The 72,089-nt window shown below is 40.0% G+C and overlaps 2 protein-coding genes across 13 annotated transcripts; one reads left to right on the forward strand and one right to left on the reverse strand.

Annotated features, from left to right (window-relative positions):
- Positions 1-5,526: 5,526 nt before the first annotated feature.
- Positions 5,527-8,946, forward strand: PSMB4 (proteasome 20S subunit beta 4). The gene is made up of 7 exons (XM_074188841.1): positions 5,527-5,693; positions 6,672-6,878; positions 7,224-7,370; positions 7,549-7,630; positions 7,870-7,986; positions 8,195-8,283; positions 8,793-8,946. Exons 1-7 carry the CDS (start codon positions 5,554-5,556, stop codon positions 8,803-8,805), a joined length of 795 nt encoding a protein of 264 aa, XP_074044942.1. The 5' UTR covers positions 5,527-5,553; the 3' UTR covers positions 8,806-8,946.
- Positions 8,947-9,480: 534 nt separating this feature from the next.
- POGZ (pogo transposable element derived with ZNF domain) lies at positions 9,481-57,329 on the reverse strand. 12 transcript variants are annotated; one of them, XM_074188830.1, is made up of 20 exons: positions 55,687-56,566; positions 54,218-54,279; positions 45,067-45,191; positions 44,027-44,185; positions 28,626-28,801; positions 24,764-24,872; positions 23,328-23,618; positions 23,025-23,246; positions 22,433-22,539; positions 19,551-19,888; positions 19,160-19,314; positions 16,510-16,610; positions 15,986-16,132; positions 14,942-15,076; positions 14,651-14,823; positions 14,355-14,495; positions 14,083-14,142; positions 13,816-13,928; positions 13,508-13,532; positions 9,483-13,403 (listed from the first exon to the last, which is right to left on the reverse strand). In XM_074188830.1, exons 3-20 carry the CDS (start codon positions 45,188-45,190, stop codon positions 11,750-11,752), a joined length of 4,230 nt encoding a protein of 1,409 aa, XP_074044931.1. In that variant the 5' UTR covers position 45,191; positions 54,218-54,279; positions 55,687-56,566; the 3' UTR covers positions 9,483-11,749. The 12 variants fall into 12 exon arrangements, with proteins under 12 accessions (XP_074044936.1, XP_074044933.1, XP_074044935.1 ...); XM_074188832.1 differs by lacking the exons at positions 54,218-54,279; positions 55,687-56,566 and adding an exon at positions 57,000-57,329 and having other exon boundaries at positions 9,482-13,403; positions 28,626-28,798; XM_074188829.1 differs by lacking the exon at positions 54,218-54,279.
- Between the last annotated feature and the right edge of the window lie 14,760 nt (positions 57,330-72,089).

A 72,089-nucleotide genomic window follows, 5' to 3' on the forward strand; every position in this document is an offset into this window, starting at 1 on the left:
AGTGGCTATTATTAGCTTTATTTTTTCAATCCCATTCCTCCCAATTTCCGTTCATTCTATCCTCGCTCCTTTCATCTCGTGCCTCCTCAAAAGTGTGTTAAATCTGACTACCATCTCCCATGATCTTCTCTTCTATCACTTACATTCCCCTTCCCCTCCCCCTATCCCCTTTCTCCCATCCTTTTCCTCTCCTATTTTTCCTCTAGGGTAAGGTAGATTTCTGTACCCTATTGAGTGTGTATGTTATTTTCTCTCTGAGCCATTTCTGATGAGAATGAAGGCTCCCTCATTCCTCCCTCACCTTCCCACCTCCTTCTCCAATGAAAAAGCTTTTTCTTGTCTCTTTTATGTGAAATAATTTTGCCCATTCCAACTCTCCTTTCCCTTTCTCCCAGTGCATTCCTTTTTTTTAACTCATTGACTCCCTCTTTATAATATATTACACCTTTATATTCAGCTCCCTCCCATGCCTTTTCTAAATAAGCTCGTTCTAACTGCTCTAGTAAATGAGAAGGTTCATATGAGTTATCAGTATCTTCTTCCCATACAGGAATAACCACAGTTCAACATCATTAAGTTCCTCATAATTTACCCTTCCCATCCACCCTCTCTATGGTTCACCTGAGTCCTGTATTTGGAGATCAAACTTTCTGTTCAGCTCAGGTCATTTCAATAGGAAAATTTGAAAGTCCCCTATTTCATTGAATATCCATCTTTTCCCCTGAAAGAGGATATTCAGTTTTGCTGAGTAGTTGATTCTCAGTTGTAGACTAAGTTCTTTTGACTTCTGGTATATCATATTTTAAAACCTATGAGCCTTTAATGTGGAAGCTGTTAAATTCTGTGTAATCCTGATTGTAACTCCATGATATTTGAATTGTTTCTTTCTGACTGCTTGTAACATTTCCCTCTTGACTTGGAAGTTCTGGAATTTGGCTATAATATTCCTGGGAATTTTTATTTTGGGATCTCTTTCAGGAGGTGATTGGTGGATTCCTTCAATTTTTATTTTATCCTCTAAGTAGAGGATGTAAGGGCAATTTTCCTGGAGAATTTCTTAAAAAATGAAGTCTAGGCTCTTCTCCTGGGCGTGACCACTGAGGCCTGTGCTGAACTGGGCTCCATGCTCACTCTGGTGTGGCAGAGTTTCCCATTAACCTTCCAAGTTGTCCTTGGAAATCCTGGAAACCATCCCTGGAAAGCCATGGACCCAGGGACCCAAGTGCCTCATGGGCTGTTCCAGGATGGCTGGAGCTGGTTCACTCCAGTGTGGTCTGGACCACGCTGTGGTTCTTTCTAACACAGGTGTAACAGACTTTTCCCGTAGATCTTCCAAGGTGTCTTGGGTCAGAAAATTGTTTCATTCAGTCTTTCTGTGGGTTCTGTCACTCTAGAATTTGGAGTGGTCTGGGGGAGAGCTGCTAGGATTTCCTACCTTCACTCATCACCTTGATCTAAGTACTTCTTTTGCCCATTTATCATTACTTGATAGGCAAATCATGCTACAAATGTCATTACTTTTGTTGAATAAGACATTATATGCTATTTATGCTTAGCTATCACTAGTTAAAGTTCTTTAATAAAAATTCTTATGCCTGGATCATGTCTTTTTATTTTATTTTATTTTTTATTTATTTCTTTAAGGCAATGGGGTTAAATGACTTGCCCAAGGCTACATGACTAGGTAATTATTAAGTGTCTGATGCTGGGGCAGCTAGGTGGCGTAGTGGATAAAGCACTGGCCTTGGAGTCAGGGGTACCTGGGTTCAAATCTGGTCTCAGACACTTAATAATTACCTAGCTGTGTGGCCTTGGGCAAGCCACTTAACCCCATTTACCTTGCAAAAACCTAAAAAAAAAAAGTGTCTGATGCTGCATTTGAACTCAGGTCCTCCTGACTCCAGAGCCATTGCTCTATTTACTATGCCATATAGCTGCCCTGATCATGTCTTTTGATTACTATACTTCCTATTTCTAAATCTGCCATGTCTCAATTTATTTTACAGATAATATTCCAACTTGTATTAAGAAGCAAAACTTGTAAGATTATAAACATCCATGAGGTCAGGGAACAGGTCTTATTTACATTTTGCATTGCTTACTCCCAGAACCTAGTTTGGGGCTATACATTCTTCAGGTATATTACCTAAGTTATTAATAAAGGGAAAGTATGCTTATTTTTCAGAGTTAAAGAATTAGTTCTGCTCTTTCTAAATAAGTCTGACTTTTTTAAAATTAAAAAAAGAATAAAAGCATTTTTAATCAAAACAGTAATAAAAATAAACCAGACTTACTTGTCTACTTTTATTTATTTCCTTTCAATGGTAGCTGAAGACTATGTAGAAGAACCACTAGGTACTACTCTTGATAAATCTGATAAATTACTGGCTAATTTTTTGCTTTTGTTTATATGACCACTAATTAATGGGTAGTGAAGTGGCACAAGTGGATAGAGCACTGGCCTTGGAGTCAGGAGGACCAGGTTTGAATCTAGCCTCAGACACTTGACACTTACTAGATGTGTGACCTTGGGCAAGTCACATAACCCTGATTGCCTCACATCCAGGGCCATCTCTAGTCATCCTGATTCATTTCTGACCATTGGACCCAGATACTCTAGAGGAGAAAGTGAGGCTGACACAATTCACTCATTTCCACTTTAAGTGCTTGTCATAGTCTTCTATGAGAATGAAGGACAAAACATTATTGTTATTATATAATAGAGATTTGTGGTGTGATATAAAAGCCTCTTTTTTGTTCTTTTTATAAAGAAATATTCATATTTTTTATATATGTCAAGTTTATAATATTAAAAAAGATTTTAGATGACATATTAAAAAGATGAAAGCAAGGGAAGTTAATGGAGGACAAATACAAAATTGTGGTGAAAAGCCAAAGCTTTCGAATGAACTCAGGCTGATGAGGAAAACAAAGGTCAAAAAAAAAAAGGATTTTGGGGTGTCTAGGTGGCACAGTGGATAGAGCACTCACTGGCCCTGGAGTCAGGATTACCTGAGTTCAAATCCAGCCTCAGACACTTCATAATAACCTAGCTGTGTGGCCTGGGGCAAGCTACTTAACCCCATTTGTCTTGCAAAAACCTAAGGAAAAAAGTATCATATTTTTAATCGTGGGTGGGGGGAAAGAGTAGGATCAAAGAAAGAATAAGTTCACTTTCAAGGTAGAAAAATGATAATGAATGATGGAGAGAAGGCAGAGCTGCTCAACTATTATTTTGTTGTCTTTTTTCCTTTTCCAGTGAGAATGAGCTTTGAACTAGAAAGGAAAGAACAGAAACAAATAATAGGAAAATGAAACTGAAGAGAAGTAGGGAGATAGTAAGAGAACATTTAGCTGCCCTTGAATCAAGTCACCAGTTCTGGATATACTCCGAAAAAACCAGGCAAATCAAGATTGTGGTGAAGGGGAGATATATTGCAGGTTGTGAGAAGAGCAAATGTCTTGATGTTCAGAAAGAGTAAGAGAATAATAGATTGTACACGTGATCTACAAAATGGGACAGAGAGCTCAATTTCCGATTCCTCACAAACTTCAAGAATTTATTTAATTTTTTCTTTTTTTGCACATTACTAAAATATTCTTGTTTAAGAGTGAACGTAATACCCCTCCCCCACAAAAATATAAAATCTCGTGAGGAATAAAGTAAGAGAAAAAATGTGTTTCAGTGTGTGTTTTGATACCATCAGCTCTGTCTCAGGTGGATCACATAGAATTTATTTAATTTTTTAATCAAGGGGAGGAAAAGCAGCATTTCCTGCTGGTCTGGGAAGTTTCTCAGTCTCTCAAGACCTTTTTGCCTTTAGTATTGATTGTCCAGCTTCATCAATGAGCCTGACCAGAAAGGGCTGGCTTTGGTTCTCCTCTGACCCAGGGGTCAGACTTTGGTTCTCCTCTGATCCAGGGGTCAGACTTTGGTTCTCCTCTGACCCAGGGGTCAGACTTTGGTTCTCCTCTGATCCAGGGGTCAGACTTTGGCTTTGGTTTTCCTCTGACCCAGGGGTCAGACTTTGGTTCTCCTCTGATCCAGGGGTCAGACTTTGGTTCTCCTCTGATCCAGGGGTCAGACTTTGGTTCTCCTCTGATCCAGGGGGGCTTTCCTTTCCCTAAAGAACAAAGGAGGAGACAGATACTGGGAGGGGCTCCTCTGGAGCATCTTTCCTGGAGCTTTACTTCACCCGGGCGGCCGCTAGGTGGCAGCACGAGACAACGAGATTCTGGGCTTGTCCTCCGGCCCATCTGAGCTCACAGCCTGGGCCTCTCTCAGCCTCAGTTTCCTCATCTGTAAGATAATAACAATGCCTACCTGACGGGACTGTCGGGAGGGTCAAATAAGACCTGTCAAGTGCTCTGCTAACATGAACGCATTACGTAGATGCTGGCTGTTTTGGAACATTTTGATGTTTCAGTTCAACTGCTTTAGAAAAGAGTCCGCCTGTTCAGAATAGGCTCCCAGTGTGAAATAAAAACAAACATGGTTCTGCTTTTAAATACACGCACGGATGCATACCAACATTATGGTCTTATGTGTAAGAATGCATATGTTCCTACGCCTAAAGGGCCACAGAAATGTGCATCCCCTTTGATTCAGCAATACCAGTCCTGGGTCTATACCCTGAAGAGATGATGAAAAAGGGTAAAAACATCATCTGTACAAAAATATTCACAGCAGCCCTGTTTGTGGTGGCAAAGAATTGGAAATCCAGTAAATGTCCTTCAGTTGGGGAATGGCTTAGCAAATTGTGGTATATGTATGACATGGAACACTATTGTATTAGAAACCAGGAATTCAGGGAAAACTGGAGGGATTTGCATGAACTGATGCTGAGCGAGATGAGCAGAACCAGAAAAACACTGTACACCCTAACAGCATCACGGGGGCGATGATCAACCTTGATGGACTTGTTCTTTCCATCACTGCAACGATCAGGGACAATTTGGGGCTGTTTGCAAAAGAAGAATACCATCTGTATCCAGAGAAAGAACTGAGGAGTTTGAACAAAGACCAAGGACTATTAGCTTTAATTTAGGAAAAAAGCAGATATCTTATTGTCCGATCTTGCTATCTCTTATACTTTGTGTTTCTTCCTTAAGGATCTGATTTCCTTCTCATCACATTCAATTTGGATCAATGTACAACACGGAAACAGTGTAAAGACTGGCAAATTGCCTTCTGTGGGGGTGGGGTGGGGGGAGGGAAGTAAGAGGGGGGAAAAGTGTAAAATTCACAATAAATAAAATCCTTAATAAAAAAAACGAATGCATATGTTCCCCTACATGTGCATTATACATCTATTGTATGTGTCCCTCTGGGGGGATGTGACTACTCTGCCGGCTTATCCGCACGCCGCTCCGCCCCCTCCTCCATCCCCCGCCACACTCAATATGGCGCCGACATCGCCGTAGCATTTGACCTCATCCATAGGCCGGGCCCAAGGAGCAGGAAGGGGGCAAAAAAGAGGTTAAAGGTCCTCTCCGTCACTTCCGCTTCCCCTCGCGCAGGCGCCCTCATTTCCCGTCGCCAGAGTGACTAAGATGGAGGCGGTGTTGGAGCCGCGGCTGGGCTTCTGGGCCGGGGGCCCGTCGCCGGGCCAGTTCTACCGCATCCCACCCTTCTCGGGAGCCTCCCCGGGGCCGGACAGCGCTGTCTGCGGAGACCCCATTGCTCGGACGCAGTGAGTGTCCACATCAGCCCTTTTCCGGGGCCGGCGCGGGGGGGGATCGGAGCGGCGCCGGCCGGGGGCGAGGCTCGGGGCTCCGGGCGGGAGGGGGTGGCCCGGGGGGGGAGACCGGAAGTGGGGTGCCCCGCTGCCCGGGACGTTTCCGGCGCCGGCCTGGTTTCCGCCCCATCCCTCCCTCTTGGGCCGGCCACCCCCGGCCCTTCGCCCGGGACCCGCCGCGCTTCTCCCGCGCTCCGACGGTTCCCTCCCTCTGCCATGCGGCGCCGGCTCCCCGCCGCCCGGCCCTCTCTGCTGAAGCGTCTCAATTTTTTTTGTTTTGCAAGGCAACGAGCTTAAGTGACTTGCCCAAGGTTACGCAGCTAGGCATTTATTTATTATTATGTTTTGGTTTCTTTTTTTTAAAGATTTTATTGGAGTTTTACAATTCCCCCCATCTTACTCCCCCCCCCACAGAAAGCAGTTTGTCAGTCTTTACATTGTTTCCATGTTGTACATTGATTCAAATTGAGTGTCACACTTGTTTCAAAACACAACCCAGATACTAGTTTTTCACGGGAAGTTTTGTCTGAGTCTGTCACTTAAATGAAAGGAATCTCTGCCTCAAATTTCCCAGAGATATGCTTAGTTCTCTTTTCCCCTACCACATTTTATCCTATTCATTTTTATACCTGTTTTATCCCTTTCATCATTAGATTGTGAATTGGGAGTGGGAAGGTGTTTGTGTCTTCTGGTTTACCAGTTTTCCTCCATGTGTTGTAGTTGAAAGAGTGCCTGCCTTGTCTCATTTAGTCACTAGATGTATGATAGTAAAGAAATCCCAACATTCCCTTTCCTCATCTGGAATATGGGAATATTATTACCTTCAGGATCTACCTCACAGGATTGCTTTTTTTAGACTCAGATGAGATGCTTGTCAAGTGTTTTGAAAAATTTTAAAGTGTAATATGAGTTAACACTATTCCATCTTTTCAGGAACCCAATGGTGACAGGAACCTCAGTTCTAGGTGTGAAGTTTGAGGGTGGTGTAATAATTGCAGCAGACATGCTGGGTTCCTATGGCTCCCTGGCTCGTTTCCGAAACATCTCTCGAATCATGCGTGTCAACAATAATACCATGCTTGGTGCCTCTGGGGACTATGCCGATTTCCAGTATGTGAAGCAAGTCATTGACCAGATGGTGTAAGTCAATATGAAGGCCTCGCTTCTCCAGTTCATTAGTCTGGACATGGTGCTAGTTCAGTGAAGGGGTGATTCCTCATTTCTAGGACCCTTCCCTGAGGAGTCCTCAAGTGGGAAGGAAGGAACCATCATTTCCCTTACACACAGAGCAAATAAGTTGTTTTGCTGAAAGTGTAGGAAGTGAGGAGAGGGAGGACTCCAGAGGCAGGAGAGGTATCAAGAGTTGGATTGTTTTCTTCCTGTAGAATTCAGTATGAGAAACTGGCATCTTATTGGGGGTGGGGGTGGGGGGAGGAACTGACTGCTGCCTCACTGTTTTTTTCCTCCTTATCAATTCTTGTGAAGGATTGATGAAGAGCTGCTGGGTGATGGACACAGCTATAGCCCCAAAGCCATCCACTCTTGGTTGACTAGAGCCATGTACAGCCGCCGTTCCAAGATGAACCCGCTCTGGAACACCATGGTCATTGGTGGCTTTGCTGATGGGGAAAGGTTGGTTTGGAGATATCCATTGCTTTGACAGATAGCTTCTCCTCTGACTCCAGGCTATTTCAGCTGCTCATCTTGGGTCCCATACATGGACCAAAGTTCAGAAATTAATGGTAGGGTGGGATCTGGGGAGGTGCAAGATAGAAGGGGTCCACTCACCAGTCTAGCCATCTCTTTCTAGCTTCCTCGGCTATGTGGACATGCTTGGTATAGCCTATGAAGCCCCAACACTGGCCACTGGTTATGGAGCCTACTTGGCACAGGTGAGTAGGCAGAGATCAGGGAGGAGGAAAAAGTGCTTTGCTTGAAAGATCCCTGATTCTGACTTCCCAACTCTTGATGGGAAAGGGTGGGCTTTTCTAATAGCTAACAAAGTGTTCAGGTGAGAGTTTTCCTTAATGAGAGGAAAACTGGTGCTGAAGGCAGTCTGTAGAAATGTGCCTCCTTCTCCCTCTTTGCCCTCTCCAATTCCCTGACCCTGTGGTTCTTTCTTTCCTCTTAGCCTTTGATGCGAGAGATTTTGGAAAAGAAGCCTGTTCTGAGTCAGGCCGAGGCTCGGGAGCTGGTGGAGCGCTGTATGCGAGTGTTGTACTATCGAGATGCTCGGTCTTATAACAGGGTGAGAAGCGTGATCAGATCAAGGGGAGGAGGGTTGGGGTGCCAGTGAAGGTCTCCTCAAAGCAAGATTGAAAGTGCTTATCACTTCATTGTCCATTGTCCATCTTCTTACTCTTAGAAAATCCCTTGATCTGACTTCCAACATTAGGCCAGGCTTGCTGCAACTTTTTGAAGCCTCAACAACAATTACATATAATTCTTTTTTTTAGTTTGAAATTGCCACAGTGACTGAGAAAGGAGTTGAAGTGGAGGGACCTCTGTCTGCAGAGACCAATTGGGATATTGCCCACCTGATCAGGTAATTTGAAATTCTTTTGGGATGGTGGCATATTAGAAATTATAGTTGTGGGATAATAAATGCTGGATCTGTTGAAGGTTCTTCCTTTCCTGGAGATGCCTTGCTTTTTCTAGGAGAATTTGCATTATCCTCAGCTAGAATTTGGGCAGTATCTGGAGTTAGGATAACCTGAATTTGAATCCTCCCTCTTCCTCTTCCTAGCTGTGGGACCATGATCATTTAGCTTCCGTTTAATCTTTTAAAAATAAATGGATGGGGAAGCTAGGTGGTGTAGTGGATAAAGCACTGGCCCTGGAGTCAGGAGTACCTGGGTTCAAATCCCGTCTCAGACACTTAATAATTATCTAGCTGTGTGGCCTTGGGCAAGCCACTTAACCCCATTTGCCTTCCAAAAAAACTAAAAATAAATAAATGGACGTATGGGTGGATGTTTAAGTACGTGTGAACCCTACAGGGCCGTTTGTGAGCTATAAGCAAGACTCTAGAATAAGTGTTCTTTTCTTTTTCAGTGGCTTTGAGTGATGCAGTTTTATCTCCAGTTTCATCTACTGTTTCCCAACTACTCTGACCCTCCTATTCAGGCCATGTTGACCGACCAGGACTGAGATTTGACTTTTTTCCTTTTATAAGAGATTAGTAGGAAATAAATAATTTTGGATCTCCTATCTTTGTGTTTCTGGGGTAAAGTGGGGATCCTATGTTGCCTCTTGCAGTTCCCTTCCACCCAGGCAACAGTGTAGTTTTCCATTCCCTCTTCAAGAGAATTGATTTTTTTCTATGAAGACACGGCACCTACGCTGCTGACTTCTTTTGTTCCTATAGGTTGAGATATAGAGGAGACTTGAAGTATGTTGCCTGAAATAAACACAATCCCCTAAAATGAGTGCTAATTTTCTGATGTATTCTTAACCCTGGTTTCAACAAAATTGCATCTTTGTGGCAACGATATTTCAGATTCTTTTATAACCCAAATATGCTTTGAGGTTTTTCCAGGACTAATAATCTGTAGTATTCTAGTGGCAGATTAATGAGTACTGCAAACACAGTCACAATTTACATAAAGAATTCTGAAATCCTGCAAGCCCCCCCCCCCAAAAAAAACCCTATGTCAACTTTATTGTGCCATCTCCACCCCCGAATGCCCCCCAAAGGGGAAAAATCCCTTCAGGAGAAAAGTAGAAGATACCCAAGGAAGGATGGGGCCTTTTCTTGAGACTTCCAGTGTGAAGATCTTGGTTCACTTCACTCACCTTCCCTCGTGTACTATGTCTGCTCCTGGCCTCACTTCTCATCACATAGGTCTTCAAAGTTGCCCACTTAGGGTAAACCAAGGTCTGTATGGCTTCCCAAAATCAAAAAAATTGAACATAGGAGAAGCCATGTTTAGAAGTTGGAAGTTAAACACTTAAATTCTCTAGAATAATGGCTATCTAGGTTTATGTTTTACTACTTTATATATAACCTATTATGTGTTTAAAGAATTAAGTAACTGACATTTAGCATGTAATTTAAATAATTACATCTCATCCTCAGACAAACTTTTAAATCTGCAGAGGTGTGCACTTCTCCTTTGTATGAACATCCCCTTAAGTTACATACCTAGTTAGTTATTAAAAGTAATTCAGTCACTCAGACATGAATTATCACTCTGAATTCGACAGGTCTTAAGTGCCCCAAAAGATCTTAAATCTCAAATCCAAGGAAGACTGCTGGGGTGTGGGAAGATGGAAAGAGCAGGAAGAGGTTCTGCCTAGGCAGAGTGGTCAACACAATACAATGCCAGCCTCTGCTACTCCCCACCATCAATCACCCACTATTGAGCTTGTTTTTGGAAGGGCAGTTTTATAAATGACTCAGCAAGAGATCTACTGCTAAATTCTGATTTTTAAAGAGAATGGGGGAACAAGTAGGGGATACGATCCAGACTCATCACTCCAAAGACAAGGATATCCAGAATAAAAACGAGTTGTTTAGAAATCCATTTTCCCTGGTTTTATTAAATGTTCCACTTATGTACATTTTAAAGACGAATCATTTACAGGTCTGTGCACACTGCCTCTCGGCTCCCTGGAGGGAAAGTTGCTAAAAACCTCAGGATGGACAAACAGAACCGTATAGCTGTGGCCGAGGTGGGCTGGTGGTTTTTTTTCCTCTCTTTACCGTTATGTCAAAATGCATTTATTTCAGTTTTTACCTTAAGTACATACAATTAAAAAAACCCTCAAACATGCAAATTGTAGAAAAATTGTTTTTTTTCCTTTTTTTTTTCTTTGAAGCTGGCAGTGAAAAATAAAAAGGTACAATGACTCTGTGCACACCCCAGTCTATCTTGTCTCCGGGTTGGATTCTTCTCTCTAGCTCTAGGGGAAGTGTGGCAAAGCCACACACAAACGGGGGTAATTGGCTACATATTTTTTACCTTTAAAAAGATTTTTTTTTTTAAGGTTAACCATGGCCTGTATGAGTGTGTCTCCTGGCTATGGTGCACACAATCTCCTGAGCAGGCTTGGGCTTTTTCCTTCCCACCCAAGGACCCTCTATTCCATAAGGGAGCTGGCAGGATCCAGACCAGCACAGTGGGGAAGGAGGGGGAGGGGGACGGATCCCATACCCCACCATTTACTTTGTTTACTCCAGTCTCCCACATCTCTAGACTGAAGGTAAATTTCTTAATCAGAAGAGAGGGAAGGAGCAGAGGGACAAGAATGAGGAAAGGGAGTCAAGTATTCACAAACAAGTGAGAGCTTATTTTTGTGAAAATTACTTTTAAAAAAAATCCAAAAAAAAAACCCCATTCTGAATAATTAGAGATGGTTTCACGCATTTTTAAAGCCACAATTATATCTAGGGTCACTGCAGAAACCAACATCTCTGAAGAGGAAAAGGGGGGGAAAAAGGTGGAATAGGGAAGACGAGTTTGGTGGTTTGGATTTTTTTTAATCTTTTTTTCCCTTTTATGTATAAAAAATGTTAAGACCACAATGGAAAAAAAAGATTTATATATATATGTATATATATATATATATAATATACCAGTTTGTCAGCTACATATTTGTCTTTCTCATCTTCAGAAATGGTCTCACATTGACAATGGTTAGATAGTATCATGCCCAAAGACATCAGCCGCACGATAAGGAAAAAAAACCGTGATACAGTTGAGGTAAGAAGGGAAACCAAAAAAAAAATCATTCACCCATGATGGATTTTTTTTCTTTTTCTTAAGTTTCGTTGGAAAAATACCAAACACAGTGATTTAATTTTTTTTTAAGTTGTGAAAACCTGTTTTCTGCAGAAGCTGAATGGCCTCTGGCCAGCTCCTCAGCTCAGACATGATCTGTTAAATTTCCTTTAATTCAAAGGGAAGTATGAACGAACGCAAGGGGTGGCAGAAAATGAAAAACCAAAGTTCCCATCCCCTTGTACTTCACTCCCCATTGCCTACCCTCTCCCCTGTCCAGGACTACTCTTAGATTTCCATCAAATCCAGGTCAGCCTCTTCAAAGCCATAGAAAGACTCTGTCTCGCTCTCACCCTCAAAGAGCTGGTGAAGGCTCTCAGGCTCAACTACCTCTTCAGGGGATGGTCTGGACTGGGGGGTGGAGGCTGCAGGCTCCTCCTCAGTCTGCTCCCCATTCAGCTTGAGCTGTTCCTCCAGAGAGGTGATCAGCTCCTCCTGCATGTCAGCATTTCGTGTAGGCGAGTTGGCAGTGCCGTCGGGGCCAGGCAGGACGCTGGCTACCAAGAAGGACTGCTGGACCAGCTCTGGACAGTCCCCGATGACCTCCAGCACCTCTGCCAGCCAACAAAGCACCAGCTGAAGTAGAATGTCGGAATCACAGGTGCCATCTGCCATTTCACGGGCTTGCTCTTTCCATTTCTTGTGTATGAAGTTCTTGACAGTCCTTTTGATACACACGTCCAAAGGCTGGATCTTGGAGCTGCAGCCTGCGGGCACCACAGCGGGGAGGGTGCTGGAGGAGCTGAGCATAGACAATACCTCCTCAGACAGGTGAGTGCGATGACAGTCCATCACCAGCATGCCCTTGCTGCGCTGGCAGGCCGTGTGCTTCTGCCACACCCGTGATGACCACAGCTCCATAATCTCATCATCGCTGTAGCCACTCTCTTTGGCCTCCAGCAGGATAGACTCTGGCACGTTGGAAGGTTGCTCCATCTGCCCCCTGTAGAAGACTAGAGTAGGGAGGACGGTACCATCCGCCAAGATGGACAACACAACGTCACACCATGGCTCCCCTGTGCCCACTGTCTGAAGGGCATTCTCCTTCCGATCATCACTGCTCAGCACCTCAGCATCCAAGAACAGGGAAATTTCATCAATGGCCACAATCATAGAAAGAGGCAGGTCCTGGGTATGAATCTGCCGCTGCACAAATTCAATGAAGAGCCCAGCATTTTCTGCCACTTCCTTGGGTAGAGTATGAGCCACTGCTCGCCGGGCATGAGGGGTCAGGTGGTGCCGAAGCATGAACCTCACTGCCCACTCATAGGAGATCTTGAAACCACCTTCCAGTGAACGCCCAATTTTGGTGGCTTTCTGGAAAAGCGTTTCTTCATTGACAGGAAGCTGCTGCTCCCGCTGTGTCAGGACCCATTCGGCTAACTTCTCCTCAGCTTCTAAGCTCAGATACTTGCCCTCCAGATTCTCTCCCTGGGAGGCCTGGAAGCGCCTCAGCCAACGCCGGATACGTCTTTGTGGATTGCGGAAATGCTCGGCTGCCTGCTCAGTATTGCAGCATAAGGCAAACAGTACCACTCGCAACTTCTTTACTGACAGCTGTTCTTTCTTGCCAGCTCCACTGAGGCCCCCAGCTCCTGTTGGTTCGGGTTCCGACATAGCTAGGGCCCCTTCCTCTTGCTCATCAAGACTCAGGCATTCGGCCCCTTCCACATGCAGAGGGGGTACTGCTGGAATCTGGGGGCAACCGGGGGCTGATAGAGGGGATCGAACTGGAGATGGTACTGACAGCAGCTGAGCTTGGGGTACAGGTGGCTCCCCACACTCAGAGTGGGCACCCACAGGTTTCACAGTGGCAACTTTGTTGTGGGGGAAAGCAGAAGGGTAGGTGTTCTTCATGCCCCGGTCATGGGCCTGGCTATGCCTAGAAGAAAAAAGAAGAGCAAAAAGAAAGTTGTCTTTTGACTAATAGAAGAAAAGGATCAAATACTCAACACTGAAACAAAGGCACCAGGAAAACTTGGTTACCTGGAGTGGGATATCCAAGTCAGTCCTGCAGAATGAGAAGACAAAGAAGACAGTCCAATTAGCAATAGGAACTCTCCTCCACTCTAAGATCAGCAACAGCTGAAGTTTTAACCTTAAACATTCATACAAAGACAATATTCCCCGATTTAATGCAGCAAATTTCAGGCAAGACCTGAGGAGGGGACAACTGAGGTCACCAAGAAACCCTGCTATTTCCCTGGTCAGCAGGAGCTCACCATTCTGTTTTCTTTCTCAAAACAAATTCCTGACATCTCCCCTTCCCCCCTTCCTGTTTCCTCCCAACTCACCTCGTGGTAGGACATTGCTGGATTGATGTGAGGGGTTGAAGACCAGATGTTTGGCCATGGCATCTCCCACAGAAGTAACAAAGACACAAGAAGTACAAGCCAATTTGATCCCACTAAGGAAGAACAAAAAGCAGCATGAGGCAAATAGAGATATTTAAGAAATGAGTTCTTTTCTTATTCTTCCCAACCACACCTAAAGTGCCCCCAAGAAAATATGAAAGCAAAGTGTCTCAGTATTAATATTACAAAAACATGGCTTGCTCTTACCAGACAGTTGAGTTCTTAAACAAAGCCAAGTACTTGGGGCTCTTCCGTGGAACATGATTGCTAAGGCAAAAGGAAAGGAAGGTTAACCCATCCACCAGAGATGCCCCTGGCTGCAATCCCTTTCTTCCTACCAGGCTAGAAACTGAGATACCAAAGTTCATGGACAGGAAGTTTAGACGGAAGGCCTGTAGCCAGGTGCAGGCAGGGAGGTGGGGAGGGAGAACACTGAGGAGGCTAAGGGGGTATGGAGAGGCCCATGTCCCATGACCTACTTGATCATGTGGTTGGCATATGCCCTGGAACAACAGGTACTATAGCGACACAGGGAGCAGTGGACATAGGTAGGGAAATGGTTGGGGAAATCAGGGATCTCAAAGCTGCACTCCAGACAGGTCTGCCGGCCCATGACACTCCTGCTGAGAAAGGGAGAAGCTCATTAGCATGGGATGAGTCTCATTCATGCTACAGGGGTTCCCCCAGGGCCCCATAGAAAGGGCACCAAACTGCCTCAGGGTTGGCAAGTGTTCTACCCAACCATCCCCTAGAGCACTTAGAGGAAGGCGCTGACATTTTCTTGACCGCTTTCTTCTGGATGCTTCGCTGGACAGGGGGATAAAGGAAGATTGGAAGAGGGTCTGCTGGGGTAGTCATGGGGGCTGCCTCTTGCAAGACATTAGGTGGTGCATCATTTGAAGAGACGGGCACTGTTCGTGGCTGTCCTCGAGATGCCCGGATGGTCACCTGAAAGTGGGCAAAAAGGCGGCACATTTAGATAGGCAGGTGGCCTCCTGGTCTTCAGCAGGGAAGGAGGATGGAATGTCTTTGGAGCTGTTCACTCTCCCTGGAGCCCAGCCCTTACCTTCGTGCCTGGCTTCAGGCCTTCCAGCTGCTTAGGCTTGCGGAAGGTTTTGTGATGCTGAAGCTTGTGCTCTATTTTATCCTTGGCAAATAGAAACTGCAGCCGGCATTTATTACAGTGATAGACACTCTTCTTCTGAGGGATGAGAGACATTAAAAAAAAACAAAAGAAAACCAAAAAACCCCAAAGCAAAAACAAACCCTGAAGGGCCTGAGCTAAGAGTCATTCCCTGAGTAGAGAGATGTAGGTCAAAGGTCAACAGCAACTTCACACCCATTTACTTTGGGAATTTTGTTTAAGAGACTGAAAAAGGAGAGGCCTCCAAGGAGCCACACCTGCTGGACTCCAAGGCTCTGGGCATCCTCTCAGCAATTCCTGATTCCTTGTACAGTATTAGGCAAATCACTCACACCTCAACTTATCTTCAGAATGGGAACGGTGTTTATTCCTAAACAAATTGTATAGGATCACCTGAAAGGTCCCTTTTTTTCCTTCACTGTGACTAGCAAAGGGCCTGGCACCTAGAAGACTCTTAGTACATGCTTGTTGATTGATTGATCTTATTTGATTCTGACAAAGAGAGGGCTCCTACTGTTGAAGTGCATCTGAGAAAGGGAAGGAAAGGAGAAAGGGTAAGGGATAAGCATTTAGACACCTCTGTATGGCAGGCACTATACTAAATATCACATTTGATCCTCACCACAACCCTGCCAGGCAGGTGCTATTAATATCTCCATTTTACAGTTGAAGAAATTGAGACAGAGGTTGATTGACTTGCCCAAGGTCACACAGCTATCAAGTGTCGGGCAGAATTGGAACTCAGAACTCTTAGCACCCCCTCGCTGCCGCATCACACCAATGCTGTCTTTTCCTACAATCCCACTTGACAGAGACCATCTCCTGGGTCCCTGGTTTTACTTTTTTTGGTGAGGCCAAGAGACCCAGCTGAGGTCAGATCACGACAGCGGGTGGGGTGGCACTAGATCTTTCTTTTAAGTGACTAAGACCAAGACCATGCCACTCTGCTGAGGCTGGGGAATTTACCTGGTGCCTCATGAAATGCTGCTGGAAGGCATTGCCATTTTTGAAGACCTTCAGGCAGTAGGGGCAGAGCAGGTGCCGGGTGTCCTCGTGGATCATGCGAAAATGGCCATCTACCTCTGAGTACAGCGATGAACGGTACTGACACACCTAATCCCGGAGGACAGGATGTAAGGTCAGGGTCAAATGGCCAGGCCAGACTGGACAGAACCCAGAACCGTGCTGGGAGAAGAGGCTGTTCTCCTGGAGAACTTGCAGAAATGGAGCTCTAGGGAGGTGTCCTAGGTTGGCAGACACACAGAGGGAATGGGGCAAGCTGGTGCTCTGCACTGGAAGACAACACACAGGTTCCTTTCCTGGGTACAACTATTCTAATGGGTGGGTTTTGGAAGCAATGCCCAGCCTTACACACACCCTTGTGGACACAAGCCTGAATCCTGTGCAAGCCCCCTAGGACCCTGAGCACAGGGTTGGCCCACCACCTGACATGTCCCCAGTGGCCAATGAGTCAGAAAGTAAATCGATACCTGGCAAACGTAAGGCATCTCCCCAGGCTTGTGGGTGTCCTTCATGTGCTGGAGGAACAAGGGCTCACTCTCAAAAGCCCATTCACAAATCTTGCATTTAGCTGGAAGGGGAAGGGGAAGGGGAAGGGGGTGGGAATCAAGAGGTCAACCCAACATATCCTCCTCTCGTGGTACCTTCATAGGCATCATGCTAACTTTAATCAAGCCCTTAGTATGTGCTGGGGGGAGGGGAGAGAAATCATCACCACGACCATTCTGATACTCTTCAGATGAAGAGGCAGGATTTATAATGGACAGGGGCCAGTCTTGAAATTGAGAAGAGCTGGGTTCAAGTACTGCCTGAAACAAGTCAGCTCATGTATGACCCTCAACAAGGGATTTCATCCCACAGTACCCCAAACCACTCTCTATGTTGGAGATGAGTACCCCATCTGTATGAGGGGAAGGAATGTCCACACTCACAGTTCCCTACACAGATAAAATCACAAGTCAGAACCAAAAATAACAGTAAGTAAAGCTATCTAGACCTTTGAATATGTGCTGTCGATTTGCTACATCTATTAAGGTCCTATTCTAAGAAAACAAATGCGAAAGACAAGCTTTTAATTGAATAATTTATATGTCTCAGATTGCTAATAAATATCACACTGGTCTCAATGTATAATCATAAAAAATATGTACAGGCCTTCCCTCTTCCCTCAGTCTGGGCAGCCTGGCTCCCCACTTGCGCCCCCCCCGTGCTGTTCCTCTCTTGGCTTGGTCCTTCCCGATCACACCTGCTCAGGCTCTTTGGCTAGATCATCAGGCCCAGTAACCATGGGGGAAGGCTCTGGCTGCCACCTTCCTTTCTCTCACCATTGTATTTCTCCTGCCTACCTGTCTTTTCAGCTGCCACGGATTCAATAGCACCTTTCTGCAAATGATTCTAAGATGGATTTACCCATCCCTTAGCTTTCTCCACCTCCAGTTCTGTATCAGTCCTGTATTGGGTCCTCTTCTTCCTCTCAACTAAAATCCTATTTTCTGCCTTTTCTAGGGTCCCTGAAACTTAATGCCTTCTCTCTTTCTAGAGGTAGGGTGGTGCATGGATTCAAGGAAGACCCAAGTTCAAATCCAGCCTCAGATTTTTTTTCTAATTTTTCAAGGCAATGAGGTTAAGTGGCTTGCCCAAGGACACACAGCTAGGCAATTATTAAGTGTCTGAGGCCAGATTTGAACTCGGGTACTCCTGACTCCAGGGCCGGTGTTCTATTCACTGCGCTACCTAGCCACCCCCTCAGCCTCAGATTCTTACTAGCTTGTTTGACCCTGCACAAATTACTCAACCTGTTTGCCTCAGTTTCTTCAACTGTAAAATGAGGATAGTAATAGCACGTCCCTCCCAAGGTGGTTGTGAGGATCAACAGTGTAGACATTAAATCCATGCACATTTCCTCCCTCCTCTGGGATCCTTTCCATTTTATTCTGTATGTATACATGTTATCCTCCCCAAGAGCCTGGGAACTCTGAGGGCAGAGCATCCAGCACATTGTGGGTGCTTAATAAATATCTGCTGACTTGACTAAAATCAAAAGGCAAGAACATTAGGGCAGGAAGCCTAAGGGAGAGGCAGACTGCTCAGAAGAAACTCTTATCCATTCATGGTTTCTTCTAGGCTATTTTCAATAAAGCAAAAATCTTGTTCAAAAATTTAAACTAAATCACATTTTTCTACAAATAAATAATGTAAATTCTTGCTGTATATTAAATAAAGTATTCATAGTTTGAAGCAGTGGAATGCCCTGTCTCTGCTGGGCACTGCCCAGATGGTCTTTCTTAGTGGGTCCTGAGGAATTCTCTTCTCTGCCCTTGGCATGGCTGGCAGCCCTTGATTTATAAGATCACGTAAAGTCTTCAAAATGGTGCTCACGGTACATCACTCTCTATAACCCTCATCCCTTCATTCAACAGTTTAAGTAAGTGTCTGCTAGCTACAGAGGGCCGGGCAACTAGAGATGATCACTCCCTTTGTCTCCTACACAATTCCTCATCCCTGTCTTGGCCCCCTTTTCTCTTGCTCTCATTTCCCTAACTTGGAATGCCCTTCTCCTGACTTTCTACCTGTTCTAATTATGCTAGTTCTTCATGATTTCAGTTCCCACTTTTTGAAGACTTTTATCTGCTAGCTCTAACCTATCCTGATCTCTCCCTTCTCTGAAAATCATTTGTGCCACACAATTTGGCATGTAAGCAGTTTAATTTTCTCATTAATTATTCCATTCTCTCTAGAGAAGATGAAATATTCCCTGAAGCTAAGACTCCTGTCTTATGCTTCTTTTGTAGCCTCATAAAATTCAAAACAATTACTGGCCAAAACTTGTTGAAAGAGTAAATCAAGTGTAATGAAGCAAAATAACTATCTGCCCCCTTTACCATCAGGGATGAAAAAATGATTATCCCTCACTCACTATTCTCCCCATCTGAAAGCAAGTCCCTAAATCACTTAGGGCCTCATACTATAAGGCATAAAAATTAATCCTACAAGAATGCAGATTGTAAATGAAGAGTGAATAAAAATGAAAATCCAAAACACACTCCCCTTCTTTGCTGACCTTTATCCACACTATGAGATGACAGCTGTTTAGTGGTTGAAGGCTACTCTGATACTCACTGGTAGACTCGTAGGGACTATGAACGTTTTCCAGGTGGCACTGGAGCTGGAAAGGAGTGGAAAACTGGCGGTAGCAGTGCTGGCAGATGGTGTGGACGTCCACTTCCCCATTCTGCTGGTCCAGCTCCACGTGGTGCTTCATATGGTTCATAAATCTGCAGGGCAGCATGAAGAAGAAGACCAGGTAATATGATAAACCCCAGCAGCAGGGTCAGGGTCCACGAGGTGCCCTGCTGTCCTCATTCACAGGGCAGAATCTTTCCCACATGATGGAAGGAGATTCATTGGCCTGCCTCCCTCCCTCTCCCAGGAAGTTTCTGCTGATGGAGAGAGACCTCAGCAAAGATAAATAATTAGTTACTATGAAACATGAAAAGCAGTACAAACTTACCGGATATTGTTTTTAAGCCTTTTTGTGCAGTGTGGGCATCGAAAGGATGTGGGCACCTTAGGAAAGTTGAGGAGCTGGCTCACTTTGCCACTGTCCCGTCCATAATAGAAGTCATCCACTAACATGATGAGTTTGCTCTGGGTGACATCACCCGAATTCTCCATGAGTTCTGGGGCTTTGGCAGGTGGTGACAGAGTAGGAGCAGGAGTAGAAGAGGGGGTTGAGGGCATGGGAGCAGTCTTCTCTGGGGACGGTGGCTTTGCTGCTGATGGGATACTGGGCTCTGAATCAAGAGACTTTCCCTTCTTCAGGAAATCAACCAAGTCTGGGCAGCAGTACTGGGAGAGAACAAGCACAATTGTCTGTTGTCAGCAGCAGAGCGAGCTAGTGCCAAGTCGCTCAGATTTCAGCCCAAATCTCACAAACTCCATTTGGTTTTGAGGGGACCCCCAATGGCTCTCACAGCTCAACCTCTCTTCCACTGCAGATACTGTCTCCATGGCCCCCTTCCCTTCCCCCTCCCCTCAGCTATCCAGGTCACGAGCCTCTCTGACCTCTGCCTCAGACAGGTGAAGTGAGGCAAGATGGGCACTAGCCTCAGAGTTGGGAGAAACGGGCTTGGGGGGGTTCTGGTCTGAAACCAAGACTTGTTTGTGATTCCACAACTAAACTCTCTGAACCTCAGTTTCCTGACCTAGAAAATGGGGAGCCCTCATCCTTGCACTCTCTGCCTCACAGGACCATTGAGAGTAAAGTGTTTTGTAAGCCTTCAAGTGCTACACAGTGAGATTATCATTATCACCATTATCATCATCATTATTATTATTATCATCATACTTTACCCTTCCCTAAGAGTTTTTGGTGCCATAACTCCTCAATGCAGCACTTCCTGGCTTCACCCTTCCCTGGCATAAACAAAGCAGAGAATCTAAGAGCAGGAGGAGGCTCCAAGGTTATTAATGAGTCTAAGTCCAATTTAGTCAAGAACCCCTCCTCCAAAGCCCCCAGCAAGTCCTCATCTGGTGTCACCTTTAAGTTCTCCAATGAAGGGGAGTTGTTCCCCTTTCAGAGCAGCCCATCTTTGGATGCTTTGGGAGCTTCCTGATGGCCAGCAAATTTGGAATGCCACTGAATTAAAAAAAATCTGACTCTTGGCAAAATCTACTCAGGGATTCTACTTCTTCCCTGTGGGGCTAGAACAAATTTACTCTACCAAAGCCCTTTACATTTCTGAAAGATGCCTACTGTGATCCCTCCAAGTCTTCTCTTTCCTGGATAAACATTCCCAGTCCCCCCAGTTATTCTTTGAGTGTTAAGTTTTCTGCTTTTCTCCTGTCCTGATTATTCTCACCTGTCTAGAATTAAGTGGTTTTTGGGATATGCCCTGACCACATTAGGTTATCAATGCAGTGTAAGACTGATTTCACTGGCTTTTCTGGCTGCTGTGTCATATCACTGATTCCTGCTAAGCTTATGGTATATTAAACTCTTTGGATCTTTTTCACAGAAGTCATTATGTCAAGGCTGTCCAAAATGCAGCCAGTGTGCCGCATGTAGCCCACAGTGTAATGTTATGCAGTCACCTGTGGGTTTACTAAATGCTTTAGTAAATGAAGCTGAGCTACCACAGAGCTCTCACTAAAATGACAAATCAAAATATACTGTATATTGTTTCAATAAAATCTTTTCAAAGTAAGGTTGGACAGCCCTGATCTAGCCAACAATTCCCTGCCCCCATCCTGTATTTTAAAGTTGCCTTTAAAGTTGAAACCAAGTGTAGAATTCTACATTTATCCCTATTAAGTTTCCTATGATTCTAAATCAGAGTTGTCAAGATCCTGACTTTGCCCTGATGTACAAAGTTTCTATCATTTAGAAATATAAGGATGACACTAATGCCTACATCCAAAATACTGATCAAAATATTGAACACAAGGTCAACAAGATTCCTGGAGCATCTCGCCAGAAAACATCCTCTTAAGTTGAGAACAACTCAATAATTAAGTCATTTGCAGTCAGTTCCAAATATGCTGCATTATTATCAATCCCATATTATCCCACCTCTTCTACAAACACTGTGAAATGTACTTTTAAAATCTAGGTATACTATGTCTATGGAATTTTCCTAATTATGCCATTCTGTGAAAAAAAGGTTAGTCTGGTGGGCTCAGTATTTGAAGACATGTTGGACTTTAATGATCATTGTTTCCTTTTTTAAGTATCTGAAAAATTACCCTTTAATAATAGGTTATAAAATTTTATTGGGATTTGAACCAAGTTCATTAGTTTGCAGATTCCACTTGTTTCTTTTTGAAAATGTGGACATTTGCTCTTCTCTGAGTTCAACAGCATGTCTTCACTTTTTCAAGATAGTCTAAAGACCACTGAATGGCTCAGCAATCATATCTGCTGGTCTTTTTACTGCTCTAAGATGCTGTTCTTCTGAGTCTAATTACATGAACTCATTGAGGGCAATAAGTTGCTGTCTGTTTAACCTCCTTGGTTTCCAAACTATACAAAGCATTGCTGTGATAGCGTTCCTAGAGCAAAGATCACTTTCCTCAAAAAAGAAAATAGAACTGAATAGAATGGGGTCCTCACTTAACTCTGAAAAACACTAATTTTAAGAACTAAAGCCTAAAGAAAAACAAAGTCTAGGAAATATGATTTGACTGAAATGCTGAGAGACTTGGGCTTCCTTCAGTCTTTGATGTATCTTTGGACCTTCCAATAGGTCCCATTGAGGTAATAATTTCTTTATCTCTTCTCCAAGAGACAAAAACATACACATTATTCTTTTCTGTTTGTCTTTGCCCCAGCCTCCCTGCTTAATGCTACCAATGATTCTTCAAGCTGGCTCCCGGTACAGAAATGTTACTTACACACATGTGGCCTCTCAGAGCTTCAGTGACACGGAATTGGGAATTGCAGCGTGGGCAGACTTTCCGGCCACCATCTTGGAGGTCAAATGTTGGTATTGGAGAAGTCACTGAAAATGAAAGGAAAAGCAAAGGGTAATGATTTGAGAATATTAAGCACATTGATCTCTGGAGAGTTCTTCCCGGAAGGTATCAGAACAGGGGCCAGGGACTGGGGACCACTAAGTTTAAAGCATCTTCCTGTTGCCTTTTTCCTTATTCCACTATCCTGATCTCATGCTGATGCTTGTAAATTCCTCTGTTCATCAAATCCAACTTTCAAAATCGTGTTCATCAATCTTCATGAAGCCTTCTCTCAGTTCACCTAACTAACCATTACAGCAACCCTCCCCTCAAAGGTCTTGCACAGTTTAATAGCTTACTCATTCATAGTTTCCATTGTGGCCTAGCTCCCAAAACAGATTGTAAGCTTCCTGAGGGCAGGCACCGTGCCTGCTATCTTCTTGAATCTTCCCCACTTTGCTAGTACAATGCTTTGTACTCAGCAGTGGTCCATCAATGTGTGGACTGGCTCGTGATCTTTCAGGCTATGTACCTTTCATTGCTGATGCCTCAGGTCCGCTGCTTCTCTGAGAGCTGTGGGCAGGGCTGTTGTTGGACACCACCATTGGCCCAGGGCTCTGGCCCAGGGAAGGAATGGTGTTGAGGGTATTCACCAGCTTGGCCACCTCATTGCTATTCTCACCTGTCACCCCAGGTCGCTTGACAGTGACAAAGCTGGCAATGCTCACTGCAGGCGGAGAGGGGAAGGAGGGAGCTAGGTTTGCCAGATGATAATCATCCGTTCTCCTGACCCACCCCAATCCCTGCTTGGCCACCCCCAATTCCCAAGCCTCACCTAGCTTGGGATTCGGGGCCTGGCTGGTCTGGCCTGGTGGCTGTACAGCCAACTGCCCCAGCGAGGTCGGCTGCGTGGCAGTGGGAGTGGTTGAGGTGCTGGGAGTGGACTTGGTCTGCTGAGACTGGGACTGCGGGACGGTGCTGCGGATGGTGAGGGTAGCTGGGATGACTGTGGTAAAGGTGTTGGTGGTGGGCCTCACAGGCATCGTGGAGCCTGGCCTCACCTGTGTCATCTGAGAGAACACTTGAGGAACTCCAACTGTTGGTTTAACAAACTGGGTACCTGGAGCTTCAGAGAAGAAAAAAGACATTTCAAACTTCAGTCAATTCACCCAAACATAGTAGTGCCTCCCTGACTGCTTGGAAATACTGGGATACAGGAGAATTCCTTCTTCCAATTGGTTTTGTGAACTCATCAGAGGCTAATACAAGTCCCCCAAAAGATTCCCGAGACTCAAGAAGGCACTAGATATTCTGATAAGAAGCATTAACCCAGGCAGACAACCAGGAAGAGCTTGATTTTGAATGGGGAAGGGTGAAGAGAGGATAGAGAACACAATGTCATGCTTGGCTTTGGGAAAAGAGGGGCTTGCTGTCAGATTATTAAAGGAGCTTTTCTGCCAACCACATCCAGATAGAAGCCTATTTGGCCTCCTGAAGTAAAGAACTCATCACTAGAAGTTGTTAAAGGAAACACATAAGCAACTCTAGAATTAAGGAAGGAAGCATGGCATAGCAGAAAAAGACAATATGTATATGAATCCCAGTTCTACTGCTTACTAGCTGTGACTTTTCTGAGCTTCAGGTTCCTCATTTGTAAAATAAAAGAGCAGGATTAGATCATCTCTAAGCTCCCTTCCAACTCCAATAGTGTAATTTTGAAGTTTAAGAGTAAACTGGTCATTCTGAAGACTTCATGACCAGTTAAGAAAAATAAACTTCAGGGTAGAACTTACAGTCCATAAGCCAAAACAACCCGCATGAACTGGAGTAACACCTGGGAAGTACTGGGGGGAGAGGATTGAAAAAGAAGTTTTAAATCTAAAAGAATTATGATCTAGTCAGTGACAAGCTAATATTTTTACTTCAAAGAGAATGAATTTACTTTATTCATGTCAAATACAGCCACAGGTAAAAGAGAGGTTTTTATAAAACCCAACACCATAAATGGAAAGACCTACAAAGTATTTCAGAAAACAAAATATGGAATTCAGGGATTAACTACATGTACCCAGAGAATTGAAAAATCTAGAAATTGATGGAAATGAGTGGCTGAAAAGCAGATAGGGCAAAATCCTATTTAAGTGCCTCATGCTAGCTGGTAAGAATCAGGTTTTTAAAAATTAGAGTTAAATTTTTAATTAGTGAAAAACAGTAAAATGAAAACCTATTGGATATCATTTTAGTTCAAGTGTCTGAATACTTTTTTCTTACCTGGGACTAGTGTAATTGGTCTAACTGTTTGGCCTTGCTGTACATTCAACACAATTCCAACCTGGTTCATTGCATTTTGCACAGGTCGAACATTCCTTACTGGAAAGCCCTGCATTAAAAAAGCAAAACAAACTTAAAAATGTGAATACAAATCAAAATAGATCAGAGAATGCCCAGAAATCAGACATTAGGTACTAGGTAAAATATGGATCTGAATACACTTCTCAGATTTTGTCATGTCCCTCTGATGTTGGAACTTTTAATGAATGAGATGAACAGTTTGGGGACATCCTTAATATGCAAAGCTAATTTGGACACATTACTTCAAGTGATAAAAGCCTACTTCCTGCCTGAGGAGGTCTGAGTCTAGAAGAATTGGTCCAGCCTTAGCTCTGTCTTTAAATAGGTGAATACAGTGAAAGAAAACTGAAGCCACAGCAATTACAGGAATGACTCGACAGGCAAAAATCATAAACCTAAGGAATTGTTTGAAAAATCCGATTCAAAGGTCATAAGTCTTTGCTAGATTTCTAACCGAGACTGCTGGTAACTCAAGGAGCCTCAGGGTCCATGGCAAAAAGAAGCTTTGCTTAGCCTCCGAGCCAGGCCACCTTTCTGCCTTAGTTCACCATGCCATTGATAAGTGTGTTCTCTCCTGACCAAATCTTTTTCCCAAAAATTTCTACAGACGATATTCACTTGACAAGGATTGCAAACTTGCCTCAGGTAACAAAGGAAGCACAGAATTGTCAGCAATTCGTGGAGAAGTCTAGATGCCCAAGGACAACAAGTTCTAGCAAGACTCTGCCATCGACCTGTGTGTGCGCGCCTCAAACAAAGCAGCAATCATATGATAGGAATGGCACCTCACTTAATTGGGGCTCACTGCTAAGTGCTCCTTGTCATCAAAGGTGCCACAAACCACAGCCACAAGCGTTCATTCATTCACTGACATGTAATGAAATTTTGTGTTTCATTTTGGAAAATATCTTTTCACAGATAGGTGCTGATAATCAATCCATGAGCATTGATTTTAACTGAGCATAGTCTAACTTGGAAAGCTTTTTATAGAATTCTATTAGGCTTTTATCTTGATCCTGATCTTTTAACATGTCACTGTATTACAGACAAAACACTTCTAATTGAAGGTCAGATGGAAGCTCCTCAATTAATATTAAATATATTCTGAAATGTGGTCTTTTTTTTTGTACCTGCACTGAAGTCAGAAAAAAAAAAAAACACTACTGCAACTGTAGTTTGAGCTCAGGAAACAGATTCGCTATAAATAAATGGGAAATCTTAATCTTGATTTTAACTTTTGGCAGCATGGGAAGTAAAATAATAAAAGTAACAACAACCACCACAACTAACATTTTTAGTAAATGTTAACCTACTATGTGTGAGACACTGTGCTGTGCTTTTTATACTAATTCTCACAATCACTTTGGGAGGAAGGTGTAATTAACACTCCCATTTTATAGGTGACAAGACACAGACCAATGAAGGTTGAGCATTGTGCCAAAGGTTACCCAGTTACAAGGTAGGTGAGCTCAGGTCTTCATGGCTCCTTGACATAAATATGTATAAAGGAGTTTGTCATTACAAGTAATTGTTTTAAAATTAAAAAGTGTGAGCTTTGCATATAAGCACTTTTGTCTTATAATTTTTAAGCTAAATCCATTAAGAAACATTATATATATCAAATCTGCAGCAAAAACTAACTTCCGATCATTTGGTGTTCAACATGACTGAGGCAATTCTTGTTCAAAAAAATTCTGATCTTGGCACTGAATTCAAAAAAATTATGATAAAACTTGACCACTGGCATATATATGTATATGTACATCCATCTATCTATCTATCTATCTATCTATCTATCTATCTATCTATCTATCTATCTATATCTGCAAGGCAAAGGGGTTAAGTGACTTGCTGAAGGTCACACAGGTAAGTAAGTATTAAGCGTCTGAGGTTGAACTCAGGTCCTCCTGACTCCAGGGCTGGTGCTCCCACTGCCCCCTCAGCTTCTACTTCTGACAAAAGTTTACAGAATTGATAATGTTTAAGGCCATGAGACCAAATGAAGTTCATCAATGTCAGTTCTAGTTCAGTAACACATGATAGATTCAAATATTCTCCACAAAGTACTTGATGAATATTATAGTGAATAACCATAGCCTTTAAATACCTATCACTTTCACAAGCTTTATAAACTAAACCTGCTCTACCATCACTGTTTTTAACTTAACATATTCCATTTCAGGTTGTACTGAATTAGTATTTTCTTTTTTTTTAAGTTTTTTTTTTTTGCAAGGCAGTGGGGTTAAGTGGATTGCCCAAGGCCACACAGCTAGGTAATTATTAAGTGTCTGAGGATGGATTTGAACTCATGTACTCCTGACTCCAGGGCCGGTGCTCTATCCACTGAACCACCTAGCTGCCCCTGAATTAGTATTTTCTAAACTTCTTTGAAATTATTTTCACTTGTACTTAGTTTATGAAGCCTGTTCAGAAGCCAATTCTTCAGTCACTTTAGACTTATTAATGACTCCTTGAATAAACAACTTACCACTATTGGCAATATCAACAGTGAAGAAAACTATTCAAAATCTTTTGCCTGGTTTTTTGACAAGTGATATTATTCCCAACATCTCAACTCTTCTTTCTGTTCTCACAGAGAGTTTTAATAAGTTTTTAAACAAATCTTTTTTCCCTGGATACATTTCTTTGATTTCATGATTTAATAAACTCATCATCAGCAAATGGCTTTCCTTACTTGGTTAACAACTGGGCCATTTAGAAACTAGTTTTTGTTACAGCCTCATTTTCATTTTTTATTTTTATCAATAAATTCTGCTGTAACAAAATATTCCATTTTAAATTTACTATTTGTTTTCTGATTGTTGCTTTTCTGTGAGTTGAGAATAATGTCATATGTGCTTCCTCTCATAATGGCAATGGCCACTGTATTCTTTCAGCACAGCTCTAGTGCTACTGCATAATCAACAGGACTTTGCTATCTAATTCGAAAACAAAATAATTCACTTTGGCCTTGAAAAGCATATGACATTGAAAGACCGCTTTTCTTTTCTTGTTTTGATAAGATGGACATGCACTTGCAACAAATAAGTAAAATGTTATGATATAAGGGGCAGCTAGGTAGCATAGTGGATAAAGCACCGGCCCTGGAGCCCAGGAGTACCTGGGTTCAAATCCATCCTCAGACACTTAATAATTACCTAGCTGTGTGGCCTTGGGCAAGCCACTTGACCGCATTTGCCTTGCAAAAACCTAAAAAAAAAAGACATGATATGGCAATACAAGAGGCATTTCTGTCACCATGTTATCACTGCAATTTTAAGTTAAGTGTGAGAGCATTTAACTGTCACATTTACTCTATAGCACTAAAGCAAACAAAGGTAATACATAAACTAATGAACATGATTTATTTTTCAATAAAACTTTTATTTTTGGATGCTGAAATCTGATTTGTTTTTTTTTGGTTTTTGCAAGGGAATGGGGTTAAAGTGACTTGCTGAAGGTAATTATTGTCTGAGGCTGGATTTGAATTCAGGTCCTCCTGACTCCAGGGTCAGTGCTATATAAAATTTGAATTTTAACTAATTTTCATATCAAGAAATACTATTCTTGATTTTTTCCAACTATTTCAAAATGTGAAAACCATTTTTAATTCACAGGACATATGAAAACAAGTGGCAGGCCACATCTGCCCCATGGACCATACTTTGCCAACCCTTGCTCTAGATACCCAAGGATCCAAACTGAAAATACAGTTCCCATGTGGCCATGTACATTTTCCCATGTACATTATCAAATCAGAGAAACACTGAGGCTCATTTACCTGTGTAGTGATGAATATGGGTTGTGAGGTCACAGGGGAATTAGTAACATGGTTGGCATTCTGCATGACCTGGACAGGCCTCAATACTGGTTGAGTGACCATGGTGCTCAGACCTGAGGCTGGATTCTGTGTCAGGATCAGTGGTTGTCCACCTTGCTGAACCAAAGGATTGCCTGCTAAAACATTAAAGGAAAAGAGAGGACAGTCTGTAAGAAAAAATATCCATCAATGCTGGGGGAAACACCATACTCTCAAACAGGAATGAGGTCCTTTAGATATGGTGACAGGATCATTGCAATTTAACTGCTGGGGGAAAAAAAATTCTGTCATCCAAAAGTATTCAAAAACCCCTGACAATCAACAAGTAAACCAGGGCCTGGGGAAGAATCTCACTGACAACTCTTACCCATGCTCTTATAAGGGAGAGAAATTAATACTAATAGCTTACAATATGTCTCTCCTTCCTTTTTTTAGAATCAAGCACTGAGGATAGAGAACACTACAGATAACAGTGGACTTGGTAGATGTATTGGTTAGTTTTGGTAAAACAATTTCTTTTTTTATTCTTTATTAAAAACAGCAACTCTCAAGGAGGTGGAAAAGGGAGGAATAGATGAAAAAATGTAGGTGATTTGAAACCAGATGGAATTAATGAAAAATTAAAATAGCTCACACTTGTACAGCACTTTGAAACTTGCCAAGCATTGTCTATGTCTTGGGAGGAGGTACTGTTTTATTATTTGTACTTGTATCTTTAGTCCTCATCCTTGGGCACAGCACATGATAAGCATTTAAATGAAGGCCTCCTGACTGATCAGTTCATCTCATCTTGATCCTCAACAATACTGTGAGGGAGGTGCTGGATTATCCTGATTTTTCATCCTCATTTCTTACCCAATAAGCTCCAGTGGCTCCTATCACCTCTGGGTTCAACTGAAAAATCCTATTTGTCTTGCCAGGGACACTGACCTCCCTGGTGGGCATTTTCACTGTCCATCTCCCCTCCCTAGAATCCTCTATTTCATCTCTACTTCCTGGCTTATAACAACAACATTCATAATAGCAGTGAACATTTGTCAGATCTGTGGCAAGTGCTTTATAATTATTATCTTATCTGATCCTGACAACATCCCCAAGAAAAAATTTGCTGTGTTATTCCCATTTTACAGATGAGGAAATGGAGGCAGAGTTAAGGGACTTGCCCAGGGTCACACAGCTAATAGGGTTGAACTCAGATCTTTTTTTTTTTTAAAGGTTTTTGCAAGGCACTGGGGTTAAGTGGCTTGCCCAAGGCCACACAGCTAGGAAATTATTAAGTGTCTGAGGTTGGATTTGAACTCAGGTACTCTTGACTCCAGGGCCGGTGCTTTATCCACTGTGCCACTTCACCACCCCCTCAGGTCTGATTCCAGGCTCAACCTAGAATTCTGTCTAGCCACCCACCTAGCTAACCTGGGGCCTTTGAGGATAGTTAAAACCCAGCCTTCCAAAGTCTTTCCCAGCACCTCTTAATTTTGGGGCCTTCCCTCACTGCCCTGCCTACAACTTATTGATACAGAGTAGTTTGCAGTCTGTCTTTTGCCTTTCTTTGTGTTCCCAAGTATCAGCACACTGTTGAGTACATTACACATGCTCACTGACTGTCAACATATCTGAAAATCTGGATAAAAATGAGACAGAACATGGTCCTGTAAAGATGACCTGGGTAATGTGAAAAACTCTTGTGAATAGAGATCTAAATTAGACAAACCCAACTTCACTGAGGATTAATTTAGCAGTTGGCTGATCTAACCCTGCCAACCAACAATTAATCAAGGTCATAGAGCCCCAAAGGAGAGAGAAATACCCTGCATCTTTGTCTTATTTGGAGCTTGAACTGCCAGGAAAATGGCATGCCTCCAAGAGTGAAGGACAAAGGTCTTTTACAGCATGCCAATAATGAGATTGCCAGGTCAGTTTTCTTAAAAACATCAGGACTGATAATAAGAGAAAATGTATAAAAGCTTTATACCAAATGAAAGAGTAACACCTGCAAAACGTGACAATTTCATGAGTAAGTAAGGTTAATTACCCAGAGAATTTTTAATGCCCTGATCCAGGAGAATAACCATCATGTAAATGTTTTTAAAATCTTTTTCCCCCACCTTTGATAGCCCTAGGCTTATTCAATTAGATAGATGTGAGAAACCACTATCTTAGGTTTACTCATGCTAAAAATCTTAGATGAGCAGAGGAAAACTGTAGCTCCTCATTCTTTAGGAAAGGAAGCTCATAGTTACTCCTTCATGAAGGTGGTAGAACTTCATCTGGACCTTTGAGCCAAACCTTGAAGTCTGGGGTGGCATAGGAGATTAATGAAAAACCTTGCCTGGCCAGAGAGGTTCTAAGAAAAGAGGTAATGCTAATTATCAAGCAGAGTGAGGGAATGGGGTGAGGGCTGGCTCAGTCAGGAAGACCCTTGGGTAAAAACTCCAGACCTGAGCCATACTAGGTGTGGGATCCTGGAAACCCAGGGAGCTGAGTTGGTGGAATAGTTTCCTCACTGAGAGGTCCCTAAAGAAGAACTGAGTTCTGATAACCCCTTGTCAAATCTGTTAAATGTGAATTCAGGGCCCAGGAGATGGGCAGAGACAAAGAAGCAAGAATGGTCATTAGTCTAACTACTTTCCAGAGGGTTAATGACCTCCAGTCAAGTCATCCCTCTTCCCATTCATAAATTTTTGATCCTGAGTCTCAGTTTCCTCATTTGTGGGGTGGGGGTAGGAATAACACTGGTGTTTGTTTTGCTGGGTCATGAGGTGACCTATGAGGGAGATAATGTGGTATAAATCTTGGACCTGAAGTCAGGAAGACTCAGTCCAGATGTTGCCTCTCACAATTCCTAGCTGAGTCACCCCAGGCAAGTTGCTTAATCTCTTTACACCCCAGTTTTCCCATCTGTAAAATGGACACAATGAGTGTCTACTGTATTTCCATGAAAATAACACAGGGTCTTATATTAATTTTTGCTCCAAAAGACACATTAGGGCTTATTTTCAGGGGATGTCTTAGTTATTTATTTTTTTCCACATACAACAATCTACTTTTTTTTTTCAAATAGTCATGAAATCTTCTGGAACATCATCATAACTCTCCAAACACCAAATTAAGGCTTGAATTTCTTGCAACTCCATTTCCTGTAGAACCATTGGCTTCAAACTCTCATGTTGCAATAGAGCTCTCCTTAGTGAGCAATTCTTGTCCATGTAGCCTGCTTGTGATGCATTGGCATCACAGCTGCCAAGTGATTTTATTCCATGAATTCTTCACCCAAGTCATCACCTCTTGCAGGCTTGTCTTCACAAAGTTTCCACATGAATTCTCTCCATTCTATTTTCATCGTAATCATTGATTTCCATGTGCAAATGGCTTGTTTGAATGACCTGTTTGTTGTAATATCAAGAATCTGGAGATAGGCAGTCTTATTTGATCTCTTCTTCCCTTGACAAGTTCTTCATGTCTTTAGTGGGGCAAGTTTTAGCTGAATCCCAGACTAGCAGACCTCTTTGGTCACCTTGCAAAACAAATGGCAGGATTCAACTGACTCATTCCCTTATAATGCTTTGGGGCACCAGGCTGTTTCAGTTTTAAGAACATAAATGCCTGAAATAGTCTTATCAATCTCTCTTGCCTTTAGTGATGATGAGAATGGAGCTTTCTTTCCATCCAAATGAACTGCCAAAGTTCAGGTACACATGCGCCTCTCTGACCAGTCTGGCCTGTAAACACTGCAGTTTCATCCGCAGCAGTCACGTGGGAGAGCCAGCAACAATGGACTTGAATGCGAGTGCATGTTTTATACATTCAGTTATCATCCAGTTGGGTCAGTGTGGTCCATCTGCTTAGAGACAGTGTTGTGATGCTTTGAATTCTTCTGGGTAGATTTCTAACTGTGGTGCCATTGCAGGGGCAAATGCCTGAACATCAGCTCTGTTCACAACCAAGCCTTTGCTCTCCTGTCAGCAATCCATTCACAGAGGATGTCTTTCCAGTTCAGGAAATAATGGTTGCCGACCTGATCCACACTTGCGCTTCTTGGCATTGACTGAGGCCATGGGACTAGGCCTGCCAGTTTCCAATCACTCAGAGATCCAACTTCTTCTCTGCAGAAAGCCGTGAGATTCTTGTTCCCGAGTCCTCCACGATTCCTTCCTTGTACTCTATGGAATAGCTCTGTCTTTTTTGTATTCATCTTGTCTGAGGTCAAAATCTTATTCCTTTTATATCTACCATTAAATCAAGTGTTAACTGAAGAATTACAAGACAGGAGTGGCTACAAAAGTGATGACAGTTAAGAATGACGGTCCAGGGGTGGCTAGGTGGTGCAGTAGATAGAGCACTGGCCCTGGAGTCAGGAGTACCTGAGTTCAAATCTGGCCTCAGACACTTAATAATTACCTAGCTGTGTGACCTTGGGCAAGCCACTTAAGCCCACTGCATTGTTAAAAAAAAAAAAAAGGAAAAAAAGAATGGTGATCCACACAAAAAGGACGAAAAATAGTGCATTAAGTACATTTATTACAACAAACTGATATATTGAATTTTGAAGATTCATATTAGACACAACCACATCCTTTTGATATCAATCATGCAAGTTACTCATACATTGTAGCTGTCCTCTGATTGGTCACTGGCAATAAGTTTTGAGTTTATCTGTTTACATAGGCATTTACCCTTCATCCTAAAGCACCCACTTGGGTATTTACAAATACTTAATTATAATTCATATTTTAATTTAAGTGTTAATGTCAATAATATTACTTATATTTAATTATATATATATAAATAGTATCATATAATTCAATATATCCATCATACATCGCAATGGACACACTAAATGCATTTGTCTGGCTGACAATCTTAACTGGGGTTTAATATTTGAAATAGGGCTTAAATTATGAGCATCCTGAAAAAAATGCTAGGGTTTATTTTCCAATTAGGTCTTATTTTCAGGGAAATAGGGTACATCCCAGAGCTGTCATGGGGATAAAAGGAATTTATACTTATAAAGTACTTTGTAAGCCTTAAAATGTAGTATAAATGCTATTACTACTGTAGTTAATTCCTCATGTGTAAATGAGAGGCCCAAGAGAGAGATCTTCTATAATTGTTTTCAGCTCTAAATCTTTGATCCTAACATCAGTCATAGAACCATCTACATATGGCCCTACAAGGCTAGGGCTTCCCCGCTGAGACTCTCTTTCATCTAGAAGTACTTAATAAATGATTAGAAAGGAAGGAAGAAGAAAGAAAGCCTGGAAAAGGGGACAGAAAGAACTGAGTTCAAATCCTACATCTGGTAGCTCCTAGACGTATAACCCAATCTCAGCTTCCTTATTTCTTCATGGGATAATAATAATCTTAATCCTTCCTACCTTGTGGTTTATGAGGCTCCAAGGGACAGCACAAAACATCACTTTATCTGTCAGTTACTCTTTCATGCTGGTTAAAAAACCCCAGGAAGAGCCAGGGATACTTTGATTGTAATCTTTTGACATAACACCACAAACTTCAATTTTTGAATTCATGAGATGAGAACTGATATTTAGGACTATTCAGTAGAGAGCAGACAAGCTGACACACTAGAGGAGGAGGGGAACAGGAAGCTTGTGAAGGGGCCAACTGGGGTCTGTTACCCTGTGAAAATTGCTGAGGATTTAGGTTTGCTAGAGGTCCTAACCCTTCCATTAGTGGACCAGCAGATGTCCTGTTTTGTGAAGGTTGTCAGATATCACCATAATAGTTGGTCATCTCCTCCCAAATGTCCAAAAGTCAAAAGGGCCTCCCTTCCAAGATAAAGTATGATGAAAAGAGAAGCCATACAGAAAGCAAAGCTGAGAAATGTATTTTCTTAAAATTCAAGGCAAGCTGCAATAGAGTTCTTTCCAGCAGCCAATCCTTTATACTTATACCAATACTGCTTTCTGTTTGGCTTCTCTTCCCATCACACTTAAATGATTTGAGTAAAAGGGTCCACCTTTGGGCTGTGTGTCCAACATCTAAGCCCTTAGGTGCAAAGAGACACCATCAGAAAGTTGGCCACCAGGTGATTTTTTTTGGTCACAGCAGCTCAATGAAGACAATTTGTTAAGACCCAGATTAAATCACTAATTTGTGAATTATCAAAAGTATGCAAATTGAGATAGGTACAATATTTTATTTATATTAAGGCAATTATTTTTCACTAGATTCAAATACCAATTAAAGAAGCAGTTTTATTACAACTGAAGACAAAGTTCTGTTCTTGAATATATGTTACTTATAGTCTTATTTGGACTTTTGGCAGTGTTTTGGGATGGGGGATGGCAGCAGAGTTTACTCCACTTAAGAAATAAAATGAAATACACACAATTAGGAATACATACAATAGAAAAATAAGCATATTCATAACAGTGATAAAGAAACCACTGGTGAACAACCAGCATGGCAGTACGCTCACGATGGAAGGACTGGCCAAGAGTTACACAGATTGAGGTATAAAGGATCATAATTAGAGCTGGTAGAGAAAATACCCACATAAATGCAATCATAAATGAGCCAACACATCAAAGTATGTACTCATAAATTTTCTAAGAATGGTAGAAAGGAAAAATAAGTGTCTGGCTCAACATTTTTTTTCTTTTTTTTAGATTTTTGGAGGGCAAATGGGGTTAAGTGGCTTGCCCATGGCCACACAACTAGGTAATTATTAAGTGTCTGAGGCCAGATTTGAATTCAGGTACTCCTGACTCCAGGGCTGGTGCTCTATCCATCGTGCTGCCTGGCCGCCCCTCAACTTTTTTTTTTTTTAAGAAAGATTTGAGTTTTACAATTTTCCCCCTAATCTTGCTTCCCTCCCCCAACCCCCACAGAAGGCAGTCTGTTAGTCTTTACATTGTTTCCATGGTATACATTGATCTAAGTTGAATGTGATGAGAGAGAAATCATATCCTTAAGGAAGAAAAATTAAGTATAAGAGATAGCAAAATTACATAATAAGATAACGGGTTTTTTCCTAAATTAAAGGTAATAATCTTTGGTCTTTGTTCAAATTCCACAATTCTTTCTCTAGATACAGATGGTATTCTCCATCATAGCCCAAAATTGTCCCTGATTGTTGTACTGATGGAATGAGCAAGTCCATCAAGGTTAATCATTACCCCCATGTTGCTGTTAGGGTGTACAATGTTTTTCTGGTTCTGCTCATCTTGCTCAGCATCAGTTCATGCAAATCCCTCCAGCATTCCTTGAATTCCCATCCCTCCTGGTTTCTAATAGAACAACAGTTTCCATGACATACACATACCACAGTTTGCTAAGCCATTCCCCAAATGAAGGACATTTACTTAATTTCCAATTCTTTGCCACCACAAACAGGGCTACTATGAATATTTTTGTACAAATGATGTTTTTACCCTTTTTCATCATCTCTTCAGGGTATAGACACAGTAGTGGTATTGCTGGATCAAAGGGGATGCACATTTTTGTTGCCCTTTGGGCTTAATTCCAAATTGCTCTTCAGAAAGGCTGGATGAGTTCACAACTCCACCAACAATATATTAGTGTCCCAGATTTCCCACTTCCCTTCCAACATTGTTCATTGTCTTTTCTGGTCATATTGGCCAGTCTGAGAAGTGTGAGGTGGTACCACAGAGATGCTTTAATTTGCATTTCTCTAATAGTGATTTAGTGCAATTTTTCATATGACTATGGATCACTTTGATTTCCTCAGCTGCAAATTGCCTTTGCACAGCCTTTGACCATTTGTCAATTGGGAAATGGCTTGTTTTTTTTGAAAATTTGACTTAGTTCTCTGTATATTTTAGAAATGGGTCCTTTGTCAGAAATACTAGTTGTAAAAATTGTTTCCCAATTAACTACATTTCTTTTGATCTTGGCTAGAGTGGTTTTGTCTTCCACAGCTCAACTTTAAGCAAAGTGAAAACATTTAGCTGAACAAGTAGAGGTTGACAAATATTTGAATTCACACTGAAACTTTGCTAAGACCTGCAAATGAAAACAACAGAATCTTAGGGTTTAAGGGATTAGCTAATACACTGCTCTTCCCGCAGGCAGTGAGACTCCATGTGTTTTTCAGTTTGATTATCTGCAAGGGAAAGAGAATCTTTCAAATCTCTGGTCAACCTGTCCTAGTGGATTTAAGAGGTACGAAACACTTTTTTGGTATATAATCTGTTCTTTCCTTTTCCAATTCAAGCCCACTCAATCTTGTTTTATCCTCAATGGAAATGGAGAACTTACTACACTGTTTTCAATAATTCATTTAATAGTCATAAATCTAGTCCCTAAGTTCTATCAGTTCTTTCTTCACAGTGTCCCTTGGGACTTCATGAAACAAATATTTACTGAGTTCCTGCTGTGTATAAGGCATTGTGCTCTGTGCCTGCAAGGAGCCTACAAATCTTGTACAGTAAATAAAATACAACAAATAACTACAATATAGGACAATAGCCAATATACACCATGTGAGCAATACAAACCAAATATTATATACAAACAGAAGGAGAGGGAACAGGGAAGATGAATTTGAGACCCTAAATAAGAAGGTAAATTTCATCTCACAGCCACCAAGACAGATGAATTCTTAAAATATATGACAGAATAGAGCAATATCAAGTCTTACATGCATCCTATATTTTGAAAGAAAACATTTCCAAAGGTTAAGGAAAAAAATTTAAACAAGATTTCATAGACTAAAATCATTCGTGGAAATCAGTCTAGGAAGCACGAGAAACTCTCAGAAATTAAATTCTAAAGACACAAAGGAAAATAATCCTGATAAGGAACAAAGGAGGCCTTGTTTAAAGAGACCAATATGGAACTACTGGGTACCAACTCAGTTAAAACCTGAGTTTAAGAAGATGTACACAGAAGATACCTGGCAAGGGCAGGTAAGAAGATATATGTAAAAAAGCAGAATATGGTCTTCAAATAGTGTCAAAAGAGCAAAAGCTCCAAATGAATTGGGGCTGGTGAAAAAAACTAAAGCTAACAAAAACTTTTTAAAATTATGCTTAAGGACAAAGAGGACAAAAAAATTATGACAGAGAAGGTGGAGCTAGTAATGTTTGATTCTCCTTTCCTCTATCAGAGTAAATGATCAGAACAAAAATGGTTACCAGGAAACTATTTTCTAAGAGAGGCAGGAAAGAAGTAAGAAGCTAGCTACTTCTGAGGATTACAAAGCACCAGAGCAAATAAATTACATGCCATGTTAATGAAGGAACTGGTAGATGTGACTGACTGGTGAGATAGAGATAACTGAAAAATGGTGAAAAATGGCAAAGATAAAATAGAACTAAAAATATCTCAAATTTCAAAATGGAGAAGAATCTGGCAAAATACATAAATTTATTAATAAAAAATGGTTATGGAACATGTGAAAAAGTAGTAGTGATCACAAAGAGCCCTCAGAGACTCATCCAGAAAAGACCAAAATGGCTGTCTGAATGTAGGGTAGACCACCTTCTCTCACACACATATCTATTCTAGTAAAACAAACCTGAAATTTTTACCAGATCTAATAAGGATCAATAGATTTAGGAAAGTACTACAGGAAGTGATTTCTTCTACTACAAAACTGCACAAGTTAGCCAGTAGGCCATGGGGCTTGAATCACTGATTTTTTTTTCATGTGCTGATCAGCTTTGCAGATCATTTTTTTTAAAAGTTATCTTACAGAAGATAGCGCTCTGGGAGGGGAAGGAAGAGGGATACCTGGAGAAATTTTAGGTAATGAAAGAACAAAAAGACATTAACAAAAATTTATTTAAAAAAATAAATATATCAAACTAAACAGAGAACTGGGTGGAAGTTAAGTGGGAGGGAAATGTCACAACCAAAACAAACTTCCTTATACTGAAAGTAAAATCAAAGTGGGTAAGGGAAAAAAAAGAACTAGACTAAGATGATGCATTTGATTACCCTTTGGACAATTAGGAGATGGCTAAACACACTGCATTATGTTAATGGAATGAATTAGAAGAATTAGAATACCTATAAGAAATGACTAAAAGAGATGACTAGAGAATCCTGGGTATATAAAATAAGACAGAGTGAAATGTGCATTACAAAATCAGGAGAACAATTTCTATGAGGAGAGATACTACCAAGAAAACCAACTCTGAAAAACAGCTCAAATCAAAGTAGTCCTATGGAGGATTTATGAAGAAACATGTTACCCCTCTACTTCCTAAAAGAGACAGCTCTGAAGATGCAGAAAATAAATCTAGCTTCTCTCTACCTATTGCTACTGTACTATTACCCACAAGAAAACATAGAAATGTTTTGCTTTGTTTTGTGATGATGTTGTTGTTCAGTTGCAACCAACCCTATGTGACCCTACATTAAGGGTGTTCTTGGCAAAGATACTGGAGTAGTTTGCCATTTCCTTCAGCTTATTTTTCAGATGAAGAACTGAGGCAAATAGCGTTAAGTGACTTGCACAGGAACAGTCATTAAGTGTCTGAGGTCACATTTGAACTTTCAGCATTCAATCCACTGAATGACACTTTTTCATTTGGTGACTTCATTAGTTCCCATGAATTAATTATCATCTCTTTAAGGAAGATGCCCACCTTTGTGTGTGTGTGTGTGTGTGTGTGTGTGTGTGTGTGTGTGTGTGTGTGTGTATGTATACAGACAAATCTCTCTAAAGCTCCAGTTAAAATTCATTTCATTATAGTGAAAATAGAACTCATAATATTTTCTATAAAATCCACCTTATATCATTTTATAGAAACTGAGACAAATAGGGTTAAATAACTTGTTCAGACTTAAGTGTCTGTTGGTGTCAAGGACACTATCACTCTCACAGTCAACCAGCTTCTCATAACTTCAGTGTTACAACTTGACCATTCATTCTATATATGCAATCAGTTGCCAAATCTGTTTCATGATCTCCAAAGTGTCTCTTGCATTCATCCCCATCTATCTACTCATGTGGTCGCTACCCTCACACTTCTCACCTGGACTCTAGCAAGAACCTCCTTGGTCTTTCTGTCTCAAGCTCCTCCCTGCACCAATCCATCCTTGCCACAGTTGCCAGTGATTGTCCTTAAGCATAAGTTTGACCATGTTACTTTCCCACTCAATAAATTACAAAGACTCTTTATTTTTACGATCAAATAAAACTTCCCTAAAGCTAATACACATTGATGCAAAGTGAACTAAACAGAACCAGGAAAAGAAACAATGACTATACCAATCTAAATGGAAAGAATAACAAAACAATTAGAACTCAGTGCTGCCCAGTTATGACCAATATTGATTTTAAGGAAGAGATAGGAGAAGGCAGTTCTAAGGAAGAGATAGGAGAAGGCAGTTCCCTTTGATTCTTTGCAAAAGTAGGGAATTTTGTGATGTGGAAAATTACATATGTCATGCTTTTTCCACAGGTTGGTCTTGCTGAACTGTTTTTTTTTTCTTTTAGAATTTTTTGATACAAGGGATTGTTCTCTAGAAAGACATGGAACAAATATATATTAGTAAATAAAATTTAATTTTTAAAAAGCTTGGCTCCTTAAAAGCCTTTCATAATCTGATCCTTACCTTTCCAGCACTTCCTTTACTCTATGACCTAGTCAAACTGGCTTTCTTAACCCATCTTACTCACAATATTTCATCTTCATTTTCATGTCTTCATAATGGCTACCACTCATGCTTGGAACACTTTCCTTTACTCTCACCTTTGCCTTTTAGAAACCAGTTTCCTTAAAGCTCATGTTACCAACCAAATGAAATCTTTCTGGTCTCCCATCTTGTAGGACCCCAAATTAATTTGTACTTCTTGTGGAGAGAAACAGACAGACAGACACAGATACACACACAGAGTTTCCTGGTAAAATGCCAGCTCCTCAAAGGAAGGGAACATTTCATTTTTGTGTTTGTATTCTGAGTGTCTGACATAATACATGGAATGGAGGAAATATTTAATACTTTTTGGATGGCTTGTTCCAGAGAGCCTTCCCTGCTGCTGGGTCAGAGAAGAGATTAAGAGTGTCTTTTGCTTACATGAACTGATGATGAGTGAAGTGAGCAGAACCAGGACAACATTGTACAACCTAACAGCAACACTGTGTGCTGATCAACTATGATGGACTTGTTCATTTCAGCAGTACAATAATCAAAGACAAATCTAAAAGACTTGTGATAGAAAACACCTTCTATATCCAGAGAAGGAACTGTGGAGTTTAATGCAGACCAAAGCTTACTATTTTCAATTTTAAAAAATTTTCTTATGTATTATTTTTTCTCTCTGATGTTTTTCCCATTTTGATTTGATTCTTCTTTCACAATGTGATTAATATGGATTTATGTTTAACATAGTTATACATGGGTAATCTACTCTGTCAGGGGAAGGGAAGGAGAAAAATGTAAAACTCAAACTTTGCAAACCCTGTTGAAAATTATTGCTGCATATACTCAGAAAAATAAAATATTGAGTCATAAAAAGAAGAGTGTCTCTTCAAAAATCTCAAAGTGTACATTAAGAAACAGAAGCTACATACAACACCTTGTCTTTTCCCCAATTTAAGGTGCTAAATCCAAAGTGAGATTAAGAAGTCAGAAAAGCTGCTAGAAACATTATCCCACATCTGGAAAGCTGTAGTTTCTCAAAACAAGGGAATGCCAGAAACTTCTATCTTTCACCTGCTTCTTTCTTCCTATATCTGTAATCCAACTTTGGACCCTTACACTGGTAGTATCAGCAATAGGCCTAAAAGTCATGAGTTTTGCTTTGTTTCTTCCCTTTTCCCTTTGCTAGAGACCTCCAAGAACAAATGGAGGGACAATAATTAGTAGTTGTGTTTTTGTACTTCTCAGAGAGATCAAAGGACTCACAAGGTGACTACATCAAAAAAATTTAATTTCAGGAAATCTGCTTTAACAAAGTAGGTTTGTGAACAGGTTACTTTCTCTCTGATGTGGTCACTGATTTACAAGAAAAATCATCGATTTATAAATTGCATTTGCTGATAAATGATAGGAAAAAAACAGAAAGGTGTCCCTTATCATTTCCTGAACTTCCCCAATCAAGGCAAGGCAGAGGCATCCATATAATCACAGACTTTCAGAGTTGGAATACCATTTATTTAGTCTAATTTATATCTGAACAAGACTTCTTTTTATGATACACTCAAGTTATTGAGCTTCTGTAAGATTTAGCTTTCTAGCAAAGAGAAATACTATGTGGAGGAAAACCATTCCAATTTTAGACAGGTTTATTAGAAAGTTTTCCCTTTTTTTAAATTTCAATTTCCCTTTCTGTAACTTCTACTTACTGTTCCTAGTTCCATTTCTTGGAGCAAATTAATATTTGCTGAATACTTATATGCAAAAAGCTACACTAGTTGTGAAGCACAAGCTAGGGTTCTGAGTGGAAAAGTAGAATATGTATTTGGGAAAAGCTAGGAGTGGGAAAGAAGGCTGGAAAGTTTAGGATGCAGCCAGATTGTGTAAGATAGTGCATGCTCACCTATGATATCAAGTCTTTATCCTGAAGGAATCAACTGGTGAATATTAAAAATGTCTAAGCAGGGGAATGAGAAGAAAAAAACAACAACAATGCTTTAGGAAGACAAAAGTATCTACAGTCTGAAAGATTACTAGAGAGACTAGAGGCAGGAAAATCATTTCAAAGCTATCTATTCTATCTATGAGGATAATAATAAAGGCCTAAGTAGAAAAGGAAAACGTAGAGGAGATAATTTCAAAAGAAGGAATAATTCCTTTCCTTCTATTCTGGAAGGAATGAATAGACCTCAGTGTCCTACAGAGGCCAGAGCAAATGTTTTAATGGTTGTTATAAGAGGTGGCTATTCAGAAATATTAGGTGAGCAACCTAAGAGCCAGAAGCATTAAGTAAGATTGGAGTTGGAGTGATTTCCTAAATTTCCAAGTTGCTTAAGATGCAAAATGAGATTCTCTTCATGGTCGAGCAAATGCTCCTTGAGAGCAGGAATTGTTTCCTTTTTGTCTCTGCATTCCTAGCACCTGACACAGTTTCCTACAAAGGGGAGAACTAGTTTCAATTGAGTAACTTGTGTGTCTTAATGGAATAGAGACATATTAGGAGTCTTAACATTCAGAAAATATCTATGATGATGAACTGATAGAGAATTATATTGGAAGGGGGAAATTCTGCCTCAAAGTTATTTAGCCCATACCCTCATCCTTATTTTTTAAAAGACTAGAAGAAAATAAAAAGAGAAAAATATATTTGGTTGTACCAGCTCAGGCCCAAACTTTCAGATGGTAGTGTGAAGACAGTCCATTTATGAAGTGCAGATGGATAGGCCTTCAAAGTGGCAGAAACCAAGCAGCCATTCTGACATGGCAGATTCTCTGATGAATAAACTTCCACCACTACTACAAAGGCAGGCAGTCACCTTGGATATCATCACTATCTTATCTCCTTCTCCATTTGGGAAGTAAAGAATAACTGAATCTACAAGGAAAAGGAAGGATTCTAGCCAGTTCAGTTAGAATTCTGCCTCAGGGGCAGACTTTTTGTTTTTAAGATAAAAGAATTAGGAACTCAATATTTAGGAAGTCAAAGTTTCTTTCATAAGGTGTCCTCAGTAATAGTCAGGTGGCCCTTGGTGTAGTCCTACTCCAGCAAGAAGAGTTCAGCACTAACAAAGCAAGGGCAGTGCCAATCATTGAATCATTACTTTGCTTTGACTCCTATTTACTCCAAAGATTGGATTCAAACCAGCAACATTTACAAAGGCATTATGGATACAAAGATGACAAAAGACAAAGATATGTATCCCCAAAGAATCTGTAGTCTAATGGAGGGGAGATAAGATACAGATCTAATGTTACAAAACAGAATGTTCTAAGTAAAAAGTTTATACAAAGCATTGTGGGAAATGATGAAGGAGAGATGACTTTCTACTGGGGGAGGGGGGATCAAAAGAGGCTTCACAAAAGAGGTTGCTCTAGACTTAGATGTCAAAGAAAGGGATGGATTTTAACTAGTATAGATTGGGAAAAAAGAAGTCCATTCCAATTCTAGTTGGGGAAAGCATGAATAGAGGCACAAAGGAGGGAAGGATAAAAACAGGAAAGAAAGTAATCCTGTTAAACTGGAACCTGAGAGAACATGAAGAGCAGAAATATGAGAGAAGGCTGGTAAGCTGGAGCTGGGTTGTAGAGGTTCTCAAATGCTAGAAGAAGAAATGTATACTTTATTCAAGATGTACTAAGATTTTTGAGTAAAAAGATGTGACAATAGTGATGCATTAGGAAGACTGGATGAAATGGCTACTTTAAAAAGGCTCAGCTGTCCCAATGACTTTTTTGTTCTCCCTTCTTCAATTTTCTGACCAGGAAGATTTTCCAAGGATCCCACTTACCATTGTTATTGGCAAATAGTGTGACAAGCGTCTTCTTGGCACTGTCGCTGTTCTGTACTCCGCTGCTACTAACGGTGGTGGATGTAGAGAGGTGCCCACCAACAGAAGCATGGGCAACGATGGGCACTGGAGCTGAGACTGGCTGCAGGCTCACAGAAACTGTGGGAAGGGGAGGTACAGTCACTTGGAGACATATGACCCAGGGATAGAAGACAAAGAAGGAACCTGCCCGTGCCTTCCCTTTCTACTTCTGTGAGATTATCGAAGAAATTTCCTGTTTCCTGGATGACTCTGAATCCCCAGATTACTCTTCCTCCTACTTGTTCCTAAGTCTTCCACTGAGGAACAATGAATTCTTCCCTGCCTTTATGTACTGATCCTGCTGGTTATGTTAGATGATTTATCCACTGCACTAAGTATTTAATTTTGTGTTTTATTCAGCACCAGACAGACAGGGCTTAAGAACATTCTGGTAATGTCACTGCTACTGGCTTCATAATCATGATGATACCACGCTGAATTCAGACTAGGCCAAAAAAGTCATTAGAGCAACTGGTTATGCTTTAACAAAGAGAAAATACATCATCCAGATTCAAGGGTAGACCAAAGTGTGACCCTGAAACACGAACCTCTACTATCTATTCCCTGAGACAATACACAACAAAAAACTGATGAGCTCAGACGTAACTGCTACAGAAGTGAAAACATGAAATAATGTGTAGTTTTCACAGAGAAGTACAACTAAATACACCTACTGACACTTGTGTTTGGAATAGGTAAAGAAATGCACACAGTACCACCACCACTTTGTACTCTCTTATCAACTTCACAGCACCTATGAGATAATTGTAATTTTCTTAGAAAAATTAAGAAACGGATCCACCTGTAGGATAAAAAATAAAAAGTAAAATGGCACTCAGTGCCACAGTAAGATATCACTGCATACTTGAATTTTTCCTCCATTTCACTCTCAAACAGAAATGCTATATAGATCAATGAATAAAACAATTTAAATATGAACTTTCTAACAAACTTGTTACCTGTAGCTGTTTTATCCACTAAATTATAATCTTCAACCACAGAATCCTCAATCACATCACTGATCTTCTGCCATGGCTCCAGCTCCTCTTCCTCACATTCCATAAACAGGTCGGTATCTGCCATGCTATATGAGAAACAAAAGGATGAAATGGTTAGTATAGTCTGGAGTAAAAAAATCAGTCAGAATATATAATCATATTCCTGGATCCACTGGTAAATGTCCAGATTTCCAGTGATCTAGGATATAATCTTCCTGTTGTATAAAGATTTTGTATGTAGACCTGAAACACACACATATTTATAACCAACTACATAAAAAAATCCATGGCAGGCAAGAATTTTGTAAAAATATTTTTATTGATATTTTTACATCACTCCCTTTCAAATGCACTTCCCACTCCCCTTTCCAGTATTCCCTGTAATAAACAAAAATCAAAGAGGAAAAAGAAGATCAGCAAAACCAATCAGTACATCAATGACGTCCAATGGTCTCGCAATATTCTGCACCTACAGACCTGCCACCTCTGCAAAGAAGGCAAAGACTTGCATTCTCTCTCTTTAGAGATGACAATTTAAAAGGCACTTAGGCCGACATATACCTGAGAGCAAATCATTTAATCTTTCAACAAGATTGAACAAACTCTCTAAGTCTATAAGTTGCTGAGTAACTATGTGCATTGATAGGTAATTTGTCTTCACTGAGAGGTCTCTAAGTCAAAGAAAATTATAGGACCCAATCTAAATAAAGAAAACACACTAAAGAATTGGTTCTCATTTATCTATACCTTCATTTGTTGTTATCAGCCCACTAGGGTTCAATTATCTCTATTGCAGATGATTTTCCAGATAAACACATTCAACTCCTCTGAGAAAGAGTCACACATCATGAACTTCCCATTGGACATTTGCAACTATGTCATGAAGACATCTCAAACTCAAGATGTCCAAAGCAGAACTATCAATTACCTTCCCCCAAAAAAACATTCCTCTTCAATCACCCAGGTTTCCAATATCAGTATCAACTTGGGTTCCTCATGATCATATCATCTCACATATCTGCCAAAATCTTGTTCTTTATAGAATCTCTCCTATACAACCCCTTCTCTCCCCTTAGAGTCATTCCTCTCATTTATAAATCCTTGAGTGCCTCTAGCCCTCTAATGAGTCTCCTTGATTTAAGTCTCTCCCCACTGCAATCTATCCCTACAGAGCTACCAAAGTGGTTTTCCTAATGAATACTATCTGATCAAGTAACTCACTCCCTATTCCATTAAGTCTAGTTACTCCGTATTAATTCTAGGATCACTTCTAGGACACCATTCCCTTTCACACATTCTACAGACTAGTCATGTTGGCCTTCTAGCTATTCCTCATAGACAACAAACATAATCTCTAGTCTCCACTGATGATCTTGGGCCTGAAAATGCTTTCCTCTCCTCACATTCCTTCTTGTATTCACTTGGATTCTTTCAAAACTCCTCAGTTCTGTGCTACCTTTCTCAATCTCCCAGATGCTTAAATGTCTTCCCTTCTACAGCTACCATGTATCTACTTTGTATCTTTTGTATATATATGTAGTATGTATGCATGTATGTATGTTTATAGGCATGAAGTCTCTCTCTTTAAAATGTAAGCACCTTGAAGGCAGGTACTGGCTTGGCTTTTTCTTTGCATCCCCATAGCTTTACAATATGGTGTTTAGTACTTCCTAAATCCACACTGATTAACATGCCTCAGAAAGGAAGATTCCACTGGGCTGATGAATATCATTGATTGCTTCTATCAAAAAAAAAAAAAAACCAACCCAAAGACAAACGAGAATCAGTCTATCCTCAACAAAAACAGGAGAAAGGCAGAGACAAACTTTCACAATTCAATAGTAGACCATATCTCTATAGCTACACAACTAGCAGATAGGATTCTACTGCACTGTGATTACTGATTTGGAGGGGGGAAAATAATCGATGAAGATAACTTTTTCAAATGTCTACCAACATCAAATGAGGGTATAAAACAATAAACAGTTTCACCTATGGTTTTTTTTTCAAGTATCTTGTACAGAGTCTAAACTAAAGAGAATTGACCATCTATTGGTCAAAACGTCACATGTGATATGCTAATTGTATGAGGTCAAGATGCTACACAGACTTCTTAATAGGATCTACAACAATGTGAAAGAAATTAGTCTAAATATTCACACTAAAAGATGAATACTACCTATACCATGACATACCAGTTAGGCATCCTCGGTATGTATATAACCATTGTCTACAAATGAACAAGGACCTGAACTTAGAACTAAAGAAAACTGAGAAGACTGAGAGTGAGCACACATGGGAAACTGCATAGTGATTTCAATCATCCCATAATGCTCAAAATCACAGACCTGATAAGGAAGCATATATAATCTAATAATAGTAGTGACAACTTCTGCTAAGAGACTTTTTAATGTTAAATCCTTTCCACTTTTGGATGTCCATCCTCCAACTTAACTGTCAAAGTGATCTTCCTAAAGTGCAGTTATGACCCGTCAATATCTCTCCTACACCTCCCCCCATTCAATAAACTCTAGTGACACCTTATTAACTCCAGGATCAACTGTAAAACCTCATGTTTGGTTTTTAAAGCCTCTTACAGCCTGATCCTTTCTTGTATTTCTATCCCTACATGTTACTCTCCAAATCAGTCACACTGGCCTTCTAGCTATTCCTCACAGACAACAAACATAAGCACCAGTTCCCATTGCTGATCTTGGGCCTCAAATGCTTTTTCTCCGTATGTGCCATTCCAATTCCTTACTCCATAGCTGCCTGCCATGCCTGCAATACTCTCCCTCCTGGATCAAGACTTGGCTTAAATCTTTGGCCAGAATCCTTTAGTGCTGCTGCTGCTGCTGCTGCTACTACTACTAGAGTCAACCCTCTAAAACCATTTTCCATTCATTTTCTATCTGTATATCTTGCAGGCACAATTGGTTGATTGTCGTCTCATTAGAATACGCGCTCCCTCAAGGATGGAAGGGTTATGTATTTGCCTTTCTTTGTGTTCCCATTGCTTAGCAAAGTCCCTGGCACATAGCAGGGACTTAATAAATGCTTGACTAACTTTTGAGACTATCCAAAACCATGCATGTCATTAAGTCATATTCTAGCAAGTCCAGGACTCTATCTATTATGTTGCCTGTTTTATTTATCCATATTCTGTTTGTGTATAGAAATCTGATAAAATCAATTTTATTATTACTAAGCCCTGATAATTAATATCAGTTGATGATAAATATTTGATTATTTTCACAGTCTTTTGGAAAAAACCTTGCTTAACTGCATGCAAATATTTAGAACCTGCATTCAGTAAACTGGGAAGGTCTCATTTCTGAAAGTCTAGAATTCAGTTCTATTTGATTAGAAACCTGGGTTTTTCAAGTTACTGACTGCCATGCAAATTTATAGGACCCTTCCAAAAAGTTTCAACCAGAAGCCTTAGACCTCAATCTTTTACTGCTTTAATTATATGTCTCTATTTTTTAACCTTTGTGTCCCCACTACCTGAGGTAGTGCCTTCACAAACGTTTATTTTATTCAATCTGTATTATCAGAAGACTGCTTGGATTCTTTGGGTTTTCCCTTTTTCTCAAGGTAGCATGAAAAAGAATATGCTCAACTTTTCTTTAAATGGAAATATTAAATTCTACCTTCCCTACATGCAGTGGCTCTTTTGAAAGGAAGCTGAAAAAAAAAAAAAAGATTTTTTGACCTCAGTGACTAGAGAAGGGGCCCAATTATAATAATATAAAACAGTATGATGCCTGTATCACAAAGAAAGACAAATATAAAAAATTCAGAGTAACCTGGGGAGATGTGTATAAAAAGTAATGTAGAGTGAAAAAAGGAGAGCCCAAAGACCCAAACACAATGACTGCAATGTGAATGGGAAAGCAGCAATACTTTGCTGGTATATTAGAATTATTCTATTTAAGTTAAAGGCACTCTCCTCCTTTCTGTTACACTTTTTTTTTAAGGAATCATGTTTTTGTAGGAGGGTTAGTACAGGTGATTTGTTGGAAAATGCAAAGGTAAATAAATCGATGAGTCTTTAAAAATGTCAAAGAAATTTCTTTATTTCTTGGATTTAAATATGAGAAATAAATGAAGTAGCAATGCCAAGAAACACTGCTTACAATTAAAGGTTCACAATTCAACAAAATCATCTACTTTCCACCCACCAAGTATTCAAGATCTGGAACTAATTGTGGTAGACTTTAGTTGTAAAGGACCACAGAGATCCACTGATTCCAAACCTTTCGTTTTTATGGATGAGGAAAAGTGATTTAGCCCGGGTCACATGAATCATAAACGACATTACTATGGTCTAGACAAAAGTCCTCAGATTCTTAGTATATTATTTCTTCTATGGCATACTAGCCCTCAAAGTATTTCAACTGATCATCAGTTGCTTAATTATTTGCAATTTTAAGGAGATAAATTACCATCCATTACTGAAATTCACATGGCAAATCTTCATTTGAGTCACTGGGTTCAAAGTTTTACTTCTTCCTTGCTATTACCTTTTCCATAACTAGTGACAACATACAAAATACGTGGGATCAATTTTCCTTCTCTCACTATTCCTGCCACAAGGCTAGAAACAGGATGAAATAAGAGATGATAATTCATATTAGAAAACAGTGGTCCCCAAATTTCCTTAATCACATATCACTATGGATAAAAAGTTTTGAACTTGTACTCCTAATGTACATATGACTATTTATACAGCTTTGTTACTCTTGTACCAATAATTATGTAAAAAATAAAATTTACACACAAGAGAAATTTTTAAAAAGGAAATAAAATAATATTTAATACTAGACCCATTAGGGAACCACTGGATTAGCTGAGTAGGGAAATTCTATGGTCAGACTTGTGATTTAGGAGAATTACTTTGGCAGGTATGTATGAGATGAATTGAAAGGAAGAGATTTAAGAAAGACAAATTAGGAGGTTATTGCAATAGTTCAGGCAAGAGGCAACAAGGTCTTTACTAGGTTAGTGGTTCTGTGAGTAGAGAAATGGGGACAAATAGGAGGAACACAGAAGCAGAAATTTTAGAAACTAAATGGATAGAAGTTGATAACTTAGATTGTGAACCCAAGCAAGAAAGGATGGGTGCCCTCAACAGCAATAATAATAATGAGCTTTAGAAGGAAGAGTGAAATTTGGGTGAGAGAAAAATAGGAGATGTGATAAAGATTAGAATTTATCCATGCCTTCTCACCCACAAGGATAAGGGGGAGGGGGGAAGCTAGTCATTCTTGTATAGAAAGTCTGCCTTCCTGAAGTCATCGAGGTGATCTAAAGAGGCTTATTTCCCCAATGGCACCTGTTGGCTGCTGATAGTGGTACATGGTAACAACTAGCCAATTAACTGCCTTGAGGAACTGGTGGTAAAGCAGAGACCTTGCACAGTAAAGGAGGATTAAAAAGTGAAGAAATGTTGGGAAAAATGTTGGTTGTATTAGAAATGAATTTTATGATGACTACTTTGGGAAGAAAGGGATTCCCTATGCTCGGACTAGTTGAATACCCTGAAGGAGTAATCTTTACTTTGGAGGACATGGCATTAGGAAATTACTTTGGGAATTTTATCTTTATTCAGTTTGGGGACTTACTCTTGAATAAAACTTCCAGACAAAAATATAAATTTCAGAAAATAAAAACACAAATATAACAGACAACCACATATCAGACCATGAGGGAGTTACATAGGAAGCAAAGCTAAGTACTATCAAAAGAGATGGAGGTAATATACTTTCCTGTGTTCACAATTTCCCTCAAAGTAGTAAAAGGATATGAGCTCTTTAAAAAAAAAATACAAACTTTAAGAATTCTTTGATTTTAAAGTTGAAAGAGGACCTATAAGTCATCTAGTTCAATCCTTTTACTTTATAGATGAGAAAACAGATTGAGAGAACTGAAGTTTCTTGCCTAAGATGTCAAAGTTAAATGGCAGAGGGAGATTAGAATCCAGGCCCTTTCATATTAAATCACTTTCACAATACCAAGTTGATTCCTACATCAAGTTAAGTTGAAATTTCTCCATTTAGCATTTAAGGTCTTTCTACACTTTAATACTGTACTATCTTTTCGATAACATCTTGTTAGTCCTCTGTATATTGTGGGCAAAACAGACCCTCTCTGATCTCTCAAACCCTCACCAGGAATGCCTTTATTCTATATGCCTATTTAAGTCTCACCCACCATTTAACTCAAACATTTCTCCCTCTATGAAGTCTTTCCTGATCCTCAGTGGGTAATAATCTTTCTCCTCAGGATTCTATAAATAACCATGTGAATATATGTTATAAGAAATCAAATTAAAACAGCCCTGAGGTTTTACTTCAAATTGCAAATTGGCAAAGAAAACAAATAACAGGAACAGTAAATATTAGTTTAACTTTTTTAGACATTAATTTGTAATTACGCAACAAGTGACTGAACTGGTCATACCCTTCGACCCAGCAATTCTACCACAGGACATGGATGTTAGAGAAATCAAAGGTAGAAGAAACACAGAGCGACTTTCTATGGAAGCAAAGAACTAGGGGGAAAAAAGTGGGTTCCCCAATGATTGATTGGTGAATGGATGGGTAAATTGTGGTATATAAATTCAATGAAATACTATTATTTCAAAATAAATTTTGAATGAGGAATTCCAAGAAATGTGGGAAAATTTACATGAAATAATTGCTAAGTAAAATAAACAGAACCCTCCCATTAATACAAATGAAAAGATGGAAAAATGAAAGTTAAACTTTGAATAATTTAAAAAGCAATGATGTTCTCAGAGAACATAATAAAATATAGATGCCTGCAGAGGTGGAGAACCACTGCAGCAGAATGTCACATACACTGTCAGATACAATTTGGTTATTAGTAGAATAGTCTTTCTTAGTTCAATCTAGAGGGCAGGGAGCAGGGGTATTTTCAGAAATAAAACAACTTCATTAATTAAAATAAAAAGGTCCTGGAGACTAAGTAGTAACACATGTCTCCCTCCTTGTGGTAGAAGCAGGGATATTAAATTGCCTACATTGTCAAGTATCTCCCTTCACTGCTTTTACTTGTTTCAAGGGAAGGTCCAAGTAATGGGAAGGATTCAGGGAAGGTATTTCCAGAAATAACTGAGATTAAAAACAAAAGTTAACAGTAAACTTTAAAAAAAATACAGCATAGAGAGTAGGAACTAGTTCAGCATCACAATTTTTATTTTTTGTGAGGCAATTCAGGTTAAGTGATTTGCCTAGAGTATACAGCAAAGTAATTGACAATGAATTCAGGTCTTCCTGACTCCAGGGCCAGTACTTTTTATCCACTGCACCACTGAGGTGTCCCTAGATAAAATTTTTTTTTTAATTACAATATACTTTCATATGGTTATACTTAAAGCATCAGTAGACTTTTTTTTAATTAAAAAGGGCAGTAATTATCATACTAAAACCAATAAATGAAGGAGGATGGGGAAGGCATAAGCACTATATTAAAGTTATAGTAAGATATTTTCCTGTACATTCCCATTTTACTATATAATCTTTAAACTGCATTTTTATTAATAGATTTTAGTTTTATATCATGTTTCCTTTCTGATCATATTCCTTATTCAACAAGCCATTCATTCCTTCCAACAAAGATCACAAAAGAGAAAAAACAAAACCAACAAAAAAATCACCCCCCCATTTGACAGCATTTGCAGTGTTCTACAAGTGGGAAGGGAGGTATATTCTCTCCTTTTCTCTGAGGCCAGGCATGGTCATTATATTTACAGCACTAGGTTTCAGGTTACTGTTCTTTCCATTAACATTGTTGTAGTCATTGTGTATATTGTTTTCTGGGATCTGTTTATTTCACTCAGCAGCATCCTTCTCTGAATTCTTTCTGTTCATTGTTTTTATGCAGTAATAATTCACCCACAAGTCTTCATATTTCAGTTAGTATATTAGAAAAGTTTCAGTCTAGTCAAATGCTGATGACCCCAGTGTGTTTAAGGATCTGTGATTTCACTGCTTTGTGGAACTTCTTCCCAGAAAGAAGTACCATCTACCAATACACATTGGTAATAGCCCGGCAACTTCAAATCCTTTTTTAAAAACCCTGGGCAGGACACTGAGAAATTCAGAGATAAACGACTAGTTGTCAGAGAGAGGTCAAGTCTTACTGACAGAGGCTCTGTTTTTCACCATGCCCCCCCCCATTAACTTCCACATGATATTAGCTCTTATATCTATTTACTTTTTCATGAGTAGATAATCTACTTATTAAAAATTATATGCGTACCCATCAGCTTGAAGACATCAATATCTTTTTGGAAAAAATACAAAAAACAAAAAAAAAAAAACACCTTTGAAATTTTCCAAATGAAATATCTAGCAAGCACCAGTCATGTACAATAGGAAACTTTTTTTTTTTTGAAGAAGCAGTGGTTAAGTGACAGCTTGGTGGCTGAGGGGGGATGTGAACTCAAGGTCCTCCTGACTTCAGGGCCAGTGCTCAAGAAACTTTTTAAACTACTACGCTGATTCAAAAGGCTATTCAGTTAGAAAAGGCCTTTAACTTGGATATTCAAATAAGGAACTATTAAGTTATACATTATATACAGCTATTATATACAATATTCTTTTAGTGTTCTAATAATAACTTATTGAGACAAGAGGCTAAGTTTCTTGCCATTTTCCAATGTGCCTGTCTATACAAAGGATTTCAACTGCTTGATGGTACTTTTAAAAAGGTAAGAAAGCTGTTCTTTGTGGCAACACAATAAGCTAAAGGGAACAATCAATATATAGAATGTGTATATTTAATATAGTAAAAGTTGCATTCTGATGAAGGCAATCTAAGCTTTTGTTTAACTCAAATACCATCTAAGTGTAATATTCATGTCATCTTGTACATCTAAGACCATTACACTCTCTTGGATCTTTATTATAAAAGGTACATATTGAATCCAGGGGGAAAATATACATCCATTTTTGAAGAGTTCCTATTAAACGTTTTTGCTAATTTTAAATACTCTTTCTAAAATGTTTTAAAACAACAACAAAACAAAGGCTTCCTGGATTTGATGAAATGTGGGTAAATCTATATAATAGAAATCACTTACAAATATTACATCTTATGTAGAACTTGATTCTCCAGATTTATTCAGTTAAGAGTTTGCATAACCTAAAACCATGGAGGAAATTACATTCATTACAAAGGACCCATTCAAATATTGCAAAAGAGAACACTTGTTTTGACAATGTTGATACTGAACTACATTAATGTAAAGCATGGAAATTTTTTCAAACCCTCACCAGGAATGCCTTTATTCTATGTGCCTATTTAAGTCTTGCTCACCATTTAACTCAAACATTTCTCCCTCTATGAATCTGATCCCCAGTGGGTAATAAATCTTTCTTCCTCAAAAACTTGGAAGATTTGGTTTTGATTTTGGATTCTTTGGTCACTTTTCTACTGTACAGTGGATCCCAGTCATAGGACCTTCACCTTCACTTTCTGAATTTACTGTTAGCTTACACTTGTTCAAACTTCCATGTGGCCTAAAAATCTGTCTTAAAGACAGAAAACAATGCCATCCCTACCCAAGCCTAACAAAAAATCTATGCATAATGTCCAAAACAATTACTACCTCTTACTTCCCCAATTTCCTTGTTTTTATAACAAGTAACCAATAAAATCTCATTAAAAAAGAATAAATTCTTAAAACAGAATTGTGGGGTGGCTAAGTGGCCCAGTGGATAGAGCACTGGCCCTGGAGTCAGGAGTACCTGAGTTCAAATCCGGCCTCAGACACTTAATAATTACCTAGCTGTGTGGCCTTGGGCAAGCCACTTAACCCCATTGCCTTGCAAAAACTAAAAAAAAAACAAACAAAAACCCAAAAAACAAAACTAGAACTGAGGGTCTCAATATTTGGTTACTAGTACTGAAACTGAAACAGTTTTGCATCTAATCTTGACCATCTCAAAAATAGTATCTTGAAGATCAGAGAGAAAAAAACCGGTGTTGGTGTCACGTTGGTGACTGTTAGACAAATTGGGGTTAAAGAGTGATTTAACCTCTAAAAAAAGTGACTTGTCAAGTGAGTTTTAATATAATTTCCTTTGGAGGTGAAAAAAAATAATCCTTAGAATAATAACTTGCAACACAAAAAGCTCAGTTACGGCAAGAAAAAGGCTCAATACAAAATATTTGCATTTCTCTAAACATATGTCTATCATTAGTAAACACTCTAACAAGAAAAGTCTCATTGTCCAAGTAAATTTATTTTTATCTCTGTGACAGTCGGCTAACTCAAGAGAATGCCACAAAAGCAGAAAGTCACCTCTTTTTGTCAACAAGCTGGTCTGACTCTTGAAAATAGAATAAGGGATCAAAAATAAAGAATCGAAGAAACTAAATTCCTACTATGCCAAACTTTTCCTTCGGAGGCAGAGTGGTCAGTCTCGACAAGGGGCCATCATATTCCTAGCAAATGAACACTCTCCACCCTCCAGGGTTCACAAAGCTATTTCATGGCGTAAAAATAACAAGCTTTATTTGCCTTTTACTGACTGAAATATCGGTTACCTCTCCAAATGCCCTTAGACAGGCGGTTCAAAGCAAGGCGCTGTGGCAACGTCCCACTGAAAATCAACAAAACCAAAACGCTCAGCAGCCTCATTCCTCAGGCATGATGAAGAATTCAAACTCGGGCACGGGACGCACACAGACACGCAGGTCATCTTCCGAACCGCCCCGGGACCGAGATTGTCCCATCACCAACATCATTCATTATGACGGCGGTCCCTCCACCTGGCGCCCCATCACCACTAAAGGAAGGGAAGGCAGCCAAGGGCGAGCTCCATCTAAAAGAACCAATACTGAGGGAGGTCGGGACGCTCGCTGTCATCGGAAACCAAAACTTCCGATTGGATCTCTGCAGCGAGCAGAAGAGTTTCGGGCGCAGGTCCCGGTCCGAGGCTCCCCAGTCCTGGGCTGGGGGATGCTCAGTAAAGGGCCCAAGGGGGCAGCGAGGCCGGACTGTCTTTAACTCGTCCTTCCCTCGCCATCCTCCTCCTCTACAAAAGGACGGTGCTTGGCTGTGAGAGTCCTAGACACCTGCAAGCCGGGAGGCCCCAAACGCACGCCCGAGGGCACACCTGGAGGCTGAGCGGCCAATCAGCATCCTCCCTCCGGGAGAAAATAGTCCCTGGCAGAAACATGGCGCCCGCGCGGCGGAACACCCAGCTCGGAAAATCACGATCCCCCAAAGCCCCGTCTTTTAAAAAAAAAAAAAAAAGGCTAAAATCTAATAATGAATCAGAGACATCCCCGGGAGAATCGGGGCGCGGGGGGAAGCCGGAGGCCCGTCAGGCCGGGGGCGGGCCCAGCCGCCCGCCCCGACCCCCCCTCGGCTCCCCGCTGGGCGAAGGCGGCGGCGGCGAGTGCGTAGCCCCCACCCCCGGCCCCGAGGCAGGCATGTTATCCCTCCGCCGCCCCCACCAACCGCCTCCTTCGCCGCAGGCTCGCCCCCCGAGAGCGCGCGGCCGAGGCCCCTCCCCCGGCGGGGCCCGCGCGCGCCCCCGGCCGCCGCCTGCCCCGGCGCGCAGGCGAGGACGTCGCGGAGCGCGGCCACCGCGGGGGGGCCCGGGGCCGCGGGAGGGGCGCACGCACGCACGCACGCACGCACACCCGCTCGCGCCGCGCCCGCCCCGCCCTCCCTCCGCCGCTCCGCTCGCGCCGTGATTCGCGGTGGGCGCGTGCGCGCGCGACGCCAGCCTCGGGCGCCCCCCCACCTCCCCTCCCCCTCCTTCATTGTCTCCCGGCCGGCCTCCGCGGGCGCCGAAAAGATAACGGAACCCCGGTAGAAGGGGGCAGGGGGAGAACGGCCGATCACTCACCTCCTCCCGGGCTCGCCGCCGCCGCTCCGACCCGAGGAAGGCGCCGTCGCCTTAAAGGGACCTCGCGCCCCGCCGCCGGGAGAAGGGGGTGGGAGGGGACGGGGTCCGGGGGAGGGGGAGCGCAGCGAGGGAGCCCGGCCCGGCCTCGGCGCCCCGCCGGAGAAAGGAAGCCCCCCTCGGGCCGAGCCAGACGGGCTGGGTTGTTTTCCCGGGGGGGGCAGGAGGGCCCCGGGGGAGGGGGTGGGGGGGCCCAGGAATGTGGCTCCGTATACGGGAGCTGGCGCGGGGGAAAGAGAAGCCGACTCCCCCCACCGACCCTCCTGCCCCGCGGAGGGATACGGCGGCGTCACTTCCGCCCTCCCCCTCTCGTGCGCCTTCCATTGGCCCGGCCGCCCGCGCGTCACGGGATCACCCAAACCCCCGGACCCGGTCTTCTTTCCCAGTCAAGTTCGGCTGGGCGCTCAAATAAATAAATAAAGGCAAAAACGTTTCCGAGGAAAAAGGCTGTTTGACGCGGGTGTTAGCAGCGAGCCCCCCCCCTTTAAAAACCAAACGAGGGAAAGGGCCTCGCCCGATGAAATGCCCGATGAAATGCCGCCTCAGTTTCCCCGACGGATGCCCAGGCTTCCCCGCCCCAGCAGCGGCGTGATGATGCCCAAAGGGGAGCCCCGCGCCGCGGCCGGCCGGGGGGACCCCCGCCAGGGGGGACAGTGTTGGGACCAGGGCCCAGTGGCGCCTGGGCTTTGGAATCATGGCCTCCCCATTGTCACCCTCTGTCTTTGCCCATGGCATTGTTTCCATGGGCAGCTCCAGAAAGCAGCCAGGCAGGAAGACTTCTTTCTTTTTTTAAGGTTTTTTTTTTTGCAAGGCAATGGGGTTAAGAGACTTGCCCAAGGCCACACAACTAGGTCATTAGGAAGTGTCTGAGGTCGGATTTGAACCCAGGTCCTCCTGACTCCAGGGCCGGTGCTCTATCCACTGCGCCACCTAGCCGCCCCGCAGGAAGACTGCTTGAGAGCCCCTCCAGATGATGCTAAAAAAAAATGTTTTCGGTACCCTCATCAATAGATTCCATCAGAGGCCCCACACAAGGGGTTCTCAACCCTTTCTTCCTTCCTTTTCAGGGCTTATCGGGTTCATCCATCCCGATTCAATCTCACCTCTTCAATTAGCAATCTTGCCATCACTTCCCTTGCTAGAGATTATGGGGCTTGAATCTTTTCTTCAGGGATTAGATTTTGTTGGTTCACTTAAGTATCTTATCTGATATTGCTTCCGTGTCAACTCAGAAAAGAAGTGATTAATTTGCTCCTTTACTGTTTTCTCCTTTATTTTATAAAAACATTTCTTTTTCTGACCCAATTTCATTGAAAGTGAACTCCCAGGGGCGGCTAGGTGGCGGTGGAGTCTGGAGTACTTGGGTTCAAATCCGGCCTCAGACACTTCATAATGACCTAGCTGTGTGGCCTTGGGCAAGTCACTTAACCCCATTTGCCTTGCAAAAACCTTAAAAAAAAAAAAGAAAGTGAACTCCCAACTCCTCTTACAGAAACTGCCTCTTCTAATGCAGATGCATCATAGTCATAGAGAGTCGTCTGAGACTTTGAGAAGTAGCTTGACTCGTCTGGCATCAGACAACTAGAATTATCTCAGGGATTAGTTCTCTGCTGTGTTACACTGTCTTTTTTTTACTTCTTACTTTTCTTACCTCCTTCATGGAAACACACCTATTATATAACAGAGTGGAAACATTAACTCTCAGGCTTTGTGACTCAATTTCCTCAGCTGCAAATAGATACTTTTGTTTCTTTTTAAAAATTTTTTTGCAAGGCAATGCGGTTAAGTGGCTTGCCCAAGGCCACACAGCTAGGAAATTAAGTGTCTGAGACCGGATTTGAACTCAGGTCCTCCCGACTCCAGGGCCGGTGCTCTATCCACTGCACCACCCAGCCACCCCTAGAATAGATACTTTTGAAAGAATTTTCAAGTCAATGATTCAGCTCCTGTCCAATAAATTTTATGCATATAGGTGGCAGCTTGATTTGTAAAAAGAATACTAGATTTTCGGGAGACTGGTGAATGCAGCAATTGCTCCAGACATTTAGTATTGGTTTTGTGACCATTGCCAATCATTGCACCCCTCTGGATCTCAGCTGCTTCTGCTATAAAAGAGATGATAATGTTTCCACTACTACTACATAGGATTATTATGAAGAAAGCACTTTGGAAGCCTTAAAGTGATTTGGAAATGTTTAGAGAAAAGATCCCATAATTAGAAATTAGAAAAGTCACTAGTCGCCACCACCATTCATCCAATTCACATTTTTAATAAATTAGTCCTTCTAACATTGGTCTCTTTCCAACTCTGCTCCAGTAAAACCCCCTTGCCTAGAAATCTGAAAGTAAGTCTGGGATAAAAAGAAAATTAGATGTGGCTGTAGAGTTCACTGAAAAAATGGAATTACAAAAAAAATAACTGATGAGCATTAATTTGGATCTTCCCAGAGTACCATCATGAGATGGTAAGGCAAAGACTCTAACTTTGATTGGCCTTTAATGTTTGATCAAGTCCATATTGATATGTGGAAAAATGAAAATATGATTAAATTTCATTAAATCCTTTGGATACTGACAACAGTTTTTCCCATAGAATAATGTATGGGGAACTTGGGACATGTCAATATTGATTTGGTAAAGCTAAAGAAACCTGACCTTTGGTTCAAAGGCCAAAAAAACAGGCAAAAACTAAATTAGTTATTTAACGAAGACAGTCTTACTCTTTCCCATTTGGGGCACATTAAAAAAAAAGAATATTGGGCTTTTTATAGCTTATGGGAACATTTTCTATTCCTTTGCTTTTTGGTTTCTGCTACAGGTTGAAAATTGAAACCACCTGCAGCTTGGATAGTGGCAGGGTAGGATGGGATGATAAAAGGTTTTAACTTGTCTTCAAAACCAGTAAGTTATGGATATTACCTATGATGTCATTGGACTGATTTTTTAAAGTAGTTTTTTTTATCTCTGATTCCAAGTGAGGTTAATTATATTGGAATCCATAATATAAATCCAAAAGCTGGAAGGAGGCAAGGTGTTGGCAGGGAAAAGATTACAGATTCATAAGAAAGGGATAAATCCAACACCCTGGACCTTGGAGAAGTCCAAGTAATGGGAATGAGAGGGACAAGATATTTTGGAGGCAGCAAAGGAGAAAATCTTGGCCATCTGGGATGACTTCCAACTGGTCAGATTACTTGCTGCCTGCACTTTGTCTGGGCTCTGGGAAGATAACAATATATATCTGCGTCTGTGTTCAAAGAAGAAAGGTCCTAAATTGTCTAACTTCAAAGAGAGAAAGTAAAGACTTGTAAGATTTACTAGCCAGTGGTTATCATGTTACGATAGCACAGGAAGGTTTTGATCAGGCAGAGTTGGATTGTATATAGGGATATTTTTATTTTATTACCTGCGTGTTTTGAATGACACCAATTTCCAGGGCTTCTAATCTAACTCTTTCTGATCATGAATTTCTTCTATAAAGACCCTGACAAAATATATCCCTTAATGGGAGCTCACTTCCTCATGAAATAAGTGTATTCCATTTTCAGACAACTCTAACTAAGAAGGGAGTTATTCATTATATTGAGTTGAAAGGTAAATCTCTTTAACTTCCATCTATCTGCCATAGTTTTGACCTCTAGAGGCACTCAGCATAAATCTTCTTCTGACAGTCTTTCAAATAATGCATTTGAAGACAGCCTCCATAGCTTCCCACTAAATCTTTTCTGGTTATTAAATTCCCCCATTCCTTTTGACCCATCCTTTTATGACATGATTTGTTTTTTCCTTTTATTTAAAATTTTTTTTGATACATTTAAAGTTCTACTTGGTAGTTAAGAAAGTTACTATTTGACACAGATTTATAACTATATGTAAAACCATACCACACATACTTCTATTTATCGTTTCTTTCTCTGGAGTTAGCATCTTCCTTCATGGATCCTTTGATTTGAATATTCAAAATGCTCAGAATGGTCATTCACAATTATTCTAACAATATTGCTGTTACTGTATACTGTTACTGCGTACAGTTCTCCTAACTTTTCATTATTTCATGCAAGTTTCTAACATCAACCAGCTCATCATGTCTTATAGCCCAAAAGTATTCCATAATATACCACAACTTGTTTAGCCATTCCCCAATTTATAAGCATCCTCTCCATTTCCAGTTCTTTGTTACCATGAAGACAGCTACTATAAATATTTTAGGACATACCTTTCCCTCTCAATTACCTTTGGAAAGAGACCTATAATGGTATTGCTGGGTCAGAGGGTCTATGTAGTTTTACAATTCTTTGAGCATAAATCCAGATTGCTCTCCAAAATGGTTGAATCAGTTCACAGTTCCATTAATAGTATTTCTACATCCTCTCCAACATTTGTCGTTTTCCCCTTCTATCATTTTAATCAATCTGATAAGCATGAAATGACATCTAAAAATTATCAATTTATATTTCTCTAATCAATAATGATTTAGAACATTTTTTCATATGACCTATATATAATTTTGATTTCTTCCTCCAAAAAAAACTGCCTGTTCATGTCCTTTGACCATTTATCAATTGGGGAATGGCTCCTATTTTTATAAATTTAACAAAAGTTCTTTATATATTTGAGATATGAGACCTTTATCTGAGAAAATATTCCCCCCCCCATTTTTTGCCTTCCTTTGAATACTGACATTGCTTTCATTTGTACAAGAAAATTTTAGTTTAATGTAATCAGAGTTGTACATTTTATATCTCACAATGCTCTTCATCTCTTATTTATTATAAATTCTTCTATATGTCTGATAGGTAATGTGTTCCGTGTTCTGATTTTCTTCTGATATCACACTTTATTTCTAGATCATATATCCATTTTGATCTTATCTTGGTAAATGGTATAAGACATTGGTCTATACCAAATTTCTGCCAGACTGCTTTCCAGTTTTCCCAATAATTCTTAATAGAACTGTATTCTTATCCCAAATCTTAAATATTTATATTTGTTAAAACCAAGATTACTAAAATCATTTCCCATTATGTATTGGATGTCTGTTCTGTTCCACTGATCTACCTTTCTATTTCTTAACCAGTACTAGATAGTTTTAATAATTATTGTCATATATATAGTTTTAGATCTGGTACTGCTAAATCTCCTTTACATTTTTCATTAATTCCTTTGATATTCTTGATTTTTTATGCTTCCAAGTAAGTTTTGTTATTATTTTTCTAGCTCAGTAAGATAAAATTTTGGTCACTTAATTGGGTTGACATTGAATAAATAGATTAGGTAGAATTGTCAGTTTTATTATATTGGCTCTGCCAACAAGGTCCTAAGAAGAGAAGAGAGAAGGCACCTCCTTTTTTCTGAAGAACTTGGGGAGAGGTGGCTAGGTGGTGCAGTGGATAAAGCACCAGCCCTGGAGGCAGGAGTACCTGGGTTCAAATCCGGTCTCAGACACTTAATAATTACCTAGCTGTGTGGCCTTGGGCAAGCCACTTAACCCCATTTGCCTTGCAAAAACCTAAAAAAAAAAAAAAGAACTTGGGGAGAGTGGATATGAAATACTTTGAATACCTTTTAGACACCATTGATGTGTTGGTTAGCATTTTTCTCTCCTTTTTATTTGTTGTAATAAGGGATTGCTCTCCAAGTAAAGAAGGGATATATTGAGAATTTTCTCAATTAGGTACCATATCTTGTTTTTATTTTATTCTTTCTTCTAATTTAATGTTGATTTTGCACTTTGTTCTGACTATTCATAGATAACCGATTGAGAAATTATTCATACATCAGTGGCTCTCCATTTCCTATTTGTTAAAATATCATCAATTTCATTTTTCATGATACTATTTGGCATTCATCGTGTCTAGGACCTGCCAGCTCTCTTCTCAAGTTACATGAACATGAAGCTTCTGTGTAGTCTGTAAAGCCTTTGGTCTTTCTCGTTTCTTATTCCTGAACCATGTTTTCTAATATTTCTTTTACTGCCCCTTCTCTATGTCCACCTTTACAATGAAGTCACTGAGTAAAAGGTATGTGTCCATTTAATTTAGGGGTCTTAACTGAGTTCTTCAATAAATTTCCCTACTTGTTAATCCTTTCTAATAGATGTTGGTTCATAAGCCACATTTATTTTCTTTTTTAAAAAAATTAAATTTTATTCACTTTTCCCCCATGTCCTTAATTTTCTCCATAATTCCCCCTCCTCAAGAGCCATCCTATAAAACAAGCAATATGTTTAAAGAATTAAAAAAAATTGTCATAACTAATTGAAACAACAAAAAAATCTGAAAGTGTGTGTAATGCATCATACTTGTGGCCCTCCTGTTTCTACAAAGAGATGGATGTAGGTGTTTCTTATCTCTTCTTTTAAGCCATATTTGTCCTTTTAAATTTTGTACCATTTACTTTTTGTTAATTTTTGTGGTTATTCTTATCTACATTGTTAAAAGTCATTATTTAAATTGTTTGTCTTTGCTTATTTTATTTATATCAGTTTATCTAGTTCTTTTTCTGTGCTATTTTGTATTTGCCATGTAGCATAAATGTTACTAATAGTATATTCATCATTTTCTAAAGCACAGAAATATTCAGCTACATTTATGTGCTACAATTTGTTTAGCCAATCCCCATTTAATGGGCATCTACTTTGTTTCCAGTTCTTTGCTAACACAAAAAAAAGTGCTGCCATAAATATTTTGGTAAATATGGGATTTTCTTCTTATCCATGATCTCCTTAAAATATTAAACTTAGTAATAGAAACCAGAGTTTCTATTTCTAGTCTCTATTACTAAGCTTATATTTCTGAATTACATTCCAAAATGAATGTACTGATTAATAGTTCCACCAACAATGCACTAGTATACCTGTCTTATTGACTATTTCCATCATTTGTTATCTTTGCCAGTTTTCAAGTTATGAGGTGAAACTTAAGGTGGTTTTAATTCCCATTTTTCTTTTTCTCCTTTTTTTCCGGCAAGGTATTGGGATTAAGTGACTTGCCCAAGGTCACCCAGCTAGGTAATTATTAAATGTCTGAGGCTGAATTTGAACTCAGGTCCTCCTGACTTCAGGGTGGGTGCTCTATCCATTGTGCTACCTAGCTTTCCCCACCCCATTTTTCTTAATAATAATAATGTTTGTCCTTCATTTTTGAAAAAAAATCACAACATCAGGGAGAGGAATGCCATGACAAATACATGGATTGGGTTGGAGTGAGGGGGGCTGTGCTAAGTCACCAGCCTCACTTTCTCCTCTAGAGTCATCTGGGTCCAGTGGCCAGATGTAAATCAGGACAACTGGAGATGCCTCTAGATGCGAGGCAATCAGGGTTAAGTGACTTGCCCAAGGTCATCAGTTAGTGTCAGGTGTCTGAGGCTGCATTTGAACTCCTCTCCTCCTGACTTAAAGGTCAATGTTCCATCCACTCTGCTACCTACTGCCTATTTTTCTTAGTAATTGGAAGCATTCTTTCATATGGTTGTTAACAGTTAGACATAGTTATTTTTAAGGTGGTCTTTTTGGGGGGGGCAAATACTTATAATGAGTGCTTCAAGAGAACAGGATAGCCTCCATGCCACAATCAAACACTGGAGTAGATCTTGGTGAAGGTTTTCCACTTCTCTTATGCTGAAATATGGAAAAAAGTTACACAAAGCGATGATTATTGTTATTCATTGGACTTTATTCTCAAAGAGAAGCATGACATTAGGGAGGTGATGCCATGACAAGCACATGAATTGGATCTGAGTGAGGGTGTGCTGTGTAAAGTCACCAGCCTCACTTTCTCCTCCAGAGCCATCTGGGTCCAGTAGCCAGATATGGATTAGGACACAATTGAAGACATTCAGGGTTAGGTGACTTGCTCAGAGTCACACAGCTACTAAGTATCAAGTGTTTGAGGTTGTATTTGAACTCAGGTTCTCCAGACTCCAGTGGTAGTGCTTTGTCTACTAGGCCATCAAGTTACCCAAAGTGATGAAAAGTAGAATTAGAACAGCATACAAGTTACTTATAGCTATATAAAAACAACAAAAAAACTTATTGTATTATTTGGATATTAATATAGACATGTCATGTGATCAGAAGAGAACTGATTAATAATGGCTGTTATTTTTCTATTGTGAATTTATGAAGTTTTTTAAAGATTTTATAGGATTTCATTTGGGATCTTATTTTTTAAATAGATAAAATGATTTAGGAAAAATGATAAATGAAATGAAGTTTATTTCCAGCTAGTTTTAGAGTTTCATAAACAAGAATATATGTGTGTGTATTAACAAAAGGAATTCCAATAACCATATAAAATTTAATCTCGTTGCTTTACCTAATATGCTATATTTTATATTTTAAAGTGTGTCTGTGTTAATAAGGGTAAAGGAGATAGATCAAGAGAAGTTCTTGATGCATTGAGGAATTCTCCTGAATAATCTGATAATGGAATATAAAGGAGATTCTAAATAATGTGGGTCATTGTTAAATGCTGACCACATTATAGAAATTTCTTTATTAATGGCATTATAGGGTAGAAACCATTGAATGAAAGCAATTGATGGGACACCATAAACTTTGAAGGATTAACTAAGTAGATCAGCTGTCTCCCAGGGGGCTTAGATTAAAAAGCAAGTTGGTTCCTACTATGAGACAGTCTGTATGAGGAATCTTCTATGGAGGAAGAATGAACTCTTAAAAAAGTTCTGAGCTTGCCTTCCTTGTAAAGTGCTCCCTTAGGATTAGAATACTATGACAGAATCTCATGGCTCCAAAAGATATTTTATCATACGATCTGCTGGGAAAATATAAAGACTTTGTTTCTTGAACCCCAGCCTGCTACATATGGGAAGTTTGGGGCAAAATTTGGCATCTTGATCTGGGATCTTGCCCCTTTGTAAGATGTCAGACCTTAGAGCTATGATTTTGAGGAAGAAGAATTAAGAGTCTGGTTCTTTCTGAAGAGTCTAGCACTACCCTAGCTTAGACAGAAACTAAAAGCTGGCAGAGCAATGTGTTTAGCACAGAGCAGACCCATTGAACCCAGTGAAGCAATATGCCTAGCTAAAATAGGAACAATGAATGCAAGGACATCATGAGAGGACATTGAGAGCTCTGAATTTTACAAAGATATGTTGCTTATCTACACATGTTCCCTTTGTGTCAGTATGCATGATTATTGTACTTGGTCACTTTTCTGACTGATGGTATATGTTTTCAGGAAAATGTTCAGGAAAGTTTCTGGGGAGTAGAGGGAGATGTTCTTACTTTAACTCTTACCATACTATTCCAGTGAAGCTTGTTCTTGCAGTTGTATCCTGTAGTTGAGTACTAAAACACATAATAGGGGTTCCTGTTTTAGAATTATAAATATACAGAGAACTTGGAATGTGGGTTGATTGTCCCCTAGGGAATTTACCTGCAAAGTTGTATGGTAGCCTATTGAGGCAATAAGGATTAAGTAGAATTTAGATGTAGCCTTTGGTCCAAGAGGTCACTGTCCAACAAGATCTTCTAGCTTTGGGGTCATAGGGATCTAAGATCTATCCTGAAGGATCGTAAGGGTATCTGATGGGCTAAGCTTTTCTCTGACCTGGAATATTATCCATACCTTGGAATAAAAGTCCAGAGGCAACTCATGTCCAGGGTTCCTTCTAGAAAAGATACTCAGTATACAATATGGATAGGATAGTGGTTTGTTTAACATAGAAAGACACAAAATATTCTTGGATGAACATTAACAAATATGTGATGCATAAAGTATATGAAATGACTTATTTTGCTTCTTTTTACTCCTTATCCTCCCAGAAGGTAACAACAGTCTTGTGGGATTGCTGAATGGATACTTCACATTCACTTCAGATTTGCATTGCCCAAGCAACTTACAAAATCTAGATTTGACCTTTCAGGCCATGACTTTCTTTAGCTTTTTAACTACGGGATGATCCCTGATGTGATTTCTGAAATCATGCTTTTATGGAAATAACTCCCTTCTAAGTATCCAGCATGCAACTCAGAGATTTTAATTCACAACACTATTTATCAGGCTTGCTGGTCAAGACCATGTATTCAGAAAGGAAACAAGTAGGATCAAAGGATCAGGCTTATATTAGCAAGTTTTGGTCCCATGTGCTTGTAAGTCACTGCTGTCACTGTGGGGAAAAGGAAGAAATGATAGAAATATAGAAATTCTTTTTCTACCTTTGCTGAAGGTCCAAGGGAACAAGCACAGGAAGCATCCCCTAAAAAGTAATAGGGTCTAACTCACTTCCTACTCAAATTAGGCTTGTTTTTACTTAATGGCTAATGATACTTTCCTTATGTCTTGGGTGGCTTCAGGAACTGAAGACTCAGACTGTTGATGTCACTTCCTTATTGCCTGAGTACAAAACAGTTGAGGAAAGGATCCAGAAGTATTTTGACACTTCACTGGTGGATTTCCATGGAAAATTCAAGGAAGGGAGTTTTCTTAGCTGAATCAACTCAAGGGTTTCTTAGTGCCATCCTTGTTGAATATACTCCTACTCTGGCTAAGAAAATCTTTTTTGTTAGCTGTTGAATGACCTATGAGTGCTTCATTTTGTTCCAGTATCATAAACTACCAGGGGATTGACCTGATACAGCCCAGAACCCTATCAAATGGGTGGCTTTTTCTAACTCAGTTATCTTTGACGCAACTCTGGACAATTAGGAGTTTAGTTTAGAAATTTATTCTCTTTGAGATGAGGACTAATATCTTCCAAGATATTAAAAGGAATCAAAGTGAGTATTACCTCTTGTATCACCAGTAATTTATCCTTAGAAGTTCTTACTGCCCCAAATTCGACATAAAAAGATTATTTTCTTCTAAAATAACAACAAAAGTCACATGACAAATCTTTATCATGACCTAGAAAAGACCATGGGTTCCTGAAGTCTATACTACATCAGAGCACAAATTCTGGCAGATTCAAATTCTGGCAGCTCCATCATACTGGAAAGGCTTTGAGTACTTGCACCAAAAAAAAAACTTGGAAAGAATTTCTGTAGTAGAAGATGATAGTAATCATCAGGGATTTCAAATTAGAGTCATCATTCCATTTGAGAGAATGCTTTTTCTCCATATCAGTATCCTGCATTAGAAGAAAAATCAGAGTTCCTAGGGACAACTGACATTCAAAAGGATGGGAGGACATGGACCCAGAGAGCAGATTTCATGACATATAGGGGAGGGGGGGAAGGATTAGGAAAGCTGGGGGTAATTATGAAATATAGAGTCAGGGCAGAGACAATTCTTCTATCTCCTCCAGAAACTGATATCTCTTAAGAATGAAGCACAACAGAGGGGGGGGGGGGGAAAGCATAAAGGGATGAGATCCACTAATAATAACATAGAAACTGTTTAATAGAGGGAACTCAAAATACCCTGAAAAGCTTTAATTCCAATGTGAATACAGAGACTAAGAAATCAATAAGTATAAGGGCCATGAATCAACCAAAGAAGTTTAGAATATGTTGAGAGGGAAAAAAATGAAAAGAATGAAGGAAAGGGATCCTTTTTAGGAAAAGAAGCAGAAAATGGAAAAAAACCCCAAAATAAATTGAAGACAAGAAGAGAAAGGGGAGATTCAAATGAAAATGTAGAGAAAAAAAAAGAAAAGAACCAGATTACTAACTGAAAGGAAGAAGGAATTGGTGAGTTAAGCAAAACCTCAAAGTTGGGGAAAGGGTAGTAGATCTTGTGAATTATTGAGTGGTAGGGGGAATCTTTGAGGGTAAAACGAAGAGAACCAATGAGAATAGGGCTGCTTGAATAGAGTTACTTATTGACTTTTAAAAGGAAAAGAAGCAAAAGCAAATCCTAATTCGGGGGGGGGGGATCTATTATTTTCCACAAAAGGTAGAATTTACTTTGCATCTGGTAGTGGAAAATAAAAGAAAAGTGAGAAATTGAAATTAAGCTATTACCAAAATGAAATAAACAAGGATCAACATTGTGAAAGGAGCCATATTGGGAAAATACAATATCACTATTAAGCTTATATGATCCAAATGGCATAGTATTAAAAGTTGCAAAGAAAAAATTAACTGAATTACAAGAAGACATAAAAGGAATACAATAATGGCAGGAATTTTTAATGTCCCTCTCTGTTTTGAATAGATCCATTAGAAACATACATTAAAAAAAATAAAGAATTGATCAAATTGCTGGAGAAACTAGAACTAAGGGATAGTATTTTCTAAATTGGACTATTAAAATATATTTCTTAGCGCATGAAACTGTGTATTTGATCAGAGAGAAAGTACAATTAAGTGTAAAAAAGGAAGAAACAGTAAACATCCTTTATGGACAACAAAACAATAAAAATAGTAATCTTTTTGGGGAGCATAAACAGAAGACATATACGTCAATGGATTTAACAATGAAATCCTAGATAATGAGTGATTCAAATAACAGATATTAAAAACAATAATAATGAAACATACCAAAATTTCTTCAATGCAGCTAAAGCAGTTTTCAGGGGACAATCCCTAAAAGCATATATTAATAAAATTGGTAGAAAAATGGATTGGGAACTGAATATATTTAAAACTTAAAAATAACTAAAATAAGCACAAAAGAGGTTATATTACAAAATAGAAGAGAGATAAATTGGACACCAAAAATACTATAGAAATGATCAAACCCAAAAGATGGTTTTGTGGAAAGACTAACAAAATTGAGTAATAAAAATAAAGGGGCATAAAATCAATTCAGCAATAACAGATGAACAAAATGAAATCACAACAAAATCAGAAATTTAAAAAAAGATGACCAGAACCTATTATGCTAGATTTATGCTAATAAACCTGAGAAGACAAAAGTAGAATACTTTCAAACACATTACCCATACTAACAGAAATTCAAATAGAAAATTTTGAATATCTACTCTTAAGAAAAGAAAAATAGCTGTAATGGAACTACCAGAGGGGTGGGGAGGAGAAGACTGGTTCTGATGGATTGGATTTACAGAATTCCATCAAATGTTTAAAGAACAATAATAATAATAATACTTAAAAAAGTATTTTCAATAATTGAAAAAGAATGCTTCCTATCAGTTTGCTTTTATGAGATATGTTCTAATACCTAAATCAGTGAAGGGTAAATCACAAAAGGAAAACTATAATCTAATATAATTAATGAATATCAAGACTTTATTAAAAATTTTGTATCAGCAATAATTCAAGAAGTCATTTTTATTAGGTTGAAGTTTTGCAAGGGATCCAGGAATATATCAACACCAGGAAAACAATATAATATCTAAAAAACATAAAAAATAGATGTATTTGAGGTGAATCCAAAATTTTATCAGCATAAAATTAATCCAGTTTGGAGATGACTTGCTTATCTCAGGAGATACAGAAAAAGCCTTTTTAAAAATCACAACATTCATTTAAGTTCAACAACTACAAAATATAGGCATAGAGGGACTTCCTTCAATACCATAAAAACCTATCTACCTAAACCAAAAGCATTATTTCCAGTATGGAATCCTAGAAGCGGTCTCAACAAGAGTAAAATAAGAATGTTCATTCTCTCCACTTTCATTTGATAAATTTCCAGAAATACTAGCAATAGCACTAAGTTATGAAAATAATTAACAGTGAAAATAGTCAGAGATGATGTTAAAAACTATCTCTCTTTATGCTGATGACAGTGGTTTATTTAGAAAAACCTAGAGAATCAGCAAAGATATTGACACACTAGCTTTTTTAGCAAGGTTGAAGGCTATGTACAAGAATCAGCATTTCTATATAATAATAAAACCCAAGAGACAACAGAAAGAAAATCCCATTCCAAAATAACAACAAAATGCATTAAATACTTAGGAATCAATCTTTGGTAACACACAAAAAAAACTACTTGCATAAAATCACATCACACTTGACTGTTGCCCTGGATTTTATGATTCATTGGAACTCACTCTGCAAGATGAAATCAACTCTGAAACTCATACCTCAGCACCTCGCTAAAAAACTCTTTGATGGTAGGACTGTCTTAGGCTTTTCTTTAAATCCCCTATACTTAACACAGTATCTGACAGTAGATGATTGATGCATTTTTATTAAATTTTCAAATTACTCCTTAAAAAAAACTTAAATAGCCAATGGAATATTCAGTGCTCATGACCACAAACCCTTTTGATTCAGAGATTCCTATTAGACTTATGTCCCAAGCAAGACATCGTTAAGAAGAAAACCCTCTGTATATTTTAAGATATTTATACTATACCTTTGGTGATCAATAGAATAGTGAAAGAAACTGGTACCTATATGTAATGGAATACGATTATATTATAAGAAAGTGTGAATCTGATAAATACAAAAAGAAAGATAAAATTTTATATAATCTAATGGAGAGTTAAGAAAACTATACTGCAACAAAGTAAGTAGAAATAATAGTCACAAAATAATCCAAAGTGAATGTTGCAAAATTACAAAACAAACATGACAAAAAAAGAGATGAAAAGATACCCCCATCTCAGTCCTTTGTACGGGTGAGAGGTCCATGGTTGTAGTACATTGTTTATATTTTCATATTTTTAAATGTAATGATTAGTTTTGTTGATTTTTTTCTCCTTTCCTTTTTTTTCTTTAAAAATATTATTTAGGGGAGGCTGGGTGGCACAGTGAATAGAGCACCGGCCTTGGAGTCAGGAGTACCTGAGTTCAAATCGGCCTCAGACACTTAATAATTACCTAGCTGTGTGGCCTTGAGCAAGCAACAACCCCATTGCCTTGAAAAATCTATTTCATTTTTTTTTTTAGTTATTTTTTTGTAATGAAGCTCTCTAAATTTAACTAGTCTAACTCCTGTCTGATTCTGGTTCCTTAATTAATAATGGATACAATAGCTATTTTGTTTTGTATTTGGGGTGTCTGGATCCAAAATTTTATCAGCATAAAATTAATCCAGTTTGGAGATGACTTGAATGCATTGACTTCTTAGAGACAGTCTGCTTAGGTCATTGAGAGGTTAAATGAAAAAAGAAGAGCAAATAAAAGGAGTAGGCTGACTTTGTTTTAGCTTCCCT

This window comes from Macrotis lagotis, chromosome 5, assembly GCF_037893015.1.
Source record: "Macrotis lagotis isolate mMagLag1 chromosome 5, bilby.v1.9.chrom.fasta, whole genome shotgun sequence".
Taxonomy (NCBI): domain Eukaryota; kingdom Metazoa; phylum Chordata; class Mammalia; order Peramelemorphia; family Peramelidae; genus Macrotis; species Macrotis lagotis.

What these genes read in the sequence shown, in the direction of transcription:
- PSMB4 (XM_074188841.1), top strand. Translation starts at nt 5,554, where the DNA reads ATGGAGGCGGTGTTGGAGCCGCGGCTGGGCTTCTGGGCCGGGGGCCCG. An exon ending in CAAGTCATTGACCAGATGGT is followed by an intron (nt 6,879 to 7,223) that starts GTAAGTCAATAT and finishes ATTCTTGTGAAG; the next exon opens with GATTGATGAAGAGCTGCTGG. An exon ending in ATGGAGCCTACTTGGCACAG is followed by an intron (nt 7,631 to 7,869) that starts GTGAGTAGGCAG and finishes CTTTCCTCTTAG; the next exon opens with CCTTTGATGCGAGAGATTTT.
- POGZ (XM_074188829.1), bottom strand. Translation starts at nt 45,190, where the DNA reads ATGGCAGATACCGACCTGTTTATGGAATGTGAGGAAGAGGAGCTGGAG. An exon ending in ACTATTTGCCAATAACAATG is followed by an intron (nt 28,802 to 44,026) that starts GTAAGTGGGATC and finishes TTAATGTTTTAG; the next exon opens with CAGGCAATCCTTTGGTTCAG. An exon ending in GGCCCCGAATCCCAAGCTAG is followed by an intron (nt 23,247 to 23,327) that starts GTGAGGCTTGGG and finishes TGGCAAACCTAG; the next exon opens with CTCCCTCCTTCCCCTCTCCG.